This window comes from Gorilla gorilla, chromosome 14 (genome assembly GCF_029281585.2).
Source record: "Gorilla gorilla gorilla isolate KB3781 chromosome 14, NHGRI_mGorGor1-v2.1_pri, whole genome shotgun sequence".
Lineage (NCBI taxonomy): Eukaryota > Metazoa > Chordata > Mammalia > Primates > Hominidae > Gorilla > Gorilla gorilla.
Genome location: NC_073238.2, coordinates 17,340,087 through 17,412,175, shown reverse-complemented (window position 1 = coordinate 17,412,175; position 72,089 = coordinate 17,340,087).

The following is a 72,089-nucleotide window of genomic DNA, read 5'->3' as shown; positions in this document are numbered from 1 at the left end:
TTCCATTCCATTCCGTTCCGTTCCGTCCCGTTCCGTTCCGTTCTGTTCCGTTGCGTTCCGTTCCGTTCTACTCGGGTTGATTCCATTCTATTCCATTCCATTCCATTCGATTCCATTCGATTCCATTCGATTCCACTCCATTCCATTCCATAGAATTCCATTCCATTCCATTACATTACATTGAATTCCATTCCATTCCATTCCATTTCATTGAATTCCATTCCATTCCATTCCATTCCATTGAATTCCATTCCATTCCATTCCATTCCATTCCATTCCATTCCATTCCATTCCATTCCATTCCATTCCTTTCCATTCTACTGTTGTCCATTCCATTCCATTCCATTCCATTCCATTCCATTCCATTCCATTCCATTCCATTCCATTCCATTCCATTCCATTCCATTCTACTGGTGTCCATTCCATTCCATTCTATTCCATTCCATTCCATTCCATTCCATTCCATTCCTTTCCATTCCATTGCATTCCATTGCATTCCATTCCATTCCATTCCATTCCATTCCATTCCATTCCATTCCATTCCATTCCACTCCACTCCACTCCACTCCACTCCATTCCACTCCACTCCACTCCGGTACATTCCATTCCATTCCATTCCATTCCATTCCATTCCATTCCGTGCTTCTCGGGTACATTCCGTTCCGTTCCATTCCATTCCATTCCATTCCATTCCGTTCCAGTGCACTCTACTCCACTCCACTCCACTCCACTCCACTCCGGTACATTCCATTCCATTCCATTCCATTCCATTTCCATTCCCATTCCATTTCCATTCCCGTTCCATTTCCATTCCCGTTTCTTTTCCATTCCCGTTCCATTTCCATTCCAGTTCCATTACCATTCCCGTTCCATTTCCATTCCCGATCCATTTCCATTCCCGTTCCATTTCCATTCCAGTTCCATTACCATTCCCGTTCCATTTCCATTCCCGATCCATTTCCATTCCCGTTCCATTTCCATTCCCGTTCCATTTCCTTTCCCGTTCCATTACCATTCCCGTTCCATTTCCGTTCCCGTTCCGTTTCCGTTCCCGTTCCATTTCCGTTCTCGTTCCGTTTCCGTTCCCGTTCCATTTCCATTCCCGTTCCATTTCCGTTCCCGTTCCATTTCCATTCCCGTTCCATTTCCATTCCCTTTCCATTTCCATTTCATTCCATTCCGTTCTGCTCGGGTACATTCCTTTCCATTCCATTGCATTCCATTCCGTTCTGCTCCTGTCCATTCCATTCCATTCCAATCCGTTCCATTCCGTTCTACTCGGGTAGATTCCATTCCATTCCATTCCATTCCATTCCATTCCATTCCATTCCATTCCATTCCATTCTACTGGTGTCCATTCCATTCCATTCCATTCCATTCCATTCCATTCCATTCCATTCCATTGCATTCCATTCCATTCCATTCCATTCCGTTCCGTTCTACTCGGTTACATTCCATTCAATTCCATTCCATTCCGTTCTACTCGGGTAGATTTCATTCCATTCCATTCCATTCCTTTCCATTCCATTGCATTCCATTGCATTGCATTGCACTCAATTCCATTCCATTCCATTCCATTCCATTCCATTCCATTCCATTCCATTCCATTCCGTTCCGTTCAACTCGGTTACATTCCATTCAATTACATTCCATTCCGTTCTACTCGGTTACATTCCATTCCATTCCATTCCATTCCATTCCAATCCATTCCATTCCATTGAATTCCATTCCATTCCATTCCATTCCATTCCATTCCATTCCATTCCATTCCATTCCATTCCATTCCATTCCATTCCATTCTACTGGTGTCCATTCCATTCCATTCCATTCCATTCCATTCCATTCCATTCCATTGCATTCCATTCCATTCCATTCCATTCCATTCCGTTCCGTTCTACTCGGTTACATTCCATTCAATTCCATTCCATTCCGTTCTACTCGGGTAGATTCCATTCCATTCCATTCCATTCCTTTCCATTCCATTGCATTCCATTGCATTGCATTGCACTCAATTCCATTCCATTCCATTCCATTCCATTCCATTCCATTCCATTCCATTCCGTTCCGTTCAACTCGGTTACATTCCATTCAATTACATTCCATTCCGTTCTACTCGGTTACATTCCATTCCATTCCATTCCATTCCATTCCAATCCATTCCATTCCATTCCATTCCGTTCTACTTTGGTACATTCCATTCCATTCCATTCCATTCCATTCCATTCCATTCCATTCCTTTCCATTCCATTCCATTCCATTCCATTCCATTCCGTTCTACTCGGGTTGATTCCATTCTATTCCATTCCATTCCATTCCATTCCATTCCATTCCATTCCATTCAATTCCATGGAATTCCATTCCATTCCATTCCATTCCATTCCATTCCATTCCATTGAATTCCATTCCATTCCATTCCATTCCATTCCATTCCATTGAATTCCATTCCGTTCCATTCCATTCCATTGAATTCCATTCCATTCCATTCCATTCCATTCCATTCCATTCCATTCCATTCCATTCCATTCCATTCCATTCCTTTGAATACCATTCCATTCCATTCCATTCCATTCCATTCCATCCCATTCCATTCCATTCCATTCCATTCCGTTCTACTCGGGTTGATTCCATTCTATTCCATTCCATTCCATTCGATCCCATTTGATTCCATTCGATTCCATTCAATTCCATTCGATTCCATTCCATTCCACTCCATTCCATTCCATTGAATTCCATTCAATTCCATTCCATTCCATTCCATTCCATTCAATTCCATTCCATTCCATTCCATTCCATAGAATTCCATTCCATTCCATTCCATTCCACTGAATTCCGTTCCATTCCATTCCATTCCGTTCCGTTCCGTTCCGTTCCGTTCCGTTCCGTTCCGTTGTGTTCCGTTCCGTTCTACTCGGGTTGATTCCATTCTATTCCATTCCATTCCAATCCATTCCGTTCCATTCCATTGAATTCCATTCCATTCCATTCCATTCCATTCCATTCCATTCCATTCCATTCCATTCCATTCCATTCCATTCCATCGAATTCCATTCCATTCCATTCCATTCCATGGAATTCCGTTCCATTCCATTCCATTCCGTTCCGTTCCGTCCCGTTCCGTTCCGTTCTGTTCCGTTGCGTTCCGTTCCGTTCTACTCGGGTTGATTCCATTCTATTCCATTCCATTCCATTCGATTCCATTCGATTCCATTCGATTCCACTCCATTCCATTCCATAGAATTCCATTCCATTCCATTACATTACATTGAATTCCATTCCATTCCATTCCATTTCATTGAATTCCATTCCATTCCATTCCATTCCATTGAATTCCATTCCATTCCATTCCATTCCATTCCATTCCATTCCATTCCATTCCATTCCATTCCATTCCTTTCCATTCTACTGTTGTCCATTCCATTCCATTCCATTCCATTCCATTCCATTCCATTCCATTCCATTCCATTCCATTCCTTTCCATTCCATTGCATTCCATTGCATTCCATTCCATTCCATTCCATTCCATTCCATTCCATTCCATTCCACTCCACTCCACTCCACTCCACTCCATTCCACTCCACTCCACTCCGGTACATTCCATTCCATTCCATTCCATTCCATTCCATTCCATTCCGTGCTTCTCGGGTACATTCCGTTCCGTTCCATTCCATTCCATTCCATTCCATTCCGTTCCAGTGCACTCTACTCCACTCCAATCCACTCCACTCCACACCGGTACATTCCATTCCATTCCATTCCATTCCATTCCATTCCATTCCATTTCCATTCCCATTCCATTTCCATTCCCGTTCCATTTCCATTCCCGTTTCTTTTCCATTCCCGTTCCATTTCCATTCCAGTTCCATTACCATTCCCGTTCCATTTCCATTCCCGATCCATTTCCATTCCCGTTCCTTTTCCATTCCCGTTCCATTTCCGTTCCCATTCCGTTACCATTCCCGTTCCATTTCCGTTCCCGTTCCGTTTCCGTTCCCGTTCCATTTCCGTTCTCGTTCCGTTTCCATTCCCGTTCCATTTCCATTCCCGTTCCATTTCCGTTCCCGTTCCATTTCCATTCCCGTTCCATTTCCATTCCCTTTCCATTTCCATTTCATTCCACTCCGTTCTGCTCGGGTACATTCCATTCCATTCCATTGCATTCCATTCCGTTCTGCTCCTGTCCATTCCATTCCATTCCATTCCGTTCCATTCCGTTCTACTCGGGTAGATTCCATTCCATTCCATTCCATTCCATTCCATTCCATTCCATTCCATTCCATTCCATTCCATTCCATTCTACTGGTGTCCATTCCATTCCATTCCATTCCATTCCATTCCATTCCATTCCATTGCATTCCATTCCATTCCATTCCATTCCATTCCATTCCATTGCATTCCATTGCATTGCATTGCACTCAATTCCATTCCATTCCATTCCATTCCATTCCATTCCATTCCATTCCATTCCGTTCCGTTCAACTCGGTTACATTCCATTCAATTACATTCCATTCCGTTCTACTCGGTTACATTCCATTCCATTCCATTCCATTCCATTCCAATCCATTCCATTCCATTCCATTCCGTTCTACTTTGGTACATTCCATTCCATTCCATTCCATTCCATTCCATTCCATTACATTCCATTCCATTCCATTCCGTTCTACTCGGGTTGATTCCATTCTATTCCATTCCATTCCATTCCATTCCATTCCATTCCATGGAATTCCATTCCATTCCATTCCATTCCATGGAATTCCATTCCATTCCATTCCATTCCATTCCATTGAATTCCATTCCATTCCATTCCATTCCATTCCATTCCATTCCATTCCATTCCATTCCATTCCATTCCATTGAATTCCATTCCATTCCATTCCATTCCATTCCATTCCATTCCATTCCATTGAATTCCATTCCATTCCATTCCATTCCATTGAATTCCATTCCATTCCATTCCATTCCATTCCATTCCATTCCATTCCATTCCATTCCATTCCATTCCATTCTACTCGGGTTGATTCCATTCCATTCCATTCCATTCCATTCCATTCCATTCCATTCCTTTCCATTCCATTGCATTCCATTGCATTCCATTCCATTCCATTCCATTCCATTCCATTCCATTCCTTTCCATTCTACTGGTGTCCATTCCATTCCATTCCATTCCATTCCATTCCATTCCATTCCATTCCATTCCTTTCCATTCCATTGCATTCCATTGCATTCCATTCCATTCCATTCCATTCCATTCCATTCCATTCCATTCCACTCCACTCCACTCCACTCCACTCCATTCCACTCCACTCCACTCCGGTACATTCCATTCCATTCCATTCCATTCCATTCCATTCCATTCCATTCCGTGCTTCTCGGGTACATTCCGTTCCGTTCCATTCCATTCCATTCCATTCCATTCCGTTCCAGTGCACTCTACTCCACTCCACTCCACTCCACTCCACTCCGGTACATTCCATTCCATTCCATTCCATTCCATTCCATTCCATTTCCATTCCCATTCCATTTCCATTCCCGTTCCATTTCCATTCCCGTTTCTTTTCCATTCCCGTTCCATTTCCATTCCAGTTCCATTACCATTCCCGTTCCATTTCCATTCCCGATCCATTTCCATTCCCGTTCCTTTTCCATTCCCGTTCCATTTCCATTCCCGTTCCGTTACCATTCCCGTTCCATTTCCGTTCCCGTTCCGTTTCCGTTCCCGTTCCATTTCCGTTCTCGTTCCGTTTCCGTTCCCGTTCCATTTCCATTCCCGTTCCATTTCCGTTCCCGTTCCATTTCCATTCCCGTTCCATTTCCATTTCATTCCATTCCGTTCTGCTCGGGTACATTCCATTCCATTCCATTGCATTCCATTCCGTTCTGCTCCTGTCCATTCCATTCCATTCCATTCCGTTCCATTCCGTTCTACTCGGGTAGATTCCATTCCATTCCATTCCATTCCATTCCATTCCATTCCATTCCATTCCATTCCATTCTACTGGTGTCCATTCCATTCCATTCCATTCCATTCCATTCCATTCCATTCCATTCCATTCCATTGCATTCCATTCCATTCCATTCCATTCCATTCCATTCCATTCCATTCCATTCCATTCCATTCCATTCCGTTCCGTTCTACTCGGTTACATTCCATTCAATTCCATTCCATTCCGTTCTACTCGGGTAGATTCCATTCCATTCCATTCCATTCCTTTCCATTCCATTGCATTCCATTGCATTGCATTGCATTCCACTCCATTCCATTCCATTCCATTCCATTCCATTCCATTCCATTCCATTCCGTTCCGTTCAACTCGGTTACATTCCATTCAATTACATTCCATTCCGTTCTACTCGGTTACATTCCATTCCATTCCATTCCATTCCATTCCAATCCATTCCATTCCATTCCATTCCGTTCTACTCGGGTACATTCCATTCCATTCCATTCCATTCCATTCCATTCCATTCCATTCCATTCCGTTCTACTTTGGTACATTCCATTCCATTCCATTCCATTCCATTCCATTCCATTCCATTCCATTCCATTCCATTCCGTTCTACTCGGGTTGATTCCATTCTATTCCATTCCATTCCATTCCATTCCATTCCATTCCATTCCATTCCATTCCATTCCATTGAATTCCATTCCATTCCATTCCATTCCATGGAATTCCATTCCATTCCAATCCATTCCATTCCATTCCATTCCATTGAATTCCATTCCATTCCATTCCATTCCATTCCATTGAATTCCATTCCGTTCCATTCCATTCCATTGAATTCCATTCCATTCCATTCCATTCCATTCCATTCCATTCCATTCCATTCCATTCCATTCCATTGAATTCCATTCCATTCCATTCCATTCCATTCCATTCCATTCCATTCCGTTCTACTCGGGTTGATTCCATTCTATTCCATTCCATTCCATTCGATCCCATTTGATTCCATTCGATTCCATTCAATTCCATTCGATTCCATTCCATTCCACTCCATTCCATTCCATTGAATTCCATTCCATTCCATTCCATTCCATTCCATTGAATTCCATTCCATTCCATTCCATTCCATTCCATTCCATTCGATTCCATTCCATTCTACTGGTGTCCATTCCATTCCATTCCATTCCATTCCATTCCATTCCATTCCATTCCATTCCATTCCATTGCATTCCACTGCATTCCATTCCATTCAATTCCATTCCATTCCATTCCATTCCACTCCACTCCACTCCACTCCACTCCATTCCACTCCACTCCACTCCGGTACATTCCATTCCATTCCATTCCATTCCATTCCATTCCATTCCATTCCATTCCATTCCGTGCTTCTCGGGTACATTCCGTTCCGTTCCATTCCATTCCATTCCATTCCATTCCGTTCCAGTGCACTCTACTCCACTCCACTCCACTCCACTCCACTCCGGTACATTCCATTCCATTCCATTCCATTCCATTCCATTTCCATTCCCATTCCATTTCCATTCCCGTTCCATTTCCATTCCCGTTTCTTTTCCATTCCCGTTCCATTTCCATTCCAGTTCCATTACCATTCCCGTTCCATTTCCATTCCCGAACCATTTCCATTCCCGTTCCATTTCCATTCCCGTTCCATTTCCATTCCCGTTCCATTACCATTCCCGTTCCATTTCCGTTCCCGTTCCGTTTCCGTTCCCGTTCCATTTCCGTTCTCGTTCCGTTTCCGTTCCCGTTCCATTTCCATTCCCGTTCCATTTCCGTTCCCGTTCCATTTCCATTCCCGTTCCATTTCCATTCCCTTTCCATTTCCATTTCATTCCATTCCGTTCTGCTCGGGTACATTCCATTCCATTCCATTGCATTCCATTCCGTTCTGCTCCTGTCCATTCCATTCCATTCCAATCCGTTCCATTCCGTTCTACTCGGGTAGATTCCATTCCATTCCATTCCATTCCATTCCATTCCATTCCATTCCATTCCATTCCATTCTACTGGTGTCCATTCCATTCCATTCCATTCCATTCCATTCCATTCCATTGCATTCCATTCCATTCCATTCCATTCCGTTCCGTTCTACTCGGTTGCATTCCATTCCATTCCATTCCATTCCGTTCTACTTGGGTAGATTCCATTCCATTCCATTCCATTCCATTCCATTGCATTCCATTGAATTGCATTGCACTCAATTCCATTCCATTCCATTCCATTCCATTCCATTCCATTCCATTCCATTCCATTCCGTTCCGTTCAACTCAGTTACATTCCATTCAATTACATTCCATTCCGTTCTACTCGGTTACATTCCATTCCATTCCATTCCATTCCATTCCAATCCATTCCATTCCATTCCATTCCGTTCTACTCGGGTACATTCCGTTCCATTGCATTCCATTCCATTCCATTCCATTCCAATCCTTTCCGTTCTACTTTGGTACATTCCATTCCATTCCATTCCATTCCATTCCATTCCATTCCATTCCATTCCATTCCATTCCATTCCATTCCGTTCTACTCAGGTTGATTCCATTCTATTCCATTCCATTCCATTCCATTCCATTCCATTCCATTCCATTCCATTCGATTCCATTCCATTCCATTCCATTGAATTCCATTCCATTCCATTCCATTCCATGGAATTCCATTCCATTCCATTCCATTCCATTCCATTCCATTCCATTCCATTCCATTGAATTCCGTTCCATTCCATTCCATTCCATTCCATTCCATTCCGTTCCATTCCATTCCATTGAATTCCATTCCATTCCATTCCATTCCATTCCATTCCATTCCATTGAATTCCATTCCATTCCATTCCATTCCATTCCATTCCATTCCATTCCATCCCATTCCATTCCATTCCATTCCATTCCATTCTACTCGGGTTGATTCCATTCTATTCCATTCCATTCCATTCGATCCCATTTGATTCCATTCGATTCCATTCAATTCCATTCGATTCCATTCCATTCCACTCCATTCCATTCCATTGAATTCCATTCCATTCCATTCCATTCCATTCCATTCCATTCCATTCCATTTCCATTCCCATTCCATTTCCATTCCCGTTCCATTTCCATTCCCGTTTCTTTTCCATTCCCGTTCCATTTCCATTCCAGTTCCATTACCATTCCCGTTCCATTTCCATTCCCGATCCATTTCCATTCCCGTTCCATTTCCATTCCCGTTCCATTTCCATTCCCGTTCCATTACCATTCCCGTTCCATTTCCGTTCCCGTTCCGTTTCCGTTCCCGTTCCATTTCCGTTCTCGTTCCGTTTCCGTTCCCGTTCCATTTCCATTCCCGTTCCATTTCCGTTCCCGTTCCATTTCCATTCCCGTTCCATTTCCATTCCCTTTCCATTTCCATTTCATTCCATTCCGTTCTGCTCGGGTACATTCCATTCCATTCCATTGCATTCCATTCCGTTCTGCTCCTGTCCATTCCATTCCATTCCAATCCGTTCCATTCCGTTCTACTCGGGTAGATTCCATTCCATTCCATTCCATTCCATTCCATTCCATTCCATTCCATTCCATTCTACTGGTGTCCATTCCATTCCATTCCATTCCATTCCATTCCATTCCATTCCATTCCATTGCATTCCATTCCATTCCATTCCATTCCGTTCCGTTCTACTCGGTTGCATTCCATTCAATTCCATTCCATTCCGTTCTACTGGGGTAGATTCCATTCCATTCCATTCCATTCCTTTCCATTCCATTGCATTCCATTGAATTGCATTGCACTCAATTCCATTCCATTCCATTCCATTCCATTCCATTCCATTCCATTCCATTCCGTTCCGTTCAACTCCGTTACATTCCATTCAATTACATTCCATTCCGTTCTACTCGGTTACATTCCATTCCATTCCATTCCATTCCATTCCAATCCATTCCATTCCATTCCATTCCGTTCTACTCGGGTACATTCCGTTCCATTCCATTCCATTCCATTCCATTCCATTCCAATCCTTTCCGTTCTACTTTGGTACATTCCATTCCATTCCATTCCATTCCATTCCATTCCATTCCATTCCATTCCATTCCATTCCGTTCTACTCAGGTTGATTCCATTCTATTCCATTCCATTCCATTCAATTCCATTCCATTCCATTCCATTCCATTCCATTCCATTGAATTCCATTCCATTCCATTCCATTCCATGGAATTCCATTCCATTCCATTCCATTCCATTCCATTCCATTCCATTCCATTCCATTGAATTCCGTTCCATTCCATTCCATTCCATTCCATTCCATTCCATTCCATTCCGTTCCATTCCATTCCATTGAATTCCATTCCATTCCATTCCATTCCATTCCATTCCATTCCATTGAATTCCATTCCATTCCATTCCATTCCATTCCATTCCATCCCATTCCATTCCATTCCATTCCATTCCGTTCTACTCGGGTTGATTCCATTCTATTCCATTCCATTCCATTCGATCCCATTTGATTCCATTCGATTCCATTCAATTCCATTCGATTCCATTCCATTCCATTCCATTCCATAGAATTCCATTCCATTCCATTCCATTCCACTGAATTCCGTTCCATTCCATTCCATTCCGTTCCGTTCCGTTCCGTTCCGTTCCGTTCCGTTCCGTTGTGTTCCGTTCCGTTCTACTCGGGTTGATTCCATTCTATTCCATTCCATTCCAATCCATTCCGTTCCATTCCATTGAATTCCATTCCATTCCATTCCATTCCATTCCATTCCATTCCATTCCATTCCATTCCATTCCATTCCATTCCATTCCATCGAATTCCATTCCATTCCATTCCATTCCATGGAATTCCGTTCCATTCCATTCCATTCCGTTCCGTTCCGTCCCGTTCCGTTCCGTTCTGTTCCGTTGCGTTCCGTTCCGTTCTACTCGGGTTGATTCCATTCTATTCCATTCCATTCCATTCGATTCCATTCGATTCCATTCGATTCCACTCCATTCCATTCCATAGAATTCCATTCCATTCCATTACATTACATTGAATTCCATTCCATTCCATTCCATTTCATTGAATTCCATTCCATTCCATTCCATTCCATTGAATTCCATTCCATTCCATTCCATTCCATTCCATTCCATTCCATTCCATTCCATTCCTTTCCATTCTACTGTTGTCCATTCCATTCCATTCCATTCCATTCCATTCCATTCCATTCCATTCCATTCCATTCCATTCCTTTCCATTCCATTGCATTCCATTGCATTCCATTCCATTCCATTCCATTCCATTCCATTCCATTCCATTCCACTCCACTCCACTCCACTCCACTCCATTCCACTCCACTCCACTCCGGTACATTCCATTCCATTCCATTCCATTCCATTCCATTCCATTCCGTGCTTCTCGGGTACATTCCGTTCCGTTCCATTCCATTCCATTCCATTCCATTCCGTTCCAGTGCACTCTACTCCACTCCAATCCACTCCACTCCACACCGGTACATTCCATTCCATTCCATTCCATTCCATTCCATTCCATTCCATTTCCATTCCCATTCCATTTCCATTCCCGTTCCATTTCCATTCCCGTTTCTTTTCCATTCCCGTTCCATTTCCATTCCAGTTCCATTACCATTCCCGTTCCATTTCCATTCCCGATCCATTTCCATTCCCGTTCCATTTCCATTCCCGTTCCATTTCCGTTCCCGTTCCGTTACCATTCCCGTTCCATTTCCGTTCCCGTTCCGTTTCCGTTCCCGTTCCATTTCCGTTCTCGTTCCGTTTCCATTCCCGTTCCATTTCCATTCCCGTTCCATTTCCGTTCCCGTTCCATTTCCATTCCCGTTCCATTTCCATTCCCTTTCCATTTCCATTTCATTCCACTCCGTTCTGCTCGGGTACATTCCATTCCATTCCATTGCATTCCATTCCGTTCTGCTCCTGTCCATTCCATTCCATTCCATTCCGTTCCATTCCGTTCTACTCGGGTAGATTCCATTCCATTCCATTCCATTCCATTCCATTCCATTCCATTCCATTCCATTCCATTCCATTCTACTGGTGTCCATTCCATTCCATTCCATTCCATTCCATTCCATTCCATTCCATTGCATTCCATTCCATTCCATTCCATTCCATTCCATTCCATTGCATTCCATTGCATTGCATTGCACTCAATTCCATTCCATTCCATTCCATTCCATTCCATTCCATTCCATTCCATTCCGTTCCGTTCAACTCGGTTACATTCCATTCAATTACATTCCATTCCGTTCTACTCGGTTACATTCCATTCCATTCCATTCCATTCCATTCCAATCCATTCCATTCCATTCCATTCCGTTCTACTTTGGTACATTCCATTCCATTCCATTCCATTCCATTCCATTCCATTACATTCCATTCCATTCCATTCCGTTCTACTCGGGTTGATTCCATTCTATTCCATTCCATTCCATTCCATTCCATTCCATTCCATGGAATTCCATTCCATTCCATTCCATTCCATGGAATTCCATTCCATTCCATTCCATTCCATTCCATTGAATTCCATTCCATTCCATTCCATTCCATTCCATTCCATTCCATTCCATTCCATTCCATTCCATTCCATTGAATTCCATTCCATTCCATTCCATTCCATTCCATTCCATTCCATTCCATTGAATTCCATTCCATTCCATTCCATTCCATTCCATTCCATTCCATTCCATTCCATTCCATTCCATTCCATTCCATTCCATTCCATTCCATTCCATTCCATTCTACTGGTGTCCATTCCATTCCATTCCATTCCATTCCATTCCATTCCATTCCATTCCTTTCCATTCCATTGCATTCCATTGCATTCCATTCCATTCCATTCCATTCCATTCCATTCCATTCCTTTCCATTCTACTGTTGTCCATTCCATTCCATTCCATTCCATTCCATTCCATTCCATTCCATTCCATTCCTTTCCATTCCATTGCATTCCATTGCATTCCATTCCATTCCATTCCATTCCATTCCATTCCATTCCACTCCACTCCACTCCACTCCACTCCATTCCACTCCACTCCACTCCGGTACATTCCATTCCATTCCATTCCATTCCATTCCATTCCATTCCATTCCGTGCTTCTCGGGTACATTCCGTTCCGTTCCATTCCATTCCATTCCATTCCATTCCGTTCCAGTGCACTCTACTCCACTCCAATCCACTCCACTCCACACCGGTACATTCCATTCCATTCCATTCCATTCCATTCCATTCCATTCCATTCCATTTCCATTCCCATTCCATTTCCATTCCCGTTCCATTTCCATTCCCGTTTCTTTTCCATTCCCGTTCCATTTCCATTCCAGTTCCATTACCATTCCCGTTCCATTTCCATTCCCGATCCATTTCCATTCCCGTTCCTTTTCCATTCCCGTTCCATTTCCGTTCCCGTTCCGTTACCATTCCCGTTCCATTTCCGTTCCCGTTCCGTTTCCGTTCCCGTTCCATTTCCGTTCTCGTTCCTTTTCCGTTCCCGTTCCATTTCCATTCCCGTTCCATTTCCGTTCCCGTTCCATTTCCATTCCCGTTCCATTTCCATTCCCTTTCCATTTCCATTTCATTCCATTCCGTTCTGCTCGGGTACATTCCATTCCATTCCATTGCATTCCATTCCGTTCTGCTCCTGTCCATTCCATTCCATTCCATTCCGTTCCATTCCGTTCTACTCGGGTAGATTCCATTCCATTCCATTCCATTCCATTCCATTCCATTCCATTCCATTCCATTCTACTGGTGTCCATTCCATTCCATTCCATTCCATTCCATTCCATTCCATTCCATTCCATTCCATTGCATTCCATTCCATTCCATTCCATTCCATTCCATTCCATTCCATTCCATTCCATTCCATTCCATTCCATTCCATTCCATTCCGTTCCGTTCTACTCGGTTACATTCCATTCAATTCCATTCCATTCCGTTCTACTCGGGTAGATTCCATTCCATTCCATTCCATTCCTTTCCATTCCATTGCATTCCATTGCATTGCATTGCATTGCACTCAATTCCATTCCATTCCATTCCATTCCATTCCATTCCATTCCATTCCGTTCCGTTCAACTCGGTTACATTCCATTCAATTACATTCCATTCCGTTCTACTCGGTTACATTCCATTCCATTCCATTCCATTCCATTCCAATCCATTCCATTCCATTCCATTCCGTTCTACTCGGGTACATTCCATTCCATTCCATTCCATTCCATTCCATTCCATTCCATTCCATTCCGTTCTACTTTCGTACATTCCATTCCATTCCATTCCATTCCATTCCGTTCCATTCCATTACATTCCATTCCATTCCATTCCGTTCTACTCGTGTTGATTCCATTCTATTCCATTCCATTCCATTCCATTCCATTCCATTCCATTCCATTCCATTCCATTCCATTGAATTCCATTCCATTCCATTCCATTCCATGGAATTCCATTCCATTCCAATCCATTCCATTCCATTCCATTCCATTGAATTCCATTCCATTCCATTCCATTCCATTCCATTGAATTCCATTCCGTTCCATTCCATTCCATTGAATTCCATTCCATTCCATTCCATTCCATTCCATTCCATTCCATTCCATTCCATTCCATTCCATTGAATTCCATTCCATTCCATTCCATTCCATTCCATTCCATTCCATTCCGTTCTACTCGGGTTGATTCCATTCTATTCCATTCCATTCCATTCGATCCCATTTGATTCCATTCGATTCCATTCAATTCCATTCGATTCCATTCCATTCCACTCCATTCCATTCCATTGAATTCCATTCCATTCCATTCCATTCCATTCCATTGAATTCCATTCCATTCCATTCCATTCCATTCCATTCCATTCCATTCCATTCCATTCTACTGGTGTCCATTCCATTCCATTCCATTCCATTCCATTCCATTCCATTCCATTCCTTTCCATTCCATTGCATTCCACTGCATTCCATTCCATTCCATTCCATTCCATTCCATTCCATTCCACTCCACTCCACTCCACTCCACTCCATTCCACTCCACTCCACTCCGGTACATTCCATTCCATTCCATTCCATTCCATTCCATTCCATTCCATTCCATTCCATTCCATTCCGTGCTTCTCGGGTACATTCCGTTCCGTTCCATTCCATTCCATTCCATTCCATTCCGTTCCAGTGCACTCTACTCCACTCCACTCCACTCCACTCCACTCCGGTACATTCCATTCCATTCCATTCCATTCCATTCCATTTCCATTCCCATTCCATTTCCATTCCCGTTCCATTTCCATTCCCGTTTCTTTTCCATTCCCGTTCCATTTCCATTCCAGTTCCATTACCATTCCCGTTCCATTTCCATTCCCGAACCATTTCCATTCCCGTTCCATTTCCATTCCCGTTCCATTTCCATTCCCGTTCCATTACCATTCCCGTTCCATTTCCGTTCCCGTTCCGTTTCCGTTCCCGTTCCATTTCCGTTCTCGTTCCGTTTCCGTTCCCGTTCCATTTCCATTCCCGTTCCATTTCCGTTCCCGTTCCATTTCCATTCCCGTTCCATTTCCATTCCCTTTCCATTTCCATTTCATTCCATTCCGTTCTGCTCGGGTACATTCCATTCCATTCCATTGCATTCCATTCCGTTCTGCTCCTGTCCATTCCATTCCATTCCAATCCGTTCCATTCCGTTCTACTCGGGTAGATTCCATTCCATTCCATTCCATTCCATTCCATTCCATTCCATTCCATTCCATTCCATTCCATTCCATTCTACTGGTGTCCATTCCATTCCATTCCATTCCATTCCATTCCATTCCATTGCATTCCATTCCATTCCATTCCATTCCGTTCCGTTCTACTCGGTTGCATTCCATTCAATTCCATTCCATTCCGTTCTACTTGGGTAGATTCCATTCCATTCCATTCCATTCCTTTCCATTCCATTGCATTCCATTGAATTGCATTGCACTCAATTCCATTCCATTCCATTCCATTCCATTCCATTCCATTCCATTCCATTCCATTCCGTTCCGTTCAACTCAGTTACATTCCATTCAATTACATTCCATTCCGTTCTACTCGGTTACATTCCATTCCATTCCATTCCATTCCATTCCAATCCATTCCATTCCATTCCATTCCGTTCTACTCGGGTACATTCCGTTCCATTGCATTCCATTCCATTCCATTCCATTCCAATCCTTTCCGTTCTACTTTGGTACATTCCATTCCATTCCATTCCATTCCATTCCATTCCATTCCATTCCATTCCATTCCATTCCATTCCATTCCGTTCTACTCAGGTTGATTCCATTCTATTCCATTCCATTCCATTCCATTCCATTCCATTCCATTCCATTCGATTCCATTCCATTCCATTCCATTGAATTCCATTCCATTCCATTCCATTCCATGGAATTCCATTCCATTCCATTCCATTCCATTCCATTCCATTCCATTCCATTCCATTGAATTCCGTTCCATTCCATTCCATTCCATTCCATTCCATTCCGTTCCATTCCATTCCATTGAATTCCATTCCATTCCATTCCATTCCATTCCATTCCATTCCATTGAATTCCATTCCATTCCATTCCATTCCATTCCATTCCATTCCATTCCATCCCATTCCATTCCATTCCATTCCATTCCATTCTACTCGGGTTGATTCCATTCTATTCCATTCCATTCCATTCGATCCCATTTGATTCCATTCGATTCCATTCAATTCCATTCGATTCCATTCCATTCCACTCCATTCCATTCCATTGAATTCCATTCCATTCCATTCCATTCCATTCCATTCCATTCCATTCCATTTCCATTCCCATTCCATTTCCATTCCCGTTCCATTTCCATTCCCGTTTCTTTTCCATTCCCGTTCCATTTCCATTCCAGTTCCATTACCATTCCCGTTCCATTTCCATTCCCGATCCATTTCCATTCCCGTTCCATTTCCATTCCCGTTCCATTTCCATTCCCGTTCCATTACCATTCCCGTTCCATTTCCGTTCCCGTTCCGTTTCCGTTCCCGTTCCATTTCCGTTCTCGTTCCGTTTCCGTTCCCGTTCCATTTCCATTCCCGTTCCATTTCCGTTCCCGTTCCATTTCCATTCCCGCTCCATTTCCATTCCCTTTCCATTTCCATTTCATTCCATTCCGTTCTGCTCGGGTACATTCCATTCCATTCCATTGCATTCCATTCCGTTCTGCTCCTGTCCATTCCATTCCATTCCAATCCGTTCCATTCCGTTCTACTCGGGTAGATTCCATTCCATTCCATTCCATTCCATTCCATTCCATTCCATTCCATTCCATTCTACTGGTGTCCATTCCATTCCATTCCATTCCATTCCATTCCATTCCATTCCATTCCATTGCATTCCATTCCATTCCATTCCATTCCGTTCCGTTCTACTCGGTTGCATTCCATTCAATTCCATTCCATTCCGTTCTACTGGGGTAGATTCCATTCCATTCCATTCCATTCCTTTCCATTCCATTGCATTCCATTGAATTGCATTGCACTCAATTCCATTCCATTCCATTCCATTCCATTCCATTCCATTCCATTCCATTCCGTTCCGTTCAACTCCGTTACATTCCATTCAATTACATTCCATTCCGTTCTACTCGGTTACATTCCATTCCATTCCATTCCATTCCATTCCAATCCATTCCATTCCATTCCATTCCGTTCTACTCGGGTACATTCCGTTCCATTCCATTCCATTCCATTCCATTCCATTCCAATCCTTTCCGTTCTACTTTGGTACATTCCATTCCATTCCATTCCATTCCATTCCATTCCATTCCATTCCATTCCATTCCATTCCGTTCTACTCAGGTTGATTCCATTCTATTCCATTCCATTCCATTCAATTCCATTCCATTCCATTCCATTCCATTCCATTCCATTGAATTCCATTCCATTCCATTCCATTCCATGGAATTCCATTCCATTCCATTCCATTCCATTCCATTCCATTCCATTCCATTCCATTGAATTCCGTTCCATTCCATTCCATTCCATTCCATTCCATTCCATTCCATTCCGTTCCATTCCATTCCATTGAATTCCATTCCATTCCATTCCATTCCATTCCATTCCATTCCATTGAATTCCATTCCATTCCATTCCATTCCATTCCATTCCATCCCATTCCATTCCATTCCATTCCATTCCGTTCTACTCGGGTTGATTCCATTCTATTCCATTCCATTCCATTCGATCCCATTTGATTCCATTCGATTCCATTCAATTCCATTCGATTCCATTCCATTCCACTCCATTCCATTCCATTGAATTCCATTCCATTCCATTCCATTCCATTCCATTCCATTCCATTCCATTCCATGGAATTCCATTCCATTCCATTCCATTCCATTCCATTCCATTCCATTCCATTCCATAGAATTCCATTCCATTCCATTCCATTCCACTGAATTCCGTTCCATTCCATTCCATTCCGTTCCGTTCCGTTCCGTTCCGTTCCGTTGCGTTCCGTTCCGTTCCGTTGTGTTCCGTTCCGTTCTACTCGGGTTGATTCCATTCTATTCCATTCCATTCCAATCCATTCCGTTCCATTCCATTGAATTCCATTCCATTCCATTCCATTCCATTCCATTCCATTCCATTCCATTCCATTCCATTCCATTGAATTCCATTCCATTCCATTCCATTCCATTCCATTCCATTCCATTCCATTCCATAGAATTCCATTCCATTCCATTCCACTCCATTCCATTCCATAGAATTCCATTCCATTCCATTCCATTCCATTGAATTCCATTCCATTCCATTCCATTCCATTCCATTGAATTCCATTCCATTCCATTCCATTCCATTGAATTCCATTCCATTCCATTCCATTCCATTCCATTCCATTCCATTCTACTGTTGTCCATTCCATTCCATTCCATTCCATTCCATTCCATTCCATTCCTTTCCATTCCATTGCATTCCATTGCATTCCATTCCATTCCATTCCATTCCATTCCATTCCATTCCATTCCACTCCACTCCACTCCACTCCACTCCATTCCACTCCACTCCACTCCGGTACATTCCATTCCATTCCATTCCATTCCATTCCATTCCGTGCTTCTCGGGTACATTCCGTTCCGTTCCATTCCATTCCATTCCATTCCATTCCGTTCCAGTGCACTCTACTCCACTCCACTCCACTCCACTCCACTCCGGTACATTCCATTCCATTCCATTCCATTCCATTTCCATTCCCATTCCATTTCCATTCCCGTTCCATTTCCATTCCCGTTTCTTTTCCATTCCCGTTCCATTTCCATTCCAGTTCCATTACCATTCCCGTTCCATTTCCATTCCCCATCCATTTCCATTCCCGTTCCTTTTCCATTCCCGTTCCATTTCCATTCCCGTTCCGTTACCATTCCCGTTCCATTTCCGTTCCCGTTCCGTTTCCGTTCCCGTTCCATTTCCGTTCTCGTTCCGTTTCCGTTCCCGTTCCATTTCCATTCCCGTTCCATTTCCGTTCCCGTTCCATTTCCATTCCCGTTCCATTTCCATTCCCTTTCCATTTCCATTTCATTCCATTCCGTTCTGCTCGGGTACATTCCATTCCATTCAATTGCATTCCATTCTGTTCTGCTCCTGTCCATTCCATTCCATTCCATTCTTTCCATTCCGTTCTACTCGGGTAGATTCCATTCCATTCCATTCCATTCCATTCCATTCCATTCCATTCCATTCCATTCCATTCCATTCCATTCTACTGGTGTCCATTCCATTCCATTCCATTCCATTCCATTCCATTCCATTCCATTCCATTCCATTCCATTCCATTGCATTCCATTCCATTCCATTCCATTCCATTCCGTTCCGTTCTACTGGGTTACATTCCATTCAATTCCATTCCATTCCGTTCTACTCGGGTAGATTCCATTCCATTCCATTCCATTCCATTCCATTCCATTGCATTCCATTGCATTGCATTGCACTCAATTCCATTCCATTCCATTCCATTCCATTCCATTCCATTCCATTCCATTCCATTCCGTTCCGTTCAACTCGGTTACATTCCATTCAATTACATTCCATTCCGTTCTACTCGGTTACATTCCATTCCATTCCATTCCATTCCATTCCAATCCATTCCATTCCATTCCATTCCGTTCTACTCGGGTACATTCCATTCCATTCCATTCCATTCCATTCCATTCCATTCCATTCCATTCCATTCCGTTCTACTTTGGTACATTCCATTCCAATCCATTCCATTCCATTCCATTCCATTCCATTCCATTCCATTCCATTCCATTCCATTCCGTTCTACTCGGGTTGATTCCATTCTATTCCATTCCATTCCATTCCATTCCATTCCATTCCATTCCATTCCATTCCATTCGATTCCATTCCATTCCATTCCATTGAATTCCATTCCATTCCATTCCATTCCATGGAATTCCATTCCATTCCATTCCATTCCATTCCATTCCATTCCATTCCATTCCTTTCCATTCCATTGCATTCCATTGCATTCCATTCCATTCCATTCCATTCCATTCCATTCCATTCCATTCCACTCCACTCCACTCCACTCCACTCCATTCCACTCCACTCCACTCCGGTACATTCCATTCCATTCCATTCCATTCCATTCCATTCCATTCCATTTCCATTCCCATTCCATTTCCATTCCCGTTCCATTTCCATTCCCGTTTCTTTTCCATTCCCGTTCCATTTCCATTCCAGTTCCATTACCATTCCCGTTCCATTTCCATTCCCGATCCATTTCCATTCCCGTTCCATTTCCATTCCAGTTCCATTACCATTCCCGTTCCATTTCCATTCCCGATCCATTTCCATTCCCGTTCCATTTCCATTCCCGTTCCATTTCCTTTCCCGTTCCATTACCATTCCCGTTCCATTTCCGTTCCCGTTCCGTTTCCGTTCCCGTTCCATTTCCGTTCTCGTTCCGTTTCCGTTCCCGTTCCATTTCCATTCCCGTTCCATTTCCGTTCCCGTTCCATTTCCATTCCCGTTCCATTTCCATTCCCTTTCCATTTCCATTTCATTCCATTCCGTTCTGCTCGGGTACATTCCTTTCCATTCCATTGCATTCCATTCCGTTCTGCTCCTGTCCATTCCATTCCATTCCAATCCGTTCCATTCCGTTCTACTCGGGTAGATTCCATTCCATTCCATTCCATTCCATTCCATTCCATTCCATTCCATTCCATTCCATTCTACTGGTGTCCATTCCATTCCATTCCATTCCATTCCATTCCATTCCATTCCATTCCATTCCATTGCATTCCATTCCATTCCATTCCATTCCGTTCCGTTCTACTCGGTTACATTCCATTCAATTCCATTCCATTCCGTTCTACTCGGGTAGATTTCATTCCATTCCATTCCATTCCTTTCCATTCCATTGCATTCCATTGCATTGCATTGCACTCAATTCCATTCCATTCCATTCCATTCCATTCCATTCCATTCCATTCCGTTCCGTTCAACTCGGTTACATTCCATTCAATTACATTCCATTCCGTTCTACTCGGTTACATTCCATTCCATTCCATTCCATTACATTCCAATCCATTCCATTCCATTGAATTCCATTCCATTCCATTCCATTCCATTCCATTCCATTCCATTCCATTCTACTGGTGTCCATTCCATTCCATTCCATTCCATTCCATTCCATTCCATTCCATTCCATTCCTTTCCATTCCATTGCATTCCATTGCATTCCATTCCATTCCATTCCATTCCATTCCATTCCATTCCACTCCACTCCACTCCACTCCACTCCATTCCACTCCACTCCACTCCGGTACATTCCAATCCATTCCATTCCATTCCATTCCATTCCATTCCATTCCATTCCATTCCATTCCGTGCTTCTCGGGTACATTCCGTTCCGTTCCATTCCATTCCATTCCATTCCATTCCGTTCCAGTGCACTCTACTCCACTCCACTCCACTCCACTCCACTCCGGTACATTCCATTCCATTCCATTCCATTCCATTCCATTCCATTCCATTTCCATTCCCATTCCATTTCCATTCCCGTTCCATTTCCATTCCCGTTTCTTTTCCATTCCCGTTCCATTTCCATTCCAGTTCCATTACCATTCCCGTTCCATTTCCATTCCCGATCCATTTCCATTCCCGTTCCATTTCCATTCCCGTTCCATTTACATTCCCGTTCCATTACCATTCCCGTTCCATTTCCGTTCCCGTTCCGTTTCCGTTCCCGTTCCATTTCCGTTCTCGTTCCGTTTCCGTTCCCGTTCCATTTCCATTCCCGTTCCATTTCCGTTCCCGTTCCATTTCCATTCCCGTTCCATTTCCATTCCCTTTCCATTTCCATTTCATTCCATTCCGTTCTGCTCGGGTACATTCCATTCCATTCCATTGCATTCCATTCCGTTCTGCTCCTGTCCATTCCATTCCATTCCAATCCGTTCCATTCCGTTCTACTCGGGTAGATTCCATTCCATTCCATTCCATTCCATTCCATTCCATTCCATTCCATTCTACTGGTGTCCATTCCATTCCATTCCATTCCATTCCATTCCATTCCATTCCATTCCATTCCATTCCATTCCATTGCATTCCATTCCATTCCATTCCATTCCGTTCCGTTCTACTCGGTTACATTCCATTCAATTCCATTCCATTCCGTTCTACTCGGGTAGATTCCATTCCATTCCATTCCATTCCTTTCCATTCCATTGCATTCCATTGCATTGCATTGCACTCAATTCCATTCCATTCCATTCCATTCCATTCCATTCCATTCCATTCCATTCCGTTCCGTTCAACTCAGTTACATTCCATTCAATTACATTCCATTCCGTTCTACTCGGTTACATTCCATTCCATTCCATTCCATTCCATTCCAATCCATTCCATTCCATTCCATTCCGTTCTACTCGGGTACATTCCGTTCCATTCCATTCCATTCCATTCCATTCCATTCCAATCCTTTCCGTTCTACTTTGGTACATTCCATTCCATTCCATTCCATTCCATTCCATTCCATTCCATTCCATTCCATTCCGTTCTACTCAGGTTGATTCCATTCTATTCCATTCCATTCCATTCCATTCCATTCCATTCCATTCCATTCGATTCCATTCCATTCCATTCCATTGAATTCCATTCCATTCCATTCCATTCCATGGAATTCCATTCCATTCCATTCCATTCCATTCCATTCCATTCCATTCCATTCCATTGAATTCCGTTCCATTCCATTCCATTCCATTCCATTCCATTCCGTTCCATTCCATTCCATTGAATTCCATTCCATTCCATTCCATTCCATTCCATTCCATTCCATTCCATTGAATTCCATTCCATTCCATTCCATTCCATTCCATTCCATCCCATTCCATTCCATTCCATTCCATTCCGTTCTACTCGGGTTGATTCCATTCTATTCCATTCCATTCCATTCGATCCCATTTGATTCCATTCGATTCCATTCAATTCCATTCGATTCCATTCCATTCCACTCCATTCCATTCCATTGAATTCCATTCCATTCCATTCCATTCCATTCCATTCCATTCCATTCCATTCCATTCCATTCCATGGAATTCCATTCCATTCCATTCCATTCCATTCCATGGAATTCCATTCCATTCCATTCCATTCCATTCCATTCCATTCCATAGAATTCCATTCCATTCCATTCCATTCCACTGAATTCCGTTCCATTCCATTCCATTCCGTTCCGTTCCGTTCCGTTCCGTTCCGTTGCGTTCCATTCCGTTCTACTCGGGTTGATTCCATTCTATTCCATTCCATTCCAATCCATTCCGTTCCATTCCATTGAATTCCATTCCATTCCATTCCATTCCATTCCATTCCATTCCATTCCATTCCATTCCATTCCATTCCATTGAATTCCATTCCATTCCATTCCATTCCATTCCATTCCATTCCATTCCATTCCATTCCATTGAATTCCATTCCATTCCATTCCACTCCATTCCATTCCATAGAATTCCATTCCATTCCATTCCATTCCATTGAATTCCATTCCATTCCATTCCATTCCATTGAATTCCATTCCATTCCATTCCATTCCATTCCATTGAATTCCATTCCATTCCATTCCATTCCATTCCATTCCATTCCATTCCATTCTACTGTTGTCCATTCCATTCCATTCCATTCCATTCCATTCCATTCCATTCCTTTCCATTCCATTGCATTCCATTGCATTCCATTCCATTCCATTCCATTCCATTCCATTCCATTCCATTCCATTCCATTCCACTCCACTCCACTCCACTCCACTCCATTCCACTCCACTCCACTCCGGTACATTCCATTCCATTCCATTCCATTCCATTCCATTCCATTCCGTGCTTCTCGGGTACATTCCGTTCCGTTCCATTCCATTCCATTCCATTCCATTCCGTTCCAGTGCACTCTACTCCACTCCACTCCACTCCACTCCACTCCGGTACATTCCATTCCATTCCATTCCATTCCATTCCATTCCATTTCCATTCCCATTCCATTTCCATTCCCGTTCCATTTCCATTCCCGTTTCTTTTCCATTCCCGTTCCATTTCCATTCCAGTTCCATTACCATTCCCGTTCCATTTCCATTCCCCATCCATTTCCATTCCCGTTCCTTTTCCATTCCCGTTCCATTTCCATTCCCGTTCCGTTACCATTCCCGTTCCATTTCCGTTCCCGTTCCGTTTCCGTTCCCGTTCCATTTCCGTTCTCGTTCCGTTTCCGTTCCCGTTCCATTTCCATTCCCGTTCCATTTCCGTTCCCGTTCCATTTCCATTCCCGTTCCATTTCCATTCCCTTTCCATTTCCATTTCATTCCATTCCGTTCTGCTCGGGTACATTCCATTCCATTCAATTGCATTCCATTCTGTTCTGCTCCTGTCCATTCCATTCCATTCCATTCCGTTCCATTCCGTTCTACTCGGGTAGATTCCATTACATTCCATTCCATTCCATTCCATTCCATTCCATTCCATTCCATTCCATTCCATTCTACTGGTGTCCATTCCATTCCATTCCATTCCATTCCATTCCATTCCATTCCATTCCATTCCATTGCATTCCATTCCATTCCATTCCATTCCATTCCGTTCCGTTCTACTCGGTTACATTCCATTCAATTCCATTCCATTCCGTTCTACTCGGGTAGATTCCATTCCATTCCATTCCATTCCATTCCATTCCATTCCATTGCATTCCATTGCATTGCATTGCACTCAATTCCATTCCATTCCATTCCATTCCATTCCATTCCATTCCATTCCATTCCGTTCCGTTCAACTCGGTTACATTCCATTCAATTACATTCCATTCCGTTCTACTCGGTTACATTCCATTCCATTCCATTCCATTCCATTCCAATCCATTCCATTCCATTCCATTCCGTTCTACTCGTGTACATTCCATTCCATTCCATTCCATTCCATTCCATTCCATTCCATTCCATTCCGTTCTACTTTGGTACATTCCATTCCAATCCATTCCATTCCATTCCATTCCATTCCATTCCATTCCATTCCATTCCATTCCATTCCATTCCGTTCTACTCGGGTTGATTCCATTCTATTCCATTCCATTCCATTCCATTCCATTCCATTCCATTCCATTCCATTCCATTCCATTCGATTCCATTCCATTCCATTCCATTGAATTCCATTCCATTCCATTCCATTCCATGGAATTCCATTCCATTCCATTCCATTCCATTCCATTCCATTCCATTCCTTTCCATTCCATTGCATTCCATTGCATTCCATTCCATTCCATTCCATTCCATTCCATTCCATTCCATTCCACTCCAATCCACTCCACTCCACTCCATTCCACTCCACTCCACTCCGGTACATTCCATTCCATTCCATTCCATTCCATTCCATTCCATTCCATTTCCATTCCCATTCCATTTCCATTCCCGTTCCATTTCCATTCCCGTTTCTTTTCCATTCCCGTTCCATTTCCATTCCAGTTCCATTACCATTCCCGTTCCATTTCCATTCCCGATCCATTTCCATTCCCGTTCCATTTCCATTCCAGTTCCATTACCATTCCCGTTCCATTTCCATTCCCGATCCATTTCCATTCCCGTTCCATTTCCATTCCAGTTCCATAACCATTCCCGTTCCATTTCCATTCCCGATCCATTTCCATTCCCTTTCCATTTCCATTCCCGTTCCATTTCCTTTCCCGTTCCATTACCATTCCCGTTCCATTTCCGTTCCCGTTCCGTTTCCGTTCCCGTTCCATTTCCGTTCTCGTTCCGTTTCCGTTCCCGTTCCATTTCCATTCCCGTTCCATTTCCGTTCCCGTTCCATTTCCATTCCCGTTCCATTTCCATTCCCTTTCCATTTCCATTTCATTCCATTCCGTTCTGCTCGGGTACATTCCTTTCCATTCCATTGCATTCCATTCCGTTCTGCTCCTGTCCATTCCATTCCATTCCAATCCGTTCCATTCCGTTCTACTCGGGTAGATTCCATTCCATTCCATTCCATTCCATTCCATTCCATTCCATTCCATTCCATTCCATTCTACTGGTGTCCATTCCATTCCATTCCATTCCATTCCATTCCATTCCATTCCATTCCATTCCATTGCATTCCATTCCATTCCATTCCATTCCGTTCCGTTCTACTCGGTTACATTCCATTCAATTCCATTCCATTCCGTTCTACTCGGGTAGATTTCATTCCATTCCATTCCATTCCTTTCCATTCCATTGCATTCCATTGCATTGCATTGCACTCAATTCCATTCCATTCCATTCCATTCCATTCCATTCCATTCCATTCCGTTCCGTTCAACTCGGTTACATTCCATTCAATTACATTCCATTCCGTTCCACTCGGTTACATTCCATTCCATTCCATTCCATTACATTCCAATCCATTCCATTCCATTGAATTCCATTCCATTCCATTCCATTCCATTCCATTCCATTCCATTCCATTCTACTGGTGTCCATTCCATTCCATTCCATTCCATTCCATTCCATTCCATTCCATTCCTTTCCATTCCATTGCATTCCATTGCATTCCATTCCATTCCATTCCATTCCATTCCATTCCATTCCACTCCACTCCACTCCACTCCACTCCATTCCACTCCACTCCACTCCGGTACATTCCATTCCATTCCATTCCATTCCATTCCATTCCATTCCATTCCATTCCATTCCGTGCTTCTCGGGTACATTCCGTTCCGTTCCATTCCATTCCATTCCATTCCATTCCGTTCCAGTGCACTCTACTCCACTCCACTCCACTCCACTCCACTCCGGTACATTCCATTCCATTCCATTCCATTCCATTCCATTCCATTCCATTTCCATTCCCATTCCATTTCCATTCCCGTTCCATTTCCATTCCCGTTTCTTTTCCATTCCCGTTCCATTTCCATTCCCGTTCCATTTACATTCCCGTTCCATTACCATTCCCGTTCCATTTCCGTTCCCGTTCCGTTTCCGTTCCCGTTCCATTTCCGTTCTCGTTCCGTTTCCGTTCCCGTTCCATTTCCATTCCCGTTCCATTTCCGTTCCCGTTCCATTTCCATTCCCGTTCCATTTCCATTCCCTTTCCATTTCCATTTCATTCCATTCCGTTCTGCTCGGGTACATTCCATTCCATTCCATTGCATTCCATTCCGTTCTGCTCCTGTCCATTCCATTCCATTCCAATCCGTTCCATTCCGTTCTACTCGGGTAGATTCCATTCCATTCCATTCCATTCCATTCCATTCCATTCCATTCCATTCCATTCTACTGGTGTCCATTCCATTCCATTCCATTCCATTCCATTCCATTCCATTCCATTCCATTGCATTCCATTCCATTCCATTCCATTCCGTTCCGTTCTACTCGGTTACATTCCATTCAATTCCATTCCATTCCGTTCTACTCGGGTAGATTCCATTCCATTCCATTCCATTCCTTTCCTTTCCATTGCATTCCATTGCATTGCATTGCACTCAATTCCATTCCATTCCATTCCATTCCATTCCATTCCATTCCATTCCATTCCGTTCCGTTCAACTCAGTTACATTCCATTCAATTACATTCCATTCCGTTCTACTCGGTTACATTCCATTCCATTCCATTCCATTCCATTCCAATCCATTCCATTCCATTCCATTCCGTTCTACTCGGGTACATTCCGTTCCATTCCATTCCATTCCATTCCATTCCATTCCAATCCTTTCCGTTCTACTTTGGTACATTCCATTCCATTCCATTCCATTCCATTCCATTCCATTCCATTCCATTCCATTCCATTCCGTTCTACTCAGGTTGATTCCATTCTATTCCATTCCATTCCATTCCATTCCATTCCATTCCATTCCATTCGATTCCATTCCATTCCATTCCATTGAATTCCATTCCATTCCATTCCATTCCATGGAATTCCATTCCATTCCATTCCATTCCATTCCATTCCATTCCATTCCATTCCATTGAATTCCGTTCCATTCCATTCCATTCCATTCCATTCCATTCCATTCCGTTCCATTCCATTCCATTGAATTCCATTCCATTCCATTCCATTCCATTCCATTCCATTCCATTCCATTGAATTCCATTCCATTCCATTCCATTCCATTCCATTACATCCCATTCCATTCCATTCCATTCCATTCCGTTCTACTCGGGTTGATTCCATTCTATTCCATTCCATTCCATTCGATCCCATTTGATTCCATTCGATTCCATTCAATTCCATTCGATTCCATTCCATTCCACTCCATTCCATTCCATTGAATTCCATTCCATTCCATTCCATTCCATTCCATTCCATTCCATTCCATGGAATTCCATTCCATTCCATTCCATTCCATTCCATGGAATTCCATTCCATTCCATTCCATTCCATTCCATTCCATTCCATAGAATTCCATTCCATTCCATTCCATTCCACTGAATTCCGTTCCATTCCATTCCATTCCGTTCCGTTCCGTTCCGTTCCGTTCCGTTGCGTTCCGTTCCGTTCCGTTGTGTTCCGTTCCGTTCTACTCGGGTTGATTCCATTCTATTCCATTCCATTCCAATCCATTCCGTTCCATTCCATTGAATTCCATTCCATTCCATTCCATTCCATTCCATTCCATTCCATTCCATTCCATTCCATTCCATTCCATTGAATTCCATTCCATTCCATTCCATTCCATTCCATTCCATTCCATTCCATTCCATTCCATTGAATTCCATTCCATTCCATTCCATTCCATTGCATTCCATTGAATTCCATTCCATTCCATTCCATTCCATTGAATTCCATTCCATTCCATTCCATTCCATTCCATTCCATTCCATTCCATTCCATTCTACTGTTGTCCATTCCATTCCATTCCATTCCATTCCATTCCATTCCATTCCATTCCATTCCATTCCATTCTACTGGTGTCCATTCCATTCCATTCCATTCCATTCCATTCCATTCCATTCCATTCCATTGCATTCCATTCCATTCCATTCCATTCCGTTCCGTTCTACTCGGTTACATTCCATTCAATTCCATTCCATTCCGTTCTACTCGGGTAGATTTCATTCCATTCCATTCCATTCCTTTCCATTCCATTGCATTCCATTGCATTGCATTGCACTCAATTCCATTCCATTCCATTCCATTCCATTCCATTCCATTCCATTCCATTCCATTCCGTTCCGTTCAACTCGGTTACATTCCATTCAATTACATTCCATTCCGTTCTACTCGGTTACATTCCATTCCATTCCATTCCATTACATTCCAATCCATTCCATTCCATTGAATTCCATTCCATTCCATTCCATTCCATTCCATTCCATTCCATTCCATTCCATTCTACTGGTGTCCATTCCATTCCATTCCATTCCATTCCATTCCATTCCATTCCATTCCTTTCCATTCCATTGCATTCCATTGCATTCCATTCCATTCCATTCCATTCCATTCCATTCCATTCCACTCCACTCCACTCCACTCCACTCCATTCCACTCCACTCCACTCCGGTACATTCCATTCCATTCCATTCCATTCCATTCCATTCCATTCCATTCCATTCCATTCCGTGCTTCTCGGGTACATTCCGTTCCGTTCCATTCCATTCCATTCCATTCCATTCCGTTCCAGTGCACTCTACTCCACTCCACTCCACTCCACTCCACTCCGGTACATTCCATTCCATTCCATTCCATTCCATTCCATTCCATTTCCATTCCCATTCCATTTCCATTCCCGTTCCATTTCCATTCCCGTTTCTTTTCCATTCCCGTTCCATTTCCATTCCCGTTCCATTTACATTCCCGTTCCATTACCATTCCCGTTCCATTTCCGTTCCCGTTCCGTTTCCGTTCCCGTTCCATTTCCGTTCTCGTTCCGTTTCCGTTCCCGTTCCATTTCCATTCCCGTTCCATTTCCGTTCCCGTTCCATTTCCATTCCCGTTCCATTTCCATTCCCTTTCCATTTCCATTTCATTCCATTCCGTTCTGCTCGGGTACATTCCATTCCATTCCATTGCATTCCATTCCGTTCTGCTCCTGTCCATTCCATTCCATTCCAATCCGTTCCATTCCGTTCTACTCGGGTAGATTCCATTCCATTCCATTCCATTCCATTCCATTCCATTCCATTCCATTCCATTCTACTGGTGTCCATTCCATTCCATTCCATTCCATTCCATTCCATTCCATTCCATTCCATTCCATTGCATTCCATTCCATTCCATTCCATTCCGTTCCGTTCTACTCGGTTACATTCCATTCAATTCCATTCCATTCCGTTCTACTCGGGTAGATTCCATTCCATTCCATTCCATTCCTTTCCTTTCCATTGCATTCCATTGCATTGCATTGCACTCAATTCCATTCCATTCCATTCCATTCCATTCCATTCCATTCCATTCCGTTCCGTTCAACTCAGTTACATTCCATTCAATTACATTCCATTCCGTTCTACTCGGTTACATTCCATTCCATTCCATTCCATTCCATTCCAATCCATTCCATTCCATTCCATTCCGTTCTACTCGGGTACATTCCGTTCCATTCCATTCCATTCCATTCCATTCCATTCCAATCCTTTCCGTTCTACTTTGGTACATTCCATTCCATTCCATTCCATTCCATTCCATTCCATTCCATTCCATTCCATTCCATTCCGTTCTACTCAGGTTGATTCCATTCTATTCCATTCCATTCCATTCCATTCCATTCCATTCCATTCCATTCGATTCCATTCCATTCCATTCCATTGAATTCCATTCCATTCCATTCCATTCCATGGAATTCCATTCCATTCCATTCCATTCCATTCCATTCCATTCCATTCCATTGAATTCCGTTCCATTCCATTCCATTCCATTCCATTCCATTCCATTCCGTTCCATTCCATTCCATTGAATTCCATTCCATTCCATTCCATTCCATTCCATTCCATTCCATTCCATTGAATTCCATTCCATTCCATTCCATTCCATTCCATTCCATCCCATTCCATTCCATTCCATTCCATTCCGTTCTACTCGGGTTGATTCCATTCTATTCCATTCCATTCCATTCGATCCCATTTGATTCCATTCGATTCCATTCAATTCCATTCGATTCCATTCCATTCCACTCCATTCCATTCCATTGAATTCCATTCCATTCCATTCCATTCCATTCCATTCCATTCCATTCCATGGAATTCCATTCCATTCCATTCCATTCCATTCCATGGAATTCCATTCCATTCCATTCCATTCCATAGAATTCCATTCCATTCCATTCCATTCCACTGAATTCCGTTCCATTCCATTCCATTCCGTTCCGTTCCGTTCCGTTCCGTTCCGTTGCGTTCCGTTCCGTTCCGTTGTGTTCCGTTCCGTTCTACTCGGGTTGATTCCATTCTATTCCATTCCATTCCAATCCATTCCGTTCCATTCCATTGAATTCCATTCCATTCCATTCCATTCCATTCCATTCCATTCCATTCCATTCCATTCCATTCCATTCCATTCCATTCCATTCCATTGAATTCCATTCCATTCCATTCCATTCCATTCCATTCCATTCCATTCCATTCCATTCCATTGAATTCCATTCCATTCCATTCCATTCCATTCCATTCCATTGAATTCCATTCCATTCCATTCCATTCCATTGAATTCCATTCCATTCCATTCCATTCCATTCCATTCCATTCCATTCCATTCTACTGTTGTCCATTCCATTCCATTCCATTCCATTCCATTCCATTCCATTCCTTTCCATTCCATTGCATTCCATTGCATTCCATTCCATTCCATTCCATTCCATTCCATTCCATTCCATTCCACTCCACTCCACTCCACTCCACTCCATTCCACTCCACTCCACTCCGGTACATTCCATTCCATTCCATTCCATTCCATTCCATTCCGTGCTTCTCGGGTACATTCCGTTCCGTTCCATTCCATTCCATTCCATTCCATTCCGTTCCAGTGCACTCTACTCCACTCCACTCCACTCCACTCCACTCCGGTACATTCCATTCCATTCCATTCCATTCCATTCCATTCCATTTCCATTCCCATTCCATTTCCATTCCCGTTCCATTTCCATTCCCGTTTCTTTTCCATTCCCGTTCCATTTCCATTCCAGTTCCATTACCATTCCCGTTCCATTTCCATTCCCCATCCATTTCCATTCCCGTTCCTTTTCCATTCCCGTTCCATTTCCATTCCCGTTCCGTTACCATTCCCGTTCCATTTCCGTTCCCGTTCCGTTTCCGTTCCCGTTCCATTTCCGTTCTCGTTCCGTTTCCGTTCCCGTTCCATTTCCCTTCCCGTTCCATTTCCGTTCCCGTTCCATTTCCATTCCCGTTCCATTTCCATTCCCTTTCCATTTCCATTTCATTCCATTCCGTTCTGCTCGGGTACATTCCATTCCATTCAATTGCATTCCATTCTGTTCTGCTCCTGTCCATTCCATTCCATTCCATTCCGTTCCATTCCGTTCTACTCGGGTAGATTCCATTCCATTCCATTCCATTCCATTCCATTCCATTCCATTCCATTCTACTGGTGTCCATTCCATTCCATTCCATTGCATTCCATTCCATTCCATTCCATTCCATTGCATTCCATTCCATTCCATTCCATTCCATTCCGTTCCGTTCTACTCGGTAACATTCCATTCAATTCCATTCCATTCCGTTCTACTCGGGTAGATTCCATTCCATTCCATTCCATTCCATTCCATTCCATTGCATTCCATTGCATTGCATTGCACTCAATTCCATTCCATTCCATTCCATTCCATTCCATTCCATTCCATTCCGTTCCGTTCAACTCGGTTACATTCCATTCAATTACATTCCATTCCGTTCTACTCGGTTACATTCCATTCCATTCCATTCCATTCCATTCCAATCCATTCCATTCCATTCCATTCCGTTCTACTCGGGTACATTCCATTCCATTCCATTCCATTCCATTCCATTCCATTCCATTCCATTCCATTCCGTTCTACTTTGGTACATTCCATTCCAATCCATTCCATTCCATTCCATTCCATTCCATTCCATTCCATTCCATTCCATTCCATTCCGTTCTACTCGGGTTGATTCCATTCTATTCCATTCCATTCCATTCCATTCCATTCCATTCCATTCCATTCCATTCCATTCCATTCGATTCCATTCCATTCCATTCCATTGAATTCCATTCCATTCCATTCCATTCCATGGAATTCCATTCCATTCCATTCCATTCCATTCCATTCCATTCCATTCCATTCCATTCCATTCCTTTCCATTCCATTGCATTCCATTGCATTCCATTCCATTCCATTCCATTCCATTCCATTCCATTCCACTCCACTCCACTCCACTCCACTCCATTCCACTCCACTCCACTCCGGTACATTCCATTCCATTCCATTCCATTCCATTCCATTCCATTTCCATTCCCATTCCATTTCCATTCCCGTTCCATTTCCATTCCCGTTTCTTTTCCATTCCCGTTCCATTTCCATTCCAGTTCCATTACCATTCCCGTTCCATTTCCATTCCCGATCCATTTCCATTCCCGTTCCATTTCCATTCCAGTTCCATTACCATTCCCGTTCCATTTCCATTCCCGTTCCATTTCCATTCCCGTTCCATTTCCTTTCCCGTTCCATTACCATTCCCGTTCCATTTCCGTTCCCGTTCCGTTTCCGTTCCCGTTCCTTTTCCGTTCTCGTTCCGTTTCCGTTCCCGTTCCATTTCCATTCCCGTTCCATTTCCGTTCCCGTTCCATTTCCATTCCCGTTCCATTTCCATTCCCTTTCCATTTCCATTTCATTCCATTCCGTTCTGCTCGGGTACATTCCTTTCCATTCCATTGCATTCCATTCCGTTCTGCTCCTGTCCATTCCATTCCATTCCAATCCGTTCCATTCCGTTCTACTCGGGTAGATTCCATTCCATTCCATTCCATTCCATTCCATTCCATTCCATTCCATTCCATTCTACTGGTGTCCATTCCATTCCATTCCATTCCATTCCATTCCATTCCATTCCATTCCATTGCATTCCATTCCATTCCATTCCATTCCGTTCCGTTCTACTCGGTTACATTCCATTCAATTCCATTCCATTCCGTTCTACTCGGGTAGATTTCATTCCATTCCATTCCATTCCTTTCCATTCCATTGCATTCCATTGCATTGCATTGCACTCAATTCCATTCCATTCCATTCCATTCCATTCCATTCCATTCCGTTCCGTTCAACTCGGTTACATTCCATTCAATTACATTCCATTCCGTTCTACTCGGTTACATTCCATTCCATTCCATTCCATTCCATTCCAATCCATTCCATTCCATTGAATTCCATTCCATTCCATTCCATTCCATTCCATTCCATTCCATTCCATTCTACTGGTGTCCATTCCATTCCATTCCATTCCATTCCATTCCATTCCATTCCATTCCTTTCCATTCCATTGCATTTCATTGCATTCCATTCCATTCCATTCCATTCCATTCCATTCCATTCCACTCCACTCCACTCCACTCCACTCCATTCCACTCCACTCCACTCCGGTACATTCCATTCCATTCCATTCCATTCCATTCCATTCCATTCCATTCCATTCCATTCCGTGCTTCTCGGGTACATTCCGTTCCGTTCCATTCCATTCCATTCCGTTCCAGTGCACTCTACTCCACTCCACTCCACTCCACTCCACTCCGGTACATTCCATTCCATTCCATTCCATTCCATTCCATTCCATTCCATTTCCATTCCCATTCCATTTCCATTCCCGTTCCATTTCCATTCCCGTTTCTTTTCCATTCCCGTTCCATTTCCATTCCAGTTCCATTACCATTCCCGTTCCATTTCCATTACCGATCCATTTCCATTCCCGTTCCATTTCCATTCCCGTTCCATTTACATTCCCGTTCCATTACCATTCCCGTTCCATTTCCGTTCCCGTTCCGTTTCCGTTCCCGTTCCATTTCCGTTCTCGTTCCGTTTCCGTTCCCGTTCCATTTCCATTCCCGTTCCATTTCCGTTCCCGTTCCATTTCCATTCCCGTTCCATTTCCATTCCCTTTCCATTTCCATTTCATTCCATTCCGTTCTGCTCGGGTACATTCCATTCCATTCCATTGCATTCCATTCCGTTCTGCTCCTGTCCATTCCATTCCATTCCAATCCGTTCCATTCCGTTCTACTCGGGTAGATTCCATTCCATTCCATTCCATTCCATTCCATTCCATTCCATTCCATTCCATTCCATTCTACTGGTGTCCATTCCATTCCATTCCATTCCATTCCATTCCATTCCATTCCATTCCATTCCATTCCATTGCATTCCATTCCATTCCATTCCATTCCGTTCCGTTCTACTCGGTTACATTCCATTCAATTCCATTCCATTCCGTTCTACTCGGGTAGATTCCATTCCATTCCATTCCATTCCTTTCCATTCCATTGCATTCCATTGCATTGCATTGCACTCAATTCCATTCCATTCCATTCCATTCCATTCCATTCCATTCCATTCCATTCCGTTCCGTTCAACTCAGTTACATTCCATTCAATTACATTCCATTCCGTTCTACTCGGTTACATTCCATTCCATTCCATTCCATTCCATTCCAATCCATTCCATTCCATTCCATTCCGTTCTACTCGGGTACATTCCGTTCCATTCCATTCCATTCCATTCCATTCCATTCCATTCCTTTCCGTTCTACTTTGGTACATTCCATTCCATTCCATTCCATTCCATTCCATTCCATTCCATTCCATTACATTCCATTCCATTCCATTCCGTTCTACTCAGGTTGATTCCATTCTATTCCATTCCATTCCATTCCATTCCATTCCATTCCATTCCATTCCATTCCATTCGACTCCATTCCTTTCCATTCCATAGAATTCCATTCCATTCCATTCCATTCCATGGAATTCCATTCCATTCCATTCCATTCCATTCCATTCCATTCCATTCCATTCCATTCTACTGTTGTCCATTCCATTCCATTCCATTCCATTCCATTCCATTCCATTCCATTCCATTCCATTCCATTCTACTGGTGTCCATTCCATTCCATTCCATTCCATTCCATTCCATTCCATTCCATTCCATTGCATTCCATTCCATTCCATTCCATTCCGTTCCGTTCTACTCGGTTACATTCCATTCAATTCCATTCCATTCCGTTCTACTCGGGTAGATTTCATTCCATTCCATTCCATTCCTTTCCATTCCATTGCATTCCATTGCATTGCATTGCACTCAATTCCATTCCATTCCATTCCATTCCATTCCATTCCATTCCATTCCATTCCATTCCGTTCCGTTCAACTCGGTTACATTCCATTCAATTACATTCCATTCCGTTCTACTCGGTTACATTCCATTCCATTCCATTCCATTACATTCCAATCCATTCCATTCCATTGAATTCCATTCCATTCCATTCCATTCCATTCCATTCCATTCCATTCCATTCCATTCTACTGGTGTCCATTCCATTCCATTCCATTCCATTCCATTCCATTCCATTCCATTCCTTTCCATTCCATTGCATTCCATTGCATTCCATTCCATTCCATTCCATTCCATTCCATTCCATTCCACTCCACTCCACTCCACTCCACTCCATTCCACTCCACTCCACTCCGGTACATTCCATTCCATTCCATTCCATTCCATTCCATTCCATTCCATTCCATTCCATTCCGTGCTTTTCGGGTACATTCCGTTCCGTTCCATTCCATTCCATTCCATTCCATTCCGTTCCAGTGCACTCTACTCCACTCCACTCCACTCCACTCCACTCCGGTACATTCCATTCCATTCCATTCCATTCCATTCCATTCCATTCCATTTCCATTCCCATTCCATTTCCATTCCCGTTCCATTTCCATTCCCGTTTCTTTTCCATTCCCGTTCCATTTCCATTCCCGTTCCATTTACATTCCCGTTCCATTACCATTCCCGTTCCATTTCCGTTCCCGTTCCGTTTCCGTTCCCGTTCCATTTCCGTTCTCGTTCCGTTTCCGTTCCCGTTCCATTTCCATTCCCGTTCCATTTCCGTTCCCGTTCCATTTCCATTCCCGTTCCATTTCCATTCCCTTTCCATTTCCATTTCATTCCATTCCGTTCTGCTCGGGTACATTCCATTCCATTCCATTGCATTCCATTCCGTTCTGCTCCTGTCCATTCCATTCCATTCCAATCCGTTCCATTCCGTTCTACTCGGGTAGATTCCATTCCATTCCATTCCATTCCATTCCATTCCATTCCATTCCATTCCATTCTACTGGTGTCCATTCCATTCCATTCCATTCCATTCCATTCCATTCCATTCCATTCCATTCCATTGCATTCCATTCCATTCCATTCCATTCCGTTCCGTTCTACTCGGTTACATTCCATTCAATTCCATTCCATTCCGTTCTACTCGGGTAGATTCCATTCCATTACATTCCATTCCTTTCCTTTCCATTGCATTCCATTGCATTGCATTGCACTCAATTCCATTCCATTCCATTCCATTCCATTCCATTCCATTCCATTCCGTTCCGTTCAACTCAGTTACATTCCATTCAATTACATTCCATTCCGTTCTACTCGGTTACATTCCATTCCATTCCATTCCATTCCATTCCAATCCATTCCATTCCATTCCATTCCGTTCTACTCGGGTACATTCCGTTCCATTCCATTCCATTCCATTCCATTCCATTCCAATCCTTTCCGTTCTACTTTGGTACATTCCATTCCATTCCATTCCATTCCATTCCATTCCATTCCATTCCATTCCATTCCATTCCGTTCTACTCAGGTTGATTCCATTCTATTCCATTCCATTCCATTCCATTCCATTCCATTCCATTCCATTCGATTCGATTCCATTCCATTCCATTGAATTCCATTCCATTCCATTCCATTCCATGGAATTCCATTCCATTCCATTCCATTCCATTCCATTCCATTCCATTCCATTGAATTCCGTTCCATTCCATTCCATTCCATTCCATTCCATTCCATTCCGTTCCATTCCATTCCATTGAATTCCATTCCATTCCATTCCATTCCATTCCATTCCATTCCATTCCATTGAATTCCATTCCATTCCATTCCATTCCATTCCATTCCATCCCATTCCATTCCATTCCATTCCATTCCGTTCTACTCGGGTTGATTCCATTCTATTCCATTCCATTCCATTCGATCCCATTTGATTCCATTCGATTCCATTCAATTCCATTCGATTCCATTCCATTCCACTCCATTCCATTCCATTGAATTCCATTCCATTCCATTCCATTCCATTCCATTCCATTCCATTCCATGGAATTCCATTCCATTCCATTCCATTCCATTCCATGGAATTCCATTCCATTCCATTCCATTCCATTCCATTCCATTCCATAGAATTCCATTCCATTCCATTCCATTCCACTGAATTCCGTTCCATTCCATTCCATTCCGTTCCGTTCCGTTCCGTTCCGTTCCGTTGCGTTCCGTTCCGTTCCGTTGTGTTCCGTTCCGTTCTACTCGGGTTGATTCCATTCTATTCCATTCCATTCCAATCCATTCCGTTCCATTCCATTGAATTCCATTCCATTCCATTCCATTCCATTCCATTCCATTCCATTCCATTCCATTCCATTCCATTCCATTCCATTGAATTCCATTCCATTCCATTCCATTCCATTCCATTCCATTCCATTCCATTCCATTCCATTGAATTCCATTCCATTCCATTCCATTCCATTCCATTCCATTGAATTCCATTCCATTCCATTCCATTCCATTGAATTCCATTCCATTCCATTCCATTCCATTCCATTCCATTCCATTCCATTCTACTGTTGTCCATTCCATTCCATTCCATTCCTTTCCATTCCATTGCATTCCATTGCATTCCATTCCATTCCATTCCATTCCATTCCATTCCATTCCATTCCACTCCACTCCACTCCACTCCACTCCATTCCACTCCACTCCACTCCGGTACATTCCATTCCATTCCATTCCATTCCATTCCATTCCGTGCTTCTCGGGTACATTCCGTTCCGTTCCATTCCATTCCATTCCATTCCATTCCGTTCCAGTGCACTCTACTCCACTCCACTCCACTCCACTCCACTCCGGTACATTCCATTCCATTCCATTCCATTCCATTCCATTCCATTTCCATTCCCATTCCATTTCCATTCCCGTTCCATTTCCATTCCCGTTTCTTTTCCATTCCCGTTCCATTTCCATTCCAGTTCCATTACCATTCCCGTTCCATTTCCATTCCCCATCCATTTCCATTCCCGTTCCTTTTCCATTCCCGTTCCATTTCCATTCCCGTTCCGTTACCATTCCCGTTCCATTTCCGTTCCCGTTCCGTTTCCGTTCCCGTTCCATTTCCGTTCTCGTTCCGTTTCCGTTCCCGTTCCATTTCCATTCCCGTTCCATTTCCGTTCCCGTTCCATTTCCATTCCCGTTCCATTTCCATTCCCTTTCCATTTCCATTTCATTCCATTCCGTTCTGCTCGGGTACATTCCATTCCATTCAATTGCATTCCATTCTGTTCTGCTCCTGTCCATTCCATTCCATTCCATTCCGTTCCATTCCGTTCTACTCGGGTAGATTCCATTCCATTCCATTCCATTCCATTCCATTCCATTCCATTCCATTCTACTGGTGTCCATTCCATTCCATTCCATTGCATTCCATTCCATTCCATTCCATTCCATTGCATTCCATTCCATTCCATTCCATTCCATTCCGTTCCGTTCTACTCGGTAACATTCCATTCAATTCCATTCCATTCCGTTCTACTCGGGTAGATTCCATTCCATTCCATTCCATTCCATTCCATTCCATTGCATTCCATTGCATTGCATTGCACTCAATTCCATTCCATTCCATTCCATTCCATTCCATTCCATTCCATTCCGTTCCGTTCAACTCGGTTACATTCCATTCAATTACATTCCATTCCGTTCTACTCGGTTACATTCCATTCCATTCCATTCCATTCCATTCCAATCCATTCCATTCCATTCCATTCCGTTCTACTCGGGTACATTCCATTCCATTCCATTCCATTCCATTCCATTCCATTCCATTCCATTCCGTTCTACTTTGGTACATTCCATTCCAATCCATTCCATTCCATTCCATTCCATTCCATTCCATTCCATTCCATTCCATTCCATTCCGTTCTACTCGGGTTGATTCCATTCTATTCCATTCCATTCCATTCCATTCCATTCCATTCCATTCCATTCCATTCCATTCCATTCGATTCCATTCCATTCCATTCCATTGAATTCCATTCCATTCCATTCCATTCCATGGAATTCCATTCCATTCCATTCCATTCCATTCCATTCCATTCCATTCCATTCCATTCCATTCCATTCCTTTCCATTCCATTGCATTCCATTGCATTCCATTCCATTCCATTCCATTCCATTCCATTCCATTCCACTCCACTCCACTCCACTCCACTCCATTCCACTCCACTCCACTCCGGTACATTCCATTCCATTCCATTCCATTCCATTCCATTCCATTTCCATTCCCATTCCATTTCCATTCCCGTTCCATTTCCATTCCCGTTTCTTTTCCATTCCCGTTCCATTTCCATTCCAGTTCCATTACCATTCCCGTTCCATTTCCATTCCCGATCCATTTCCATTCCCGTTCCATTTCCATTCCAGTTCCATTACCATTCCCGTTCCATTTCCATTCCCGTTCCATTTCCATTCCCGTTCCATTTCCTTTCCCGTTCCATTACCATTCCCGTTCCATTTCCGTTCCCGTTCCGTTTCCGTTCCCGTTCCTTTTCCGTTCTCGTTCCGTTTCCGTTCCCGTTCCATTTCCATTCCCGTTCCATTTCCGTTCCCGTTCCATTTCCATTCCCGTTCCATTTCCATTCCCTTTCCATTTCCATTTCATTCCATTCCGTTCTGCTCGGGTACATTCCTTTCCATTCCATTGCATTCCATTCCGTTCTGCTCCTGTCCATTCCATTCCATTCCAATCCGTTCCATTCCGTTCTACTCGGGTAGATTCCATTCCATTCCATTCCATTCCATTCCATTCCATTCCATTCCATTCCATTCCATTCTACTGGTGTCCATTCCATTCCATTCCATTCCATTCCATTCCATTCCATTCCATTCCATTGCATTCCATTCCATTCCATTCCATTCCGTTCCGTTCTACTCGGTTACATTCCATTCAATTCCATTCCATTCCGTTCTACTCGGGTAGATTTCATTCCATTCCATTCCATTCCTTTCCATTCCATTGCATTCCATTGCATTGCATTGCACTCAATTCCATTCCATTCCATTCCATTCCATTCCATTCCATTCCGTTCCGTTCAACTCGGTTACATTCCATTCAATTACATTCCATTCCGTTCTACTCGGTTACATTCCATTCCATTCCATTCCATTCCATTCCAATCCATTCCATTCCATTGAATTCCATTCCATTCCATTCCATTCCATTCCATTCCATTCCATTCCATTCTACTGGTGTCCATTCCATTCCATTCCATTCCATTCCATTCCATTCCATTCCATTCCTTTCCATTCCATTGCATTTCATTGCATTCCATTCCATTCCATTCCATTCCATTCCATTCCATTCCACTCCACTCCACTCCACTCCACTCCATTCCACTCCACTCCACTCCGGTACATTCCATTCCATTCCATTCCATTCCATTCCATTCCATTCCATTCCATTCCATTCCGTGCTTCTCGGGTACATTCCGTTCCGTTCCATTCCATTCCATTCCGTTCCAGTGCACTCTACTCCACTCCACTCCACTCCACTCCACTCCGGTACATTCCATTCCATTCCATTCCATTCCATTCCATTCCATTCCATTTCCATTCCCATTCCATTTCCATTCCCGTTCCATTTCCATTCCCGTTTCTTTTCCATTCCCGTTCCATTTCCATTCCAGTTCCATTACCATTCCCGTTCCATTTCCATTACCGATCCATTTCCATTCCCGTTCCATTTCCATTCCCGTTCCATTTACATTCCCGTTCCATTACCATTCCCGTTCCATTTCCGTTCCCGTTCCGTTTCCGTTCCCGTTCCATTTCCGTTCTCGTTCCGTTTCCGTTCCCGTTCCATTTCCATTCCCGTTCCATTTCCGTTCCCGTTCCATTTCCATTCCCGTTCCATTTCCATTCCCTTTCCATTTCCATTTCATTCCATTCCGTTCTGCTCGGGTACATTCCATTCCATTCCATTGCATTCCATTCCGTTCTGCTCCTGTCCATTCCATTCCATTCCAATCCGTTCCATTCCGTTCTACTCGGGTAGATTCCATTCCATTCCATTCCATTCCATTCCATTCCATTCCATTCCATTCCATTCCATTCTACTGGTGTCCATTCCATTCCATTCCATTCCATTCCATTCCATTCCATTCCATTCCATTCCATTCCATTCCATTGCATTCCATTCCATTCCATTCCATTCCGTTCCGTTCTACTCGGTTACATTCCATTCAATTCCATTCCATTCCGTTCTACTCGGGTAGATTCCATTCCATTCCATTCCATTCCTTTCCATTCCATTGCATTCCATTGCATTGCATTGCACTCAATTCCATTCCATTCCATTCCATTCCATTCCATTCCATTCCATTCCATTCCGTTCCGTTCAACTCAGTTACATTCCATTCAATTACATTCCATTCCGTTCTACTCGGTTACATTCCATTCCATTCCATTCCATTCCATTCCAATCCATTCCATTCCATTCCATTCCGTTCTACTCGGGTACATTCCGTTCCATTCCATTCCATTCCATTCCATTCCATTCCATTCCTTTCCGTTCTACTTTGGTACATTCCATTCCATTCCATTCCATTCCATTCCATTCCATTCCATTACATTCCATTCCATTCCATTCCGTTCTACTCAGGTTGATTCCATTCTATTCCATTCCATTCCATTCCATTCCATTCCATTCCATTCCATTCCATTCCATTCGACTCCATTCCTTTCCATTCCATAGAATTCCATTCCATTCCATTCCATTCCATGGAATTCCATTCCATTCCATTCCATTCCATTCCATTCCATTCCATTCCATTCCATTCCATTCCATTCCATTCCGTTCCATTCCATTCCATTGAATTCCATTCCATTCCATTCCATTCCATTCCATTCCATTCCATGGAATTCCATTCCATTCCATTCCATTCCATTCCATTCCATCCCATTCCATTCCATTCCATTCCATTCCATTCTACTCGGGTTGATTCCATTCTATTCCATTCCATTCCATTCGATCCCATTTGATTCCATTCGATTCCATTCAATTCCATTCGATTCCATTCCATTCCACTCCATTCCATTCCATTGAATTCCATTCCATTCCATTCCATTCCATTCCATTCCATTCCATTCCATTCCATGGAATTCCATTCCATTCCATTCCATTCCATTCCATAGAATTCCATTCCATTCCATTCCATTCCACTGAGTTCCGTTCCATTCCATTCCATTCCGTTCCGTTCCGTTCCGTTCCGTTCCGTTGCGTTCCGTTCCGTTCCGTTGTGTTCCGTTCCGTTCTACTCGGGTTGATTCCATTCTATTCCATTCCATTCCAATCCATTCCGTTCCATTCCATTGAATTCCATTCCATTCCATTCCATTCCATTGAATTCCATTCCATTCCATTCCATTCCATTGAATTCCATTCCATTCCATTCCATTCCATTGAATTCCATTCCATTCCATTCCATTCCATTCCATTCCATTCCATTCCATTCCATTCCATTCCATTCTACTGGTGTCCATTCCATTCCATTCTATTCCATTCCATTCCATTCCATTCCATTCCATTCCATTCCATTGAATTCCATTCCATTCCATTCCATTCCATTGAATTCCATTCCATTCCATTCCATTCCATTACATTCCATTCCATTCCATTCCATTCCATTCCATTCTACTGGTGTCCATTCCATTCCATTCTATTCCATTCCATTCCATTCCATTCCATTCCATTCCTTTCCATTCCATTGCATTCCATTGCATTCCATTCCATTCCATTCCATTCCATTCCATTCCATTCCATTCCATTCCACTCCACTCCACTCCACTCCACTCCATTCCACTCCACTCCACTCCGGTACATTCCATTCCATTCCATTCCATTCCATTCCATTCCGTGCTTCTCGGGTACATTCCGTTCCGTTCCATTCCATTCCATTCCATTCCATTCCGTTCCAGTGCACTCTACTCCACTCCACTCCACTCCACTCCACTCCGGTACATTCCATTCCATTCCATTCCATTCCATTTCCTTTCCCATTCCATTTCCATTCCCGTTCCATTTCCATTCCCGTTTCTTTTCCATTCCCGTTCCATTTCCATTCCAGTTCCATTACCATTCCCGTTCCATTTCCATTCCCGATCCATTTCCATTCCCGTTCCTTTTCCATTCCCGTTCCATTTCCATTCCCGTTCCGTTACCATTCCCGTTCCATTTCCGTTCCCGTTCCGTTTCCGTTCCCGTTCCATTTCCGTTCTCGTTCCGTTTCCGTTCCCGTTCCATTTCCCTTCCCGTTCCATTTCCCTTCCCGTTCCATTTCCGTTCCCGTTCCGTTTCCGTTCCCGTTCCATTTCCGTTCTCGTTCCGTTTCCGTTCCCGTTCCATTTCCATTCCCGTTCCATTTCCGTTCCCGTTCCATTTCCATTCCCGTTCCATTTCCATTCCCTTTCCATTTCCATTTCATTCCATTCCGTTCTGCTCGGGTACATTCCATTCCATTCCATTGCATTCCATTCCGTTCTGCTCCTGTCCATTCCATTCCATTCCAATCCGTTCCATTCCGTTCTACTCGGGTAGATTCCATTCCATTCCATTCCATTCCATTCCATTCCATTCCATTCCATTCCATTCCATTCCATTCCATTCCATTCCATTCTACTGGTGTCCATTCCATTCCATTCCATTCCATTCCATTCCATTCCATTCCATTCCATTCCATTCCATTGCATTCCATTCCATTCCATTCCATTCCGTTCCGTTCTACTCGGTTACATTCCATTCAATTCCATTCCATTCCGTTCTACTCGGGTAGATTCCATTCCATTCCATTCCATTCCTTTCCATTCCATTGCATTCCATTGCATTGCATTGCACTCAATTCCATTCCATTCCATTCCATTCCATTCCATTCCATTCCATTCCGTTCCGTTCAACTCAGTTACATTCCATTCAATTACATTCCATTCCGTTCTACTCGGTTACATTCCATTCCATTCCATTCCATTCCATTCCAATCCATTCCATTCCATTCCATTCCGTTCTACTCGGGTACATTCCGTTCCATTCCATTCCATTCCATTCCATTCCATTCCATTCCTTTCCGTTCTACTTTGGTACATTCCATTCCATTCCATTCCATTCCATTCCATTCCATTCCATTACATTCCATTCCATTCCATTCCGTTCTACTCAGGTTGATTCCATTCTATTCCATTCCATTCCATTCCATTCCATTCCATTCCATTCGATTCCATTCCATTCCATTCCATTGAATTCCATTCCATTCCATTCCATTCCATGGAATTCCATTCCATTCCATTCCATTCCATTCCATTCCATTCCATTCCATTCCATTCCATTGAATCCCATTCCATTCCATTCCATTCCATTCCATTCCATTCCATTCCGTTCCATTCCATTCCATTGAATTCCATTCCATTCCATTCCATTCCATTCCATTCCATTCCATTGAATTCCATTCCATTCCATTCCATTCCATTCCATTCCATCCCATTCCATTCCATTCCATTCCACTCCGTTCTACTCGGGTTGATTCCATTCTATTCCATTCCATTCCATTCGATCCCATTTGATTCCATTCAATTCCATTCAATTTCATTCGATTCCATTCCATTCCACTCCATTCCATTCCATTGAATTCCATTCCATTCCATTCCATTCCATTCCATTCCATTCCATTCCATTCCATTCCATTCCATTCCATTCCATTCCATAGAATTCCATTCCATTCCATTCCATTCCACTGAATTCCGTTCCATTCCATTCCATTCCGTTCCGTTCCGTTCCGTTCCGTTCCGTTGCGTTCCGTTCCGTTCCGTTGTGTTCCGTTCCGTTCTACTCGGGTTGATTCCATTCTATTCCATTCCATTCCAATCCATTCCGTTCCATTCCATAGAATTCCATTCCATTCCATTCCATTCCATTCCATTCCATTCCATTCCATTCCATTCCATTGAATTCCATTCCATTCCATTCCATTCCATTCCATTCCATTCCATTCCATTCCATTCCATTCCATGGAATTCCGTTCCATTCCATTCCATTCCGTTCCTTTCCGTCCCGTTCCGTTCCGTTCCATTCCGTTGCGTTCCGTTCCGTTCTACTCGGGTTGATTCCATTCTATTCCATTCCATTCCATTCGATTCCATTCGATTCCATTCGATTCCACTCCATTCCATTCCATAGAATTCCATTCCATTCCATTCCATTCCATTGAATTCCATTCCATTCCATTCCATTCCATTGAATTCCATTCCATTCCATTCCATTCCATTGAATTCCATTCCATTCCATTCCATTCCATTCCATTCCATTCCATTCCATTCCATTCCATTCCATTCTACTGGTGTCCATTCCATTCCATTCCATTCCATTCCATTCCATTCCATTCCATTGAATTCCATTCCATTGAATTCCATTCCATTCCATTCCATTCCATTGAATTCCATTCCATTCCATTCCATTCCATTCCATTCCATTCCATTCCATTCTACTGGTGTCCATTCCATTCCATTCTATTCCATTCCATTCCATTCCATTCCATTCCATTCCTTTCCATTCCATTGCATTCCATTGCATTCCATTCCATTCCATTCCATTCCATTCCATTCCATTCCACTCCACTCCACTCCACTCCACTCCATTGCACTCCACTCCACTCCGGTACATTCCGTTCCGTTCCATTCCATTCCATTCCATTCCATTCCGTTCCAGTGCACTCTACTCCACTCCACTCCACTCCACTCCACTCCGGTACATTCCATTCCATTCCATTCCATTCCATTCCATTCCATTTCCATTCCCATTCCATTTCCATTCCCGTTCCATTTCCATTCCCGTTTCTTTTCCATTCCCGTTCCATTTCCATTCCAGTTCCATTACCATTCCCGTTCCATTTCCATTCCCGATCCATTTCCATTCCCGTTCCTTTTCCATTCCCGTTCCATTTCCATTCCCGTTCCGTTACCATTCCCGTTCCATTTCCGTTCTCGTTCCGTTTCCCTTCCCGTTCCATTTCCCTTCCCGTTCCATTTCCGTTCCCGTTCCATTTCCATTCCCGTTCCATTTCCGTTCCCGTTCCATTTCCATTCCCGTTCTATTTCCATTCCCTTTCCATTTCCATTTCATTCCATTCCGTTCTGCTCGGGTACATTCCATTCCATTCCATTGCATTCCATTCCGTTCTGCTCCTGTCCATTCCATTCCATTCCATTCCGTTCCATTCCGTTCTACTGGGGTAGATTCCATTCCATTCCATTCCATTCCATTCCATTCCATTCCATTCCATTCCATTCCATTCCATTCTACTGGTGTCCATTCCATTCCATTCCATTCCATTCCATTCCATTCCATTGCATTCCATTCCATTGCATTCCATTCCATTCCGTTCCGTTCTACTCGGTTACATTCCATTCAATTCCATTCCATTCCGTTCTACTCGGGTAGATTCCATTCCATTTCATTCCATTCCATTCCTTTCCATTCCATTGCATTCCATTGCATTGCATTGCACTCAATTCCATTCCATTCCATTCCATTCCATTCCATTCCGTTCCGTTCAACTCGGTTACATTCCATTCAATTACATTCCATTCCGTTCTACTCGGTTACATTCCATTCCATTCCATTCCATTCCATTCCATTCCATTCCATTCCATTGCATTCCATTCCATTCCATTCCATTCCATTCCGTTCCGTTCTACTCGGTTACATTCCATTCAATTCCATTCCATTCCGTTCTACTCGGGTAGATTCCATTCCATTCCATTCCATTCCTTTCCATTCCATTGCATTCCATTGCATTGCATTGCACTCAATTCCATTCCATTCCATTCCATTCCATTCCATTCCATTCCATTCCATTCCATTCCGTTCCGTTCAACTCGGTTACATTCCATTCAATTACATTCCATTCCGTTCTACTCGGTTACATTCCATTCCATTCCATTCCATTCCATTCCAATCCATTCCATTCCATTCCATTCCGTTCTACTCGGGTACATTCCATTCCATTCCATTCCATTCCATTCCATTCCATTCCATTCCATTCCGTTCTACTTTGGTACATTCCATTCCATTCCATTCCATTCCATTCCATTCCATTCCATTCCATTCCATTCCGTTCTACTCGGGTTGATTCCATTCTATTCCATTCCATTCCATCCATTCCATTCCATTCCATTCCATTCCATTCCATTCGATTCCATTCCATTCCATTCCATGGAATTCCATTCCATTCCATTCCATTCCATTCCATTCCATTCCATTGAATTCCATTCCATTCCATTCCATTCCATTCCATTCCATTCCATTGAATTCCATTCCATTCCATTCCATTCCATTCCATTGAATTCCATTCCGTTCCATTCCATTCCATTGAATTCCATTCCATTCCATTCCATTCCATTCCATTCCATTCCATTCCATTCCATTGAATTCCATTCCATTCCATTCCATTCCATTCCATTCCATTCCATCCCATTCCATTCCATTCCATTCCATTCCGTTCTACTCGGGTTGATTCCATTCTATTCCATTCCATTCCATTCGATCCCATTTGATTCCATTCGATTCCATTCAATTCCATTCGATTCCATTCCATTCCACTCCATTCCATTCCATTGAATTCCATTCCATTCCATTCCATTCCATTCCATTCCATTCCATTCCACTCCATTGAATTCCATTCCATTCCATTCCATTCCATTCCATTGAATTCCATTCCATTCCATTCCATTCCATTGAATTCCATTCCATTCCATTCCATTCCATTCCATTCCATTCCATTCCATTCCATTCCATTCTACTGGTGTCCATTCCATTCCATTCCATTCCATTCCATTCCATTCCATTCCATTCCATTCCTTTCCATTCCATTGCATTCCATTGCATTCCATTCCATTCCATTCCATTCCATTCCATTCCATTCCACTCCACTCCACTCCACTCCACTCCATTCCACTCCACTCCACTCCGGTACATTCCATTCCATTCCATTCCATTCCATTCCATTCCATTTCCATTCCCATTCCATTTCCATTCCCGTTCCATTTCCATTCCCGTTTCTTTTCCATTCCCGTTCCATTTCCATTCCAGTTCCATTACCATTCCCGTTCCATTTCCATTCCCGATCCATTTCCATTCCCGTTCCATTTCCATTCCAGTTCCATTACCATTCCCGTTCCATTTCCATTCCCGTTCCATTTCCATTCCCGTTCCATTTCCATTCCCGTTCCATTACCATTCCCGTTCCATTTCCGTTCCCGTTCCGTTTCCGTTCCCGTTCCATTTCCGTTCTCGTTCCGTTTCCGTTCCCGTTCCATTTCCATTCCCGTTCCATTTCCGTTCCCGTTCCATTTCCATTCCCGTTCCATTTCCATTCCCTTTCCATTTCCATTTCATTCCATTCCGTTCTGCTCGGGTACATTCCATTCCATTCCATTGCATTCCATTCCGTTCTGCTCCTGTCCATTCCATTCCATTCCAATCCGTTCCATTCCGTTCTACTCGGGTAGATTCCATTCCATTCCATTCCATTCCATTCCATTCCATTCCATTCCATTCCATTCCATTCCATTCCATTCCATTCTACTGGTGTCCATTCCATTCCATTCCATTCCATTCCATTCCATTCCATTGCATTCCATTCCATTCCATTCCATTCCGTTCCGTTCTACTCGGTTACATTCCATTCAATTCCATTCCATTCCGTTCTACTCGGGTAGATTCCATTCCATTCCATTCCATTCCTTTCCATTCCATTGCATTCCATTGCATTGCATTGCACTCAATTCCATTCCATTCCATTCCATTCCATTCCATTCCATTCCATTCCATTCCGTTCAGTTCAACTCGGTTACATTCCATTCAATTACATTCCATTCCGTTCTACTCGGTTACATTCCATTCCATTCCATTCCATTCCATTCCAATCCATTCCATTCCATTCCATTCCGTTCTACTCGGGTACATTCCATTCCATTCCATTCCCTTCCATTCCATTCCATTCCATTCCGTTCTACTTTGGTACATTCCATTCCATTCGATTCCATTCCATTCCATTCCATTCCATTCCATTCCATTCCATTCCGTTCTACTCAGGTTGATTCCATTCTATTCCATTCCATTCCATTCCATTCCATTCCATTCCATTCCATTCCATTCCATTCCATTCCATTCCATGGAATTCCATTCCATTCCATTCCATTCCATTCCATTCCATTCCATTCCATTGAATTCCATTCCATTCCATTCCATTCCATTCCATTGAATTCCATTCCGTTCCATTCCATTCGATTGAATTCCATTCCATTCCATTCCATTCCATTCCATTCCATTCCATTCCATTGAATTCCATTCCATTCCATTCCATTCCATTCCATTCCATCCCATTCCATTCCATTCCATTCCATTCCGTTCTACTCGGGTTGATTCCATTCTATTCCATTCCATTCCATTCGATCCCATTTGATTCCATTCGATTCCATTCAATTCCATTCGATTCCATTCCATTCCACTCCATTCCATTCCATTGAATTCCATTCCATTCCATTCCATTCCATTCCATTCCATTCCATGGAATTCCATTCCATTCCATTCCATTCCATTCCATAGAATTCCATTCCATTCCATTCCATTCCACTGAATTCCGTTCCATTCCATTCCATTCCGTTCCGTTCCGTTCCGTTCCGTTCCGTTGCGTTCCGTTCCATTCCGTTGTGTTCCGTTCCGTTCTACTCGGGTTGATTCCATTCTATTCCATTCCATTCCAATCCATTCCGTTCCATTCCATTGAATTCCATTCCATTCCATTCCATTCCATTCCATTCCATTGAATTCAATTGCATTCCATTCCATTCCATTCCATTCCATTCCATTGAATTCCATTCCATTCCATTCCATTCCATGGAATTCCGTTCCATTCCATTCCATTCCGTTCCTTTCCGTCCCGTTCCGTTCCGTTCCGTTCCGTTGCGTTCCGTTCCGTTCTACTCGGGTTGATTCCATTCTATTCCATTCCATTCCATTCGATTCCATTCGATTCCATTCGATTCCACTCCATTCCATTCCATACAATTCCATTCCATTCCATTCCATTCCATTCCATTCTACTGGTGTCCATTCCATTCCATTCCATTCCATTCCATTCCTTTCCATTCCATTGCATTCCATTGCATTCCATTCCATTCCATTCCATTCCATTCCATTCCATTCCATTCCATTCCATTCCGTGCTTCTCGGGTACATTCCGTTCCGTTCCATTTCATTCCATTCCATTCCATTCCGTTCCAGTGCACTCTACTCCACTCCACTCCACTCCACTCCACTCCGGTACATTCCATTCCATTCCATTCCATTCCATTCCATTCCATTCCATTTCCATTCCCATTCCATTTCCATTCCCGTTCCATTTCCATTCCCGTTTCTTTTCCATTCCCGATCCATTTCCATTCCAGTTCCATTACCATTCCCGTTCCATTTCCATTCCCGATCCATTTCCATTCCCGTTCCTTTTCCATTCCCGTTCCATTTCCATTCTCGTTCCGTTACCATTCCCATTCCATTTCCGTTCCCGTTCCGTTTCCGTTCCCGTTCCATTTCCGTTCTCGTTCCGTTTCCGTTCCCGTTCCATTTCCATTCCCGTTCCATTTCCGTTCCCGTTCCATTTCCATTCCCTTTCCATTTCCGTTCCCGTTCCATTTCCATTCGCGTTCTATTTCCATTCCCTTTCCATTTCCTTTTCATTCCATTCCGTTCTGCTCGGGTACATTCCATTCCATTCCATTGCATTCCATTCCGTTCTGCTCCTGTCCATTCCATTCCATTCCATTCCGTTCCATTCCGTTCTACTCGGGTAGATTCCATTCCATTCCATTCCATTCCATTCCATTCCATTCCATTCCATTCCATTCCATTCCATTCCATTCCATTCTACTGGTGTCCATTCCATTCCATTCCATTCCATTCCATTCCATTCCATTCCATTCCATTCCATTGCATTCCATTCCATTCCATTCCATTCCATTCCGTTCCGTTCTACACGGTTACATTCCATTCAATTCCATTCCATTCCGTTCTACTCGGGTAGATTCCATTCCATTCGATTCCTTTCCATTCCTTTCCATTCCATTGCATTCCATTGCATTGCATTGCACTCAATTCCATTCCATTCCATTCCATTCCATTCCATTCCATTCCATTCCGTTCCGTTCAACTCGGTTACATTCCATTCAATTACATTCCATTCCATTCTACTCGGTTACATTCCATTCCATTCCATTCCATTCCATTCCAATCCATTCCATTCCATTCCATTCCGTTCTACTCGGGTACATTCCATTCCATTCCATTCCATTCCATTCCATTCCATTCCATTCCATTCCGTTCTACTTTGGTACATTCCATTCCATTCCATTCCATTCCATTCTATTCCATTACATTCCATTCCATTCCATTCCGTTCTACTCGGGTTGATTCCATTCTATTCCATTCCATTCCATTCCATTCCATTCCATTCCATTCCATTCCATTCCAATCGATTCCATTCCATTCCATTCCATTGAATTCCATTCCATTCCATTCCATTCCTTGGAATTCCATTCCATTCCATTCCATTCCATTCCATTCCATTCCATTCCATTGAATTCCATTCCATTCCATTCCATTCCATTCCATTGAATTCCATTCCGTTCCATTCCATTCCATTGAATTCCATTCCATTCCATTCCATTCCATTCCATTCCATTCCATTCCATTCCATTGAATTCCATTCCATTCCATTCCATTCCATTCCATTCCATCCCATTCCATTCCATTCCATTCCATTCCATTCCGTTCTACTCGGGTTGATTCCATTCTATTCCATTCCATTCCATTCGATCCCATTTGATTCCATTCGATTCCATTCAATTCCATTTGATTCCATTCCATTCCACTCCATTCCATTCCATTGAATTCCATTCCATTCCATTCCATTCCATTCCATTCCATTCCATTCCATTCCATTGAATTCCATTCCATTCCATTCCATTCCATTCCATTGAATTCCATTCCATTCCATTCCATTCAATTGAATTCCGTTCCATTCCATTCCATTCCGTTCCGTTCCGTCCCGATCCGTTCCGTTCCGTTGCGTTCCGTTCCGTTCTACTCGGGTTGATTAAATTCTATTCCATTCCATTCTATTCGATTCCATTCGATTCCAATCGATTCCATTCGATTCCATTCGATTCCATTGAATTCCATTCCATTCCATTCCATTCCATTGAATTCCGTTGCATTATATTCCATTCCGTTCCGTTCCGTCCCGTTCCGTTCCGTTCCGTTCCGTTGCGTGCCGTTCCGTTCTACTCGGGTTGATTCCATTCCATTCCATTCCATTCCATTCCATTCCATTCCATTCCATTCCATTGAATTCCATTCCATTCCATTCCATTCCATTCCATTCCATTCCATTCCATTCCGTTCTACTCGGGTTGATTCCATTCTATTCCATTCCATTCCATTCGATCTCATTCGATTCCATTCGATTCCATTCGATTCCACTCCATTCCATTCCATGGAATTCCATTCCATTCCATTCCATTCCATTCCATTCCATTGAATTCCATTCCATTCCATTCCATTCCATTCCATTCCATTCCATTCCATTCCATTGAATTCCATTCCATTCCATTGAATTCCATTCCATTCCATTCCATTCCATTGAATTCCGTTCCATTCCATTCCATTCCATTCCATTCCATTCCATTCCATTGAATTCCATTCCATTCCATTCCATAGAATTCCGTTCCATTCCATTCCATTCCATTCCATTCCATTCCATTCCATTCCATTCCATTCCATTGAATTCCATTCCATTCCATTCCATTCCTTTCCATTGAATTCCATTCTGTTCCATTCCATTCCTTTGAATTCCGTTCCATTCCATTCCATTCCTTTCCTTTCCGTTCCGTTCCGTTCCGTTCCGTTCCGTTGCGTTCCGCTCCGTTCTACTCGGGTTGATTCCATTCTATTCCATTCCATTCCATTCGATCCCATTCGATTCCATTCGATTCCATTCGATTCCATTCGATTCCACTCCATTCCATTCCATAGAATTCCATTCCATTCCATTCCATTTGAATTCCATTCCATTCCATTCCATTCCATTCTATTCCATTCCATCCCATTCCATTCCATTCCATTCCATTCTACTCGGGTTGATTGCATTCTATTCCATTCCATTCCATTCCATTCCATTCCATTCCATTCCATTCCATTGAATTCCATTCCATTCCATAGAATTCCATTCCATTCCATTCCTTTCCATTCCATTGCATTCCATTGCATTCCATTCCATTCCATTCCATTCCATTCCATTCCATTCCACTCCACTCCACTCCACTCCACTCCATTCCACTCCACTCCACTCCGGTACATTCCATTCCATTCCATTCCATTCCATTCCATTCCATTCCGTGCTTCTCGGGTACATTCCGTTCCGTTCCATTCCATTCCATTCCATTCCATTCCGTTCCAGTGCACTCTACTCCACTCCACTCCACTCCACTCCACTCCGGTACATTCCATTCCATTCCATTCCATTCCATTCCATTCCATTCCATTCCATTTCCATTCCCATTCCATTTCCATTCCCGTTCCATTTCCATTCCCGTTTCTTTTCCATTCCCGATCCATTTCCATTCCAGTTCCATTACCATTCCCGTTCCATTTCCATTCCCGATCCATTTCCATTCCCGTTCCTTTTCCATTCCCGTTCCATTTCCATTCCCGTTCCGTTACCATTCCCGTTCCATTTCCGTTCCCGTTCCGTTTCCGTTCCCGTTCCATTTCCGTTCTCGTTCCGTTTCCGTTCCCGTTCCATTTCCATTCCCGTTCCATTTCCGTTCCCGTTCCATTTCCATTCCCTTTCCATTTCCATTTCATTCCATTCCGTTCTGCTCGGGTACATTCCATTCCATTCCATTGCATTCCATTCCGTTCTGCTCCTGTCCATTCCATTCCATTCCATTCCGTTCCATTCTGTTCTACTCGGGTAGATTCCATTCCATTCCATTCCATTCCATTCCATTCCATTCCATTCCATTCCATTCCATTCCATTCCATTCCATTCTACTCGTGTCCATTCCATTCCATTCCATTCCATTCCATTCCATTCCATTCCATTCCATTGCATTCCATTCCATTCCATTCCATTCCGTTCCGTTCTACTCGGTTACATTCCATTCAATTCCATTCCATTCCGTTCTACTCGGGTAGATTCCATTCCATTCCATTCCATTCCATTCCTTTCCATTCCATTGCATTCCATTGCATTGCATTGCACTCAATTCCATTCCATTCCATTCCATTCCATTCCATTCCATTCCATTCCATTCCATTCCGTTCCGTACAACTCGGTTACATTCCATTCAATTACATTCCATTCCGTTCTACTCGGTTACATTCCATTCCATTCCATTCCATTCCATTCCAATCCATTCCATTCCATTCCATTCCGTTCTACTCGGGTACATTCCATTCCATTCCATTCCATTCCATTCCATTCCATTCCATTCCATTCCATTCCGTTCTACTTTGGTACATTCCATTCCATTCCATTCCATTCCATTCTATTCCATTACATTCCATTCCATTCCATTCCGTTCTACTCGGGTTGATTCCATTCTATTCCATTCCATTCCATTCAATTCCATTCCATTCCATTCCATTCCATTCCAATCGATTCCATTCCATTCCATTCCATTGAATTCCATTCCATTCCATTCCATTCCTTGGAATTCCATTCCATTCCATTCCATTCCATTCCATTCCATTCCATTCCATTCCAATGAATTCCATTCCATTCCATTCCATTCCATTCCATTGAATTCCATTCCGTTCCATTCCATTCCATTGAATTCCATTCCATTCCATTCCATTCCATTCCATTCCAGTCCATTGAATTCCATTCCATTCCATTCCATTCCATTCCATTCCATTCCATTCCATCCCATTCCATTCCATTCCATTCCATTCCATTCCGTTCTACTCGGGTTGATTCCATTCTATTCCATTCCATTCCATTCCATTCCATTCCATTCCATTCCATTCCATTCCATTCCATTCCATTCCATTCCATGGAATTCCATTCCATTCCATTCCATTCCATTCCATTGAATTCCATTCCATTCCATTCCATTCCATTCCATTGAATTCCATTCCGTTCCATTCCATTCCATTGAATTCCATTCCGTTCCATTCCATTCCATTGAATTCCATTCCATTCCATTCCATTCCATTCCATTCCATTCCATTCCATTCCATTGAATTCCATTCCATTCCATTCCATTCCATTCCATTCCCTTCCATCCCATTCCATTCCATTCCATTCCATTCCGTTCTACTCGGGTTGATTCCATTCTGTTCCATTCCATTCCATTCGATCCCATTTGATTCCATTCGATTCCATTCAATTCCATTCGATTCCATTCCATTCCACTCCATTCCATTCCATTGAATTCCATTCCATTCCATTCCATTCCATTCCATTCCATTCCATTCCATTCCATTGAATTCCATTCCACTCCATTCCATTCCATTCCATTCCATTCCATTGAATTCCATTCCATTCCATTCCATTCCATTGAATTCCATTCCATTCCATTCCATTCCATTCCATTCCATTCCATTCCATTCCATTCCATTCCATTCCATTCTACTGGTGTCCATTCCATTCCATTCCATTCCATTCCATTCGATTCCATTCCATTCTACTGGTGTCCATTCCATTCCATTCCATTCCATTCCATTCCATTCCATTCCATTCCTTTCCATTCCATTGCATTCCATTGCATTCCATTCCATTCCATTCCATTCCATTCCATTCCATTCCACTCCACTCCACTCCACTCCACTCCATTCCACTCCACTCCACTCCGGTACATTCCATTCCATTCCATTCCATTCCATTCCATTCCATTCCATTCCATTCCGTGCTTCTCGGGTACATTCCGTTCCGTTCCATTCCATTCCATTCCATTCCATTCCGTTCCAGTGCACTCTACTCCACTCCACTCCACTCCACTCCACTCCGGTACATTCCTTTCCATTCCATTCCATTCCATTCCATTCCATTTCCATTCCCATTCCATTTCCATTCCCGTTCCATTTCCATTCCCGTTTCTTTTCCATTCCCGTTCCATTTCCATTCCAGTTCCATTACCATTCCCGTTCCATTTCCATTCCCGATCCATTTCCATTCCCGTTCCATTTCCATTCCCGTTCCATTTCCATTCCCGTTCCATTACCATTCCCGTTCCATTTCCGTTCCCGTTCCGTTTCCGTTCCCGTTCCATTTCCGTTCTCGTTCCGTTTCCGTTCCCGTTCCATTTCCATTCCCGTTCCATTTCCGTTCCCGTTCCATTTCCATTCCCGTTCCATTTCCCTTCCCTTTCCATTTCCATTTCATTCCATTCCGTTCTGCTCGGGTACATTCAATTCCATTCCATTGCATTCCATTCCGTTCTGCTCCTGTCCATTCCATTCCATTCCAATCCGTTCCATTCCGTTCTACTCGGGTAGATTCCATTCCATTCCATTCCATTCCATTCCATTCCATTCCATTCCATTCCATTCCATTCCATTCCATTCTACTGGTGTCCATTCCATTCCATTCCATTCCATTCCATTCCATTGCATTCCATTCCATTCCGTTCCGTTCTACTCGGTTACATTCCATTCAATTCCATTCCATTCCGTTCTACTCGGGTAGATTCCATTCCATTCCATTCCATTCCTTTCCATTCCATTGCATTCCATTGCATTGCATTGCACTCAATTCCATTCCATTCCATTCCATTCCATTCCATTCCATTCCATTCCATTCCATTCCATTCCGTTCCGTTCAACTCGGTTACATTCTATTCAATTACATTCCATTCCATTCTACTCGGTTACATTCCATTCCATTCCATTCCATTCCATTCCATTCCATTCCATTCCATTCCATTCCTTTCCGTTCTACTTTGGTACATTCCATTACATTGCATTCCATTCCATTCCATTCCATTCCATTCCGTTCCGTTCTACTCGGTTACATTCCATTCAATTCCATTCCATTCCGTTCTACTCGGGTAGATTCCATTCCATTCCACTCCATTCCTTTCCATTCCATTGCATTCCATTGCATTGCATTGCACTCAATTCCATTCCATTCCATTCCATTCCATTCCATTGAATTCCATTCCATTCCATTCCATTCCATGGAATTCCATTCCATTCCATTCCATTCCATTCCATTCCATTCCATTCCATTCCATTCCATTGAATTCCATTCCATTCCATTCCATTCCATTCCATTCCTTTCCATTCCATTGCATTCCATTGCATTGCATTGCACTCAGTTCCATTCCATTCCATTCCATTCCATTCCATTCCATTCCATTCCATTCCGTTCCGTTCAACTCGGTTACATTCCATTCAATTTCATTCCATTCCGTTCTACTCGGTTACATTCCATTCCATTCCATTCCATTCCATTCCATTCCAATCAATTCCATTCCATTCCATTCCGTTCTACTCGGGTACATTCCATTCCATTCCATTCCATTCCATTCCATTCCATTCCATTCCATTCCGTTCTACTTTGGTACATTCCATTCCATTCGATTACATTCCATTCCATTCCATTACATTCCATTCCATTCCATTCCGTTCTATTCAGGTTGATTCCATTCTATTCCATTCCATTCCATTCCATTCCATTCCATTCCATTCCATTCGATTCCATTCCATTCCATTCCATTGAATTCCATTCCATTCCATTCCATTCCATGGAATTCCATTCCATTCCATTCCATTCCATTCCATTCCATTCCATTCCATTCCATTGAATTCCGTTCCATTCCATTCCATTCCATTCCATTGAATTCCATTCCGTTCCATTCCATTCCATTGAATTCCATTCCATTCCATTCCATTCCTTTGCATTCCATTCCATTGAATTCCATTCCATTCCATTCCATTCCATTCCATTCCATCCCATTGCATTCCATTCCATTCCATTCCGTTCTACTCGGGTACATTCCGTTCCATTCCATTCCATTCCATTCCATTCCATTCCTTTCCGTTCTACTTTGGTACATTCCATTCCATTCCATTCCATTCCATTCCATTCCATTACATTCCATTCCATTCCACTCCGTTCTACTCAGGTTGATTCCATTCTATTCCATTCCATTCCATTCCATTCCATTCCATTCCATTCGATTCCATTCCATTCCATTCCATTGAATTCCATTCCATTCCATTCCATTCCATGGAATTCCATTCCATTCCATGGAATTCCATTCCATTCCATTCCATTCCATTCCATTCCATTCCATTCCATTCCATTCCATTGAATTCCATTCCATTCCATTCCATTCCATTCCATTCCATTCCATTCCGTTCCATTCCATTCCATTGAATTCCATTCCATTCCATTCCATTCCATTCCATTCCATTCCATTGAATTCCATTCCATTCCATTCCATTCCATTCCATTCCATCCCATTCCATTCCATTCCATTCCATTCCGTTCTACTCGGGTTGATTCCATTCTATTCCATTCCATTCCATTCGATCCCATTTGATTCCATTCGATTCCATTCAATTCCATTCGATTCCATTCCATTCCACTCCATTCCATTCCATTGAATTCCATTCCATTCCATTCCATTCCATTCCATTCCATGGAATTCCATTCCATTCCATTCCATTCCATTCCATAGAATTCCATTCCATTCCATTCCATTCCACTGAATTCCGTTCCATTCCATTCCATTCCGTTCCGTTCCGTTCCGTTCCGTTCCGTTGCGTTCCGTTCCGTTCCGTTGTGTTCCGTTCCGTTCTACTCGGGTTGATTCCATTCTATTCCATTCCATTCCAATCCATTCCGTTCCATTCCATAGAATTCCATTCCATTCCATTCCATTCCATAGAATTCCATTCCATTCCATTCCATTCCATTCCATTCCATTCCATTCCATTCCATTGAATTCCATTCCATTCCATTCCATTCCATTCCATTCCATTCCATTCCATTCCATTCCATGGAATTCCGTTCCATTCCATTCCATTCCGTTCCTTTCCGTCCCGTTGCGTTCCGTTCCGTTCCGTTGCGTTCCGTTCCGTTCTACTCGGGTTGATTCCATTCTATTCCATTCCATTCCATTCGATTCCATTCGATTCCATTCGATTCCACTCCATTCCATTCCATAGAATTCCATTCCATTCCATTCCATTCCATAGAATTCCATTCCATTCCATTCCATTCCATTGAATTCCATTCCATTCCATTCCATTCCATTGAATTCCATTCCATTCCATTCCATTCCATTCCATTCCATTCCATTCCATTCCATTCCATTCCATTCTACTGGTGTCCATTCCATTCCATTCCATTCCATTCCATTCCATTCCATTCCATTCCATTCCATTGAATTCCATTCCATTGAATTCCATTCCATTCCATTCCATTCCATTGAATTCCATTCCATTCCATTCCATTCCATTCCATTCCATTCCATTCCATTCCATTCCATTCTACTGGTGTCCATTCCATTCCATTCTATTCCATTCCATTCCATTCCATTCCATTCCATTCCTTTCCATTCCATTGCATTCCATTGCATTCCATTCCATTCCATTCCATTCCATTCCATTCCATTCCACTCCACTCCACTCCACTCCACTCCATTGCACTCCACTCCACTCCGGTACATTCCGTTCCGTTCCATTCCATTCCATTCCATTCCATTCCGTTCCAGTGCACTCTACTCCACTCCACTCCACTCCACTCCACTCCGGTACATTCCATTCCATTCCATTCCATTCCATTCCATTCCATTCCATTTCCATTCCCATTCCATTTCAATTCCCGTTCCATTTCCATTCCCGTTTCTTTTCCATTCCCGTTCCATTTCCATTCCAGTTCCATTACCATTCCCGTTCCATTTCCATTCCCGATCCATTTCCATTCCCGTTCCTTTTCCATTCCCGTTCCATTTCCATTCCCGTTCCGTTACCTTTCCCGTTCCATTTCCGTTCTCGTTCCGTTTCCGTTCCCGTTCCATTTCCCTTCCCGTTCCATTTCCGTTCCCGTTCCATTTCCATTCCCGTTCCATTTCCGTTCCCGTTCCATTTCCATTCCCGTTCTATTTCCATTCCCTTTCCATTTCCATTTCATTCCATTCCGTTCTGCTCGGGTACATTCCATTCCATTCCATTGCATTCCATTCCGTTCTGCTCCTGTCCATTCCATTCCATTCCATTCCGTTCCATTCCGTTCTACTCGGGTAGATTCCATTCCATTCCATTCCATTCCATTCCATTCCATTCCATTCCATTCCATTCCATTCCATTCCATTCTACTGGTGTCCATTCCATTCCATTCCATTCCATTCCATTCCATTCCATTGCATTCCATTCCATTGCATTCCATTCCATTCCGTTCCGTTCTACTCGGTTACATTCCATTCAATTCCATTCCATTCCGTTCTACTCGGGTAGATTCCATTCCATTCCATTCCATTCCATTCCTTTCCATTCCATTGCATTCCATTGCATTGCATTGCACTCAATTCCATTCCATTCCATTCCATTCCTTTCCATTCCATTCCATTCCGTTCCGTTCAACTCGGTTACATTCCATTCAATTACATTCCATTCCGTTCTACTCGGTTACATTCCATTCCATTCCATTCCATTCCATTCCATTCCATTCCATTCCATTCCATTCCATTCCATTGCATTCCATTCCATTCCATTCCATTCCATTCCGTTCCGTTCTACTCGGTTACATTCCATTCAATTCCATTCCATTCCGTTCTACTCGGGTAGATTCCATTCCATTCCATTCCATTCCTTTCCATTCCATTGCATTCCATTGCATTGCATTGCACTCAATTCCATTCCATTCCATTCCATTCCATTCCATTCCATTCCATTCCATTCCATTCCATTCCGTTCCGTTCAACTCGGTTACATTCCATTCAATTACATTCCATTCCGTTCTACTCGGTTACATTCCATTCCATTCCATTCCATTCCATTCCAATCCATTCCATTCCATTCCATTCCGTTCTACTCGGGTACATTCCATTCCATTCCATTCCATTCCATTCCATTCCATTCCATTCCATTCCGTTCTACTTTGGTACATTCCATTCCATTCCATTCCATTCCATTCCATTCCATTCCATTCCATTCCATTCCATTCCGTTCTACTCGGGTTGATTCCATTCTATTCCATTCCATTCCATTCCATTCCATTCCATTCCATTCCATTCCATGGAATTCCATTCCATTCCATTCCATTCCATGGAATTCCATTCCATTCCATGGAATTCCATTCCATTCCATTCCATGGAATTCCATTCCATTCCATGGAATTCCATTCCATTCCATTCCATGGAATTCCATTCCATTCCATTCCATTCCATTCCATTCCATTCCATTCCATTCCATTCCATTCCATTCCATTGAATTCCATTCCATTCCATTCCATTCCATTCCATTGAATTCCATTCCGTTCCATTCCATTCCATTCCATTCCATTCCATTCCATTCCATTCCATTCCATTCCATTCCATTCCATTCCATTCCATTCCATTGAATTCCATTCCATTCCATTCCATTCCATTCCATTCCATCCCATTCCATTCCATTCCATTCCATTCCGTTCTACTCGGGTTGATTCCATTCTATTCCATTCCATTCCATTCGATCCCATTTGATTCCATTCGATTCCATTCAATTCCATTCGATTCCATTCCATTCCACTCCATTCCATTCCATTGAATTCCATTCCATTCCATTCCATTCCATTGAATTCCATTCCATTCCATTCCATTCCATTGCATTCCATTCCATTCCATTCCATTCCATTCTACTGGTGTCCATTCCATTCCATTCCATTCCATTCCATTCCATTCCATTCCATTCCATTCCTTTCCATTCCATTGCATTCCATTGCATTCCATTCCATTCCATTCCATTCCAATCCATTCCATTCCACTCCACTCCACTCCACTCCACTCCATTCCACTCCACTCCACTCCGGTACATTCCATTCCATTCCATTCCATTCCATTCCATTCCATTCCATTCCATTCCATTCCATTTCCATTCCCATTCCATTTCCATTCCCGTTCCATTTCCATTCCCGTTTCTTTTCCATTCCCGTTCCATTTCCATTCCAGTTCCATTACCATTCCCGTTCCATTTCCATTCCCGATCCATTTCCATTCCCGTTCCATTTCCATTCCAGTTCCATTACCATTCCCGTTCCATTTCCATTCCCGATCCATTTCCATTCCCGTTCCATTTCCATTCCCGTTCCATTTCCATTCCCGTTCCATTACCATTCCCGTTCCATTTCCGTTCCCGTTCCGTTTCCGTTCCCGTTCCATTTCCGTTCTCGTTCCGTTTCCGTTCCCGTTCCATTTCCATTCCCGTTCCATTTCCGTTCCCGTTCCATTTCCATTCCCGTTCCATTTCCATTCCCTTTCCATTTCCATTTCATTCCATTCCGTTCTGCTCGGGTACATTCCATTCCATTCCATTGCATTCCATTCCGTTCTGCTCCAGTCCATTCCATTCCATTCCAATCCGTTCCATTCCGTTCTACTCGGGTAGATTCCATTCCATTCCATTCCATTCCATTCCATTCCATTCCATTCCATTCCATTCCATTCCATTCCATTCCATTCCATTCTACTGGTGTCCATTCCATTCCATTCCATTCCATTCCATTCCATTCCATTCCATTGCATTCCATTCCATTCCATTCCGTTCCGTTCTACTCGGTTACATTCCATTCAATTCCATTCCATTCCGTTCTACTCGGGTAGATTCCATTCCATTCCATTCCATTCCTTTCCATTCCATTGCATTCCATTGCATTGCATTGCACTCAATTCCATTCCATTCCATTCCATTCCATTCCATTCCATTCCATTCCATTCCATTCCGTTCCGTTCAACTCGGTTACATTCCATTCAATTACATTCCATTCCGTTCTACTCGGTTACATTCCATTCCATTCCATTCCATTCCATTCCAATCCATTCCATTCCATTCCATTCCGTTCTACTCGGGTACATTCCATTCCATTCCATTCCACTCCATTCCATTCCATTCCATTCCATTCCATTCCGTTCTACTTTGGTACATTCCATTCCATTCGATTCCATTCGATTCCATTCCATTCCATTCCATTCCATTCCATTCCGTTCTACTCAGGTTGATTCCATTCTATTCCATTCCATTCCATTCCATTCCATTCCATTCCATTCCATTCGATTCCATTCCATGGAATTCCATTCCATTCCATTCCATTCCATTCCATTCCATTCCATTGAATTCCATTCCATTCCATTCCATTCCATTCCATTGAATTCCATTCCGTTCCATTCCATTCCATTGAATTCCATTCCATTCCATTCCATTCCATTCCATTCCATTCCATTCCATTCCATTGAATTCCATTCCATTCCATTCCATTCCATTCCATTCCATCCCATTCCATTCCATTCCATTCCATTCCGTTCTACTCGGGTTGATTCCATTCTATTCCATTCCATTCCATTCGATCCCATTTGATTCCATTCGATTCCATTCAATTCCATTCGATTCCATTCCATTCCACTCCATTCCATTCCATTGAATTCCATTCCATTCCATTCCATTCCATTCCATTCCATTCCATGGAATTCCATTCCATTCCATTCCATTCCATTCCATAGAATTCCATTCCATTCCATTCCATTCCACTGAATTCCGTTCCATTCCATTCCATTCCGTTCCGTTCCGTTCCGTTCCGTTCCGTTGCGTTCCGTTCCATTCCGTTGTGTTCCGTTCCGTTCTACTCGGGTTGATTCCATTCTATTCCATTCCATTCCAATCCATTCCGTTCCATTCCATTGAATTCCATTCCATTCCATTCCATTCCATTCCATTCCATTGAATTCCATTGCATTCCATTCCATTCCATTCCATTCCATTCCATTGAATTCCATTCCATTCCATTCCATTCCATGGAATTCCGTTCCATTCCATTCCATTCCGTTCCTTTCCGTCCCGTTCCGTTCCGTTCCGTTCCGTTGCGTTCCGTTCCGTTCTACTCGGGTTGATTCCATTCTAATCCATTCCATTCCATTCGATTCCATTCGATTCCATTCGATTCCACTCCATTCCATTCCATAGAATTCCATTCCATTCCATTCCATTCCATTGAATTCCATTCCATTCCATTCCATTCCATAGAATTCCATTCCATTCCATTCCATTCCATTGAATTCCATTCCATTCCATTCCATTCCATTCCATTCCATTCCATTCCATTCCATTCTATTCCATTCTACTGGTGTCCATTCCATTCCATTCCATTCCATTCCATTCCATTCCATTCCATTCCATTCCATTCCTTTCCATTCCATTGCATTCCATTGCATTCCATTCCATTCCATTCCATTCCATTCCATTCCATTCCACTCCACTCCACTCCACTCCACTCCATTCCACTCCACTCCACTCCGGTACATTCCATTCCATTCCATTCCATTCCATTCCATTCCATTCCGTGCTTCTCGGGTACATTCCGTTCCGTTCCATTCCATTCCATTCCATTCCATTCCGTTCCAGTGCACTCTACTCCACTCCACTCCACTCCACTCCACTCCGGTACATTCCATTCCATTCCATTCCATTCCATTCCATTCCATTCCATTCCATTTCCATTCCCATTCCATTTCCATTCCCGTTCCATTTCCATTCCCGTTTCTTTTCCATTCCCGATCCATTTCCATTCCAGTTCCATTACCATTCCCGTTCCATTTCCATTCCCGATCCATTTCCATTCCCGTTCCTTTTCCATTCCCGTTCCATTTCCATTCCCGTTCCGTTACCATTCCCGTTCCATTTCCGTTCCCGTTCCGTTTCCGTTCCCGTTCCATTTCCGTTCTCGTTCCGTTTCCGTTCCCGTTCCATTTCCATTCCCGTTCCATTTCCGTTCCCGTTCCATTTCCATTCCCGTTCCATTTCCGTTCCCGTTCCATTTCCATTCCCGTTCTATTTCCATTCCCTTTCCATTTCCTTTTCATTCCATTCCGTTCTGCTCGGGTACATTCCATTCCATTCCATTGCATTCCATTCCGTTCTGCTCCTGTCCATTCCATTCCATTCCATTCCGTTCCATTCCGTTCTACTCGGGTAGATTCCATTCCATTCCATTCCATTCCATTCCATTCCATTCCATTCCATTCCATTCCATTCCATTCCATTCTACTGGTGTCCATTCCATTCCATTCCATTCCATTCCATTCCATTCCATTCCATTCCATTGCATTCCATTCCATTCCATTCCATTCCATTCCGTTCCGTTCTACTCGGTTACATTCCATTCAATTCCATTCCATTCCGTTCTACTCGGGTAGATTCCATTCCATTCCATTCCATTCCATTCCATTCCTTTCCATTCCACTGCATTCCATTGCATTGCATTGCACTCAATTCCATTCCATTCCATTCCATTCCATTCCATTCCATTCCATTCCATTCCGTTCCGTTCAACTCGGTTACATTCCATTCAATTACATTCCATTCCGTTCTACTCGGTTACATTCCATTCCATTCCATTCCATTCCATTCCAATCCATTCCATTCCATTACATTCCGTTCTACTCGGGTACATTCCATTCCATTCCATTCCATTCCATTCCATTCCATTCCATTCCGTTCTACTTTGGTACATTCCATTCCATTCCATTCCATTCCATTCTATTCCATTACATTCCATTCCATTCCATTCCGTTCTACTCGGGTTGATTCCATTCTATTCCATTCCATTCCATTCCATTCCATTCCATTCCATTCCATTCCAATCGATTCCATTCCATTCCATTCCATGGAATTCCATTCCATTCCATTCCATTCCTTGGAATTCCATTCCATTCCATTCCATTCCATTCCATTCCATTCCATTCCATTCCATTCCATTCCATTCCATTCCATTCCATTGAATTCCATTCCGTTCCATTCCATTCCATTGAATTCCATTCCATTCCATTCCATTCCATTCCATTCCATTCCATTCCATTCCATTGAATTCCATTCCACTCCATTCCATTCCATTCCATTCCATCCCATTCCATTCCATTCCATTCCATTCCATTCCGTTCTACTCGGGTTGATTCCATTCTATTCCATTCCATTCCATTTGATCCCATTTGATTCCATTCGATTCCATTCAATTCCATTCGATTCCATTCCATTCCACTCCATTCCATTCCATTGAATTCCATTCCATTCCATTCCATTCCATTCCATTCCATTCCATTGAATTCCATTCCATTCCATTCCATTCCATTCCATTCCATTCCATTCCATTCCATTCCATTCCATTCAATTGAATTCCGTTCCATTCCATTCCATTCCGTTCCGTTCCGTCCCGTTCCGTTCCGTTCCGTTGCGTTCCGTTCCGTTCTACTCGGGTTGATTAAATTCTATTCCATTCCATTCTATTCGATTCCATTCGATTCCAATCGATTCCATTCGATTCCATTCGATTCCATTGAATTCCATTCCATTCCATTCCATTCCATTGAATTCCGTTGCATTATATTCCATTCCGTTCCGTTCCGTCCCGTTCCGTTCCGTTCCGTTCCGTTGCGTGCCGTTCCGTTCTACTCGGGTTGATTCCATTCCATTCCATTCCATTCCATTCCATTGAATTCCATTCCATTCCATTCCATTCCATTCCATTCCATTCCATTCCATTCCATTCCATTCCGTTCTACTCGGGTTGATTCCATTCTATTCCATTCCATTCCATTCGATCTCATTCGATTCCATTTGATTCCATTCGATTCCATTCCATTCCATTCCATTGAATTCCATTCCATTCCATTCCATTCCATTCCATTCCATTCCATTCAATTCCATTCCATTCCATTCCATTCCATTCCATTCCATTCCATTCCATTCCATTGAATTCCATTCCATTCCATGGAATTCCATTCCATTCCATTCCATTCCATTGAATTCCGTTCCATTCCATTCCATTCCATTCCATTCCATTCCATTCCATTGAATTCCATTCCATTCCATTCCATAGAATTCCGTTCCATTCCATTCCATTCCATTCCATTCCATTCCATTCCATTCCATTCCATTCCATTGAATTCCATTCCATTCCATTCCATTCCTTTCCATTGAATTCCATTCTGTTCCATTCCATTCCTTTGAATTCCGTTCCATTCCATTCCATTCCTTTCCTTTCCGTTCCGTTCCGTTCCGTTCCGTTCCGTTGCGTTCCGCTCCGTTCTACTCGGGTTGATTCCATTCTATTCCATTCCATTCCATTCGATCCCATTCGATTCCATTCGATTCCATTCGATTCCATTCGATTCCACTCCATTCCATTCCATAGAATTCCATTCCATTCCATTCCATTTGAATTCCATTCCATTCCATTCCATTCCATTCTATTCCATTCCATCCCATTCCATTCCATTCCATTCCATTCTACTCGGGTTGATTGCATTCTATTCCATTCCATTCCATTCGATTCCATTCGATTCCATTCGATTCCATTCGATTCCATTCGATTCCATTCCATTCCATTCCATTCCATTCCATTGAATTCCATTCCATTCCATTCCATTCCATTCCATTGAATTCCATTCCATTCCATTCCATTCCATTCCATTCCATTCCATTCCATTCCATTGAATTCCATTCCATTCCATAGAATTCCATTCCATTCCATTCCATTCCATTCCTTTCCATTCCATTGCATTCCATTGCATTCCATTCCATTCCATTCCATTCCATTCCATTCCATTCCACTCCACTCCACTCCACTCCACTCCATTCCACTCCACTCCACTCCGGTACATTCCATTCCATTCCATTCCATTCCATTCCATTCCATTCCGTGCTTCTCGGGTACATTCCGTTCCGTTCCATTCCATTCCATTCCGTTCCAGTGCACTCTACTCCACTCCACTCCACTCCACTCCACTCCGGTACATTCCATTCCATTCCATTCCATTCCATTCCATTCCATTCCATTCCATTCCATTCCGTGCTTCTCGGGTACATTCCGTTCCGTTCCATTCCATTCCATTCCATTCCATTCCGTTCCAGTGCACTCTACTCCACTCCACTCCACTCCACTCCACTCCGGTACATTCCATTCCATTCCATTCCATTCCATTCCATTCCATTTCCATTCCCATTCCATTTCCATTCCCGTTCCATTTCCATTCCCGTTTCTTTTCCATTCCCGTTCCATTTCCATTCCAGTTCCATTACCATTCCCGTTCCATTTCCATTCCCGATCCATTTCCATTCCCGTTCCTTTTCCATTCCCGTTCCATTTCCATTCCCGTTCCGTTACCATTCCCGTTCCATTTCCGTTCCCGTTCCGTTTCCGTTCCCGTTCCATTTCCGTTCTCGTTCCGTTTCCGTTCCCGTTCCATTTCCATTCCCGTTCCATTTCCGTTCCCGTTCCATTTCCATTCCCGTTCCATTTCCATTCCCTTTCCATTTCCATTTCATTCCATTCCGTTCTGCTCGGGTACATTCCATTCCATTCCATTGCATTCCATTCCGTTCTGCTCCTGTCCATTCCATTCCATTCCATTCCGTTCCATTCCGTTCTACTCGGGTAGATTCCATTCCATTCCATTCCATTCCATTCCATTCCATTCCATTCCATTCCATTCTACTGGTGTCCATTCCATTCCATTCCATTCCATTCCATTCCATTCCATTCCATTCCATTCCATTGCATTCCATTCCATTCCATTCCATTCCATTCCATTCCATTCCATTCCATTCCATTCCATTGCATTCCATTCCATTCCATTCCATTCCATTCCGTTCCGTTCTACTCGGTTACATTCCCTTCAATTCCATTCCATTCCGTTCTACTCGGGTAGATTCCATTCCATTCCATTCCATTCCTTTCCATTCCATTGCATTCCATTGCATTACATTGCACTCAATTCCATTCCATTCCATTCCATTCCATTCCATTCCATTCCATTCCATTCCGTTCCGTTCAACTCGGTTACATTCCATTCAATTACATTCCATTCCGTTCTACTCGGTTACATTCCATTCCATTCCATTCCATTCCATTCCAATCCATTCCATTCCATTCCATTCCGTTCTACTCGGGTACATTCCATTCCATTCCATTCCATTCCATTCCATTCCATTCCATTCCATTCCGTTCTACTTTGGTACATTCCATTCCATTCCATTCCATTCCATTCCATTCCATTCCATTCCATTCCATTCCATTCCGTTCTACTCGGGTTGATTCCATTCTATTCCATTCCATTCCATTCCATTCCATTCCATTCCATTCCATTCCATTCCATTGAATTCCATTCCATTCCATTCCATTCCATGGAATTCCATTCCATTCCAATCCATTCCATTCCACTCCATTCCATTGAATTCCATTCCATTCCATTCCATTCCATTCCATTGAATTCCATTCCATTCCATTCCATTCCATTCCATTCTATTCCATTCCATTCCATTGAATTCCATTCCATTCCATTCCATTCCATTCCATTGAATTCCATTCCATTCCATTCCATTCCATGGAATTCCATTCCATTCCAATCCATTCCATTCCATTCCATTCCATTGAATTCCATTCCATTCCATTCCATTCCATTCCATTGAATTCCATTCCGTTCCATTCCATTCCATGGAATTCCATTCCATTCCATTCCATTCCATTCCATTCCATTCCATTCCATTGAATTCCATTCCATTCCATTCCATTCCATTCCATTCCATTCCATTCCGTTCTACTCGGGTTGATTCCATTCTATTCCATTCCATTCCATTCGATCCCATTTGATTCCATTCGATTCCATTCAATTCCATTCGATTCCATTCCATTCCACTCCATTCCATTCCATTGAATTCGATTCCATTCCATTCCATTCCATTCCATTGAATTCCATTCCATTCCATTCCATTCCATTCCATTCCATTCCATTCCATTCCATTCTACTGGTGTCCATTCCATTCCATTCCATTCCATTCCATTCCATTCCATTCCATTCCTTTCCATTCCATTGCATTCCACTGCATTCCATTCCATTCCATTCCATTCCATTCCATTCCACTCCACTCCACTCCACTCCACTCCATTCCACTCCACTCCACTCCGGTACATTCCATTCCATTCCATTCCATTCCATTCCATTCCATTCCATTCCATTCCATTCCATTCCGTGCTTCTCGGGTACATTCCGTTCCGTTCCATTCCATTCCATTCCATTCCATTCCGTTCCAGT